This window comes from Miscanthus floridulus, chromosome 16 (genome assembly GCF_019320115.1).
Source record: "Miscanthus floridulus cultivar M001 chromosome 16, ASM1932011v1, whole genome shotgun sequence".
Taxonomy (NCBI): Eukaryota; Viridiplantae; Streptophyta; class Magnoliopsida; order Poales; family Poaceae; genus Miscanthus; species Miscanthus floridulus.
Window position 1 is genome coordinate 92,313,380 of NC_089595.1, and position 71,136 is coordinate 92,384,515.

The window sequence follows — 71,136 nt, forward strand, 5'->3', positions numbered from 1 at the left end:
CTCCTCAGCAAAATGGTGAAGTTGAGAGGAAGAACCGAATATTGATCACTCTTGCAAGAACAATGCTTGATGAGTACAACACCCCTAAAGCTCTATGGGCGGAAGTAATCAACACCGCATGCTATGCATCCAACCGCCTATTCCTTTAAAAGTTCCTTGGCAAGACACCTTATGAGTTGCTCAATGGGAAGAAGCTGGACGTCTCCTTCTTTAAGGTGATTGGTTGCAAATGCTACATCTACAAGAAGCGGCAACACCAAGGGAAGTTTCAAAGACGTTGTGATATTGGTTTTTCTTGTTGGTTACTCATCAAAGTCCAAAGCATATAGAGTATTTAATTATGCCACCAGCTTGGTTGAAGAAACATATGATGTAGAATTTGATGAATCTAATGGCTCCCAAGGAGCACATGAGAATCTTGATGATATAGGTGATGAACCATTGAGGGAGGCTATGAAGAACATTCCGGTTGGAGACATCAAGCCAAAAGATAATGAAGATGATGTACAAGTGATTGATCCACCTTCTTCATCAAGTGTACCATAAGATGGTGAAAAGGATGGGAGAGTATAAAATGAAGACACTCATGTCTTCCATGAATAAATGGTGGTACAAGCACAAGATGTTGATGCTCCACAACCTCCCCCTCAAGTGGTCGATAGAAGAAATACACCTCTACTTTAAGATCATCCACAAGATCTCATCATAGGGAGTCCATCAAAGGGTGTAATGACTCGATCTCAAAAACTTGCTTCATTTATTGCTCATCACTCTTTTGTCTCTTACTTTGAGCCTACTAAGGTAGAAGAAGCTCTTCAACATCCAGATTGGATAAATGTCATGCATAAAGAGTTGAACAACTTCACCCGCAATGAAGTTTGGACTCTTGAAGAGCAACCAAAAGGTGAAAGAGTCATTGGAACAAAGTGGATGTTCCGAAATTAGCAAGATGATCAAGGTGTTGTTATGAGGAACAAGGCAAGACTAGTTGCAAAGGGGTTCTCTCAAGTTGAAGGTTTAGATTTTGGAGAGACCTTTGCCCCGATTGCAAGATTAGAAGCCATCCGTATCCTCCTTGCATATGCATCACATCATGAAATAAAACTTTATCAAATGGATGTGAAAAGTGCATTTTTAAATGGCTTTATTAATGAACTAGTCTATGTTGATCAACCTCCTAGGTTTGAAGACCCTAGATATCCAAATCATGTTTATAGGTTGTCCAATGCATTATATGGGCTTAAGCAAGCCCCAAGAGCTTGGTATGAGCACCTTCGGGACTTCCTTATTGAGAAGGGCTTCATCCTTGGAAAGGTCAACACCACACTATTCACCAAGAAGCTTGATGGGCCTATCTTTATTTGTCAAGTGTATGTTGATGATATCATCTTTGGATCATCAAATGAAGATTCATGCAAAGAGTTTGGTGAATTGATGTTGAAGGAGTTCGAGATGTCAATGATTGGAGAGCTTACATTCTTTCTTGGTTTTCAAGTCAGGTAAATGAGAGAAGGGATTTTCATTTCTCAAGAGAAATATACTAATGATCTTCTCAAAGATCCAAGATGGATGAATGTAAGCCAATCAAGACTCCAATACCAACCAATGGATATCTCGACCTAGATGAGGGAGGTAACCCGGTTGATCAAACTCTCTATCACTCTATGATTGATAGCTTGTTATATTTGACTACATCTAGGCCCGACATCATGTTTAGTGTGTGTATGTGTGCTAGATTTCAAGCAAATCCTAAAGAAACTCATTTAATTGCCGTAAAAAGAATCCTTAGGTATCTTAAGCACACACCAAGCATTGGCCTTTGGTATCCCAAAGGAGCTATATTTGAATTAGTTGGCTATTCCAATTCGGATTATGCCAGTTGCAAAGTTGATAGAAAAAGCACATCCGGAGGGTGCCATTTGCTTGGTAGATCACTTGTGTCTTGGTCCTCCAAGAAGCAAAATAGTGTGGCTTTGTTCACCACCGAAGCAGAATACATTACCGCAGGTGCTTGTTGTGCACAAATACTTTATATGAAACAAACTTTGCTAGACTATGGTGTAGTTCTAGATAAAGTACCTCTTTTGTGCGATAATGAAAGTACGGTAAAACATGCAAATAATCTGGTTCAATACTCTCACACCAAGCACATAGATATTTGCCATCACTTTCTTAGGGATCATGTTGCTAAAAATGATATATCACTAGAAGGTGTAAGGACCGAGGATCAATTGACGGATATCTTCACTAAACCACGAGATGAGGCAACATTTTGTCAATTGTGGAATGAACTCAATGTGCTTGATTTTTGTAACTTCACTAAAAATTGAGCTTGTGTTGTCACTTGCATTGCATTGTAATATACAACATGTTTAATGTTTTGTAATGCATATAGGGCTTGTCTAACATGGTTAAGATAACCGCTGAAAAGCGTGTGAAGAAGCTTAACCTTGGATAAAACTTGACAAGCAACTAGATTTACTTTCAAGTATTGCATTGCATATGTATGATTGTTGTTTGTCGTTTGTCTTCAAATTGCTCTCTTATTGCCTAATTTCTTAAAAAGAATTATAGCCTCAGGTAAAATATTTTAAAAAACTTGAGGGTTTGAGAGAGGTCACTCACATCCGTCTCAATTGGTGCTTATTTGGATCTTATTGGAGTTGGGACTTGATTGGGAACAGGCAGCACGAAGGACTTTGAAGATTTGCTAAAGAAAGAGTGACTGGACGCTGCACCGGACTCTGGTGTCCAGCATCCAATCAGTTTACAGGAGGTGAACTTGCTACGAAGGAGTGACCGGACTCTAGCTTTCAGCGTCCGGTCAGAAGGCTTTTAGTGTCTGGTCATGTGGAAGAAGACGAAGGCTATATTGACCGGACTCTGCCTATGTTTGGTCGGTGTCCACCGGACGCGTCCAGTCACGATTCCTGAGGAATTGGACCTCTTTGGAATCGACCGGACGTTGGGTGGCAGCGTCCGGTCGCTGCCACTGGAGCGTCTAGTCAGTAGAAATCATGCGGCATCAGGTTTCTTTCTCCATTTCCTTTTCTGACTTGGGGGGCCACCCTATTTAGTCTCAGCGCGTCGTACCTTGACCTAATCTACACCTTCACCGTGCCAACATCGCCCAAATTGCCGTCTTGTGCCCTAGCCGTCGAGCTTGCCCCCGCCTCCGCACAACCACGCCCACGCCATCTGCTCCAGCCATGCCCCAGCATCGCCGTGACCATCTCCAGAGCCACCGCCCTAGCCCATACTCTCTGCTCCCGTGCGCCACCATGCCAGCGACCCACTCTAGTGCTACCACCGTGCCCAGCCTGCGCCCGCCATCGAAGCCACCACAGCAGCAATCGCACGTGGATGAGCTTCCATCGCAGCAGAGCCACCACCGAGCTCCACCGCAGCAGCACTGCCTGTGAAATTGCCCTAGCCACTGAGCACTTGCCTTTCATCATCTCGGTTGTTGATTTTTGTCAAGCCGCTAACCCAAACCTGAGCCGATTCGGTGGTTCCCCACGTGTCGCTTCTCTTTTCTTCAGATCGCCGGTTCATCAGGTAGCAAGCCCTACATTTCAATTTCGTACCTAATTGCTTGCTTTCATAGGTTTTCGTATCTCTAGATGAATAATTAAGATTATCTGTATATCCTATCTATTCCATCGTGCAGCGAGTCGGTGCCATTGAGGTGTCAGTGGCCGTTGTCAGTTAACTCGGGGCCAAGCTCGCGAGTACAGATCGAGGCCAAGCCTTGAAAGTGTTAGAGATAGTTGTTTCTTTGTCAGAGGTAGTTGTTTCTTTGTTAGGGGCAGTTGATTCATCTCAGATCTTTCAGATGGCTCGTACAAAGAATGCCGGAGGTGGTTTTGGTGATAAGGATTCGAGGCCCCCGCCTCACCAGCCTATAGAACCAAAAGGCAAGGCGACCAAGAAGTTGGTAGTCAGGAAGCGCAAGTATCTAGATGCAGATATAGCGAGAGCCACCATAGTTACTGAGGCCGCAGAGCATGACGAGAGAGGAGGTGCTCGTAGTGGTGTCCGGATTGCTGATACACTTTCACCAGAGGCGATGGCTTCACTTCAGCAAGTTGAGCGCCTTCATGGTGGTCTAGCTAGGACCCTCATGATTGGAGGACGGTGTGTTGCCATTAACGAGGTTTAGCCTCAAGGGGAGCCATAGCAGCAGCCTCAGCTAGCACAGTAGACTCAGGAGCCTTAGCCAGCACAGCAGACACAGGAGGCATAGCCGACACAGCAGTCTCAGGAGGGTGAGTAGGCCTAGCAAGCTGAGGAGACAGAGCCAGCATCACAGCCATAGTTACACCACTCTGGTTGTACTCATGTCCTAGTTTCATCGAGGCCAGTCACTCAGAGGAGGGGTTCTCATCCATCGCCTCGACCACAGGGTCTGCCTCTAGTGACCCATCTTGACCTGAGGGCCGCCATGGCCAAGCAGGTGCAGTAGCTGAGGTTCATGGACTTTGAGGTGTGGTTTCCACCTAGGAGGGATGAGAGAGCATCAGAGGGATTCTATACACCCTTGCAGGAGGATTTCTATAATGCCTATCTGAACAGTGGAGCAGTCTTCAGACCACAAAGAGTGTGCTACATAGAGTCTATTGTTGTAGCAATTGGAGAGCACATTCGCCCCTACCTTGCATATCTGCCGGGGCTGACCAATTTGATTGGATGGACCAGATTATATGTTCCATCTTGGGTTCGTTAGTTCTATGCATCTCTCTAGATTGACCCCCATCACAGGTTTATACACTTTGCATTCAGAGGCAGAGACTACCGGTTGATGAGCACCAGGGTCAGGGAGATTCTCAAGCTTTAGGAGTAGCTAGTCAGGCTCCATGAGGTGTGCTATGGACAGACCGCACCCCCTAGACACCCTCATGGTGGTATGGTACCTCCTACGGACTTGGTTCGTCACTGTTTCACAGAGCCTTTTGGCGAGGGTTTGAGGTGGAACCCTAGTGATCGCACGCCCACTGCTTGCGTGATTGAGGCTATTATGAGGAGGACTTTACTTTCAAGGATAGGATACAGAGAGGGATTGACCTAGATTCAGCTATGGCTTCTTAGCTCTCTGATGCAGCAGATAGTTTTTGATATCTGAGATCTTCTTCTATCAGAGATGGAGGACACTATAGCTGAGGGCTTCAGAGGTCACAGGTAGCTACCCTATGCTCACTGGATCACTTTCCTTATCCACAGAACAGTTACTGTTAGGTCGCCTAAGATGATTGCTGAGTACAGTGGTGCCACGATAGAGTTTCCTGCTTATAACATGACTCAGATGATCCACCACAGTACACCATAGGTACCTAGTTAGCCGCGTCATCGTCTAGAGATGCCAAAGACTATAGCCCAGTAGGACGATATTATTAGGGGTATTGTAGCCACAGAGGAGGAGGAGCTTGCTCAGTAGGAGGGGTTGGTCACTAGCGAGCCTAGTGACAGTTTTGATAATGACTACCAGCCCATTCCACAGATGCCTCCACGATGACATGATGCTAAGGCCGATAGCTCTAGTTCAGTGCCACCTACCCCGCAGACTAACCCCGCTCTTCTTGCTATACTTGAGCAGATGAGGCAGGACCAGGCTAGATAGGCTCAAGAGACAGCTGCTACACTTACTCAGTTCCAGACTCGGCGAGACAAGTTCCAGCACTAGCAGCTAGTTATTTAGCAATAGACATAGGCTCTACAATAGCAGCAGTAGGCTATGCATCAGCAGCAGATCCTCATGCAGCAGCAGCTTCTTGGATTCACGCAGCATGTAGTGACAGCGATTGGGGCCCCACCGCCATAGGCTTCGCCCTAGCTTCATCAGCCTGCCACCACTTCGATGACTCCAGCGTTATAGCCTAGTGGGCTTCAGAGTCAGGGATAACCACCAGCACAGTATGCTTTACTAACAAAGCAGGTGTCCTAGTGGTTCGCTTCGCTAGTGGTAGCCCCACAATTCACACCACTCCAGATGGGCTTCACACTGGCATAGACATCGTCGCTGCTTGAGCCAGACACTTTAGTCTCTAGGAGTCTTGGAGCCTCCTTTAGTGAGTTGACAGGGTAGCCCACTCCTCCATACCTGCATGCTCTAGGTCCTTCTACGGCTGCACCTATCACAGCGACGACAGAGATGCTCCCCTCCTCAATGGCATCATCAGAGCCTACTGCATCAGTTATACCAGCATAGCCTACAGCAGCACTAGTTCCTAATCTGACCTAGACTGCTTTAGCATCACTATCAGCTACAGAGGGTCAGACAGCCTAGAGCTTAGGATCAAACGATGATGGCACCTAGTTCCACCTCGCTCCTCGTACCTCAGCGCCTGGCTCGTCCGCTGCAGCCCCACCGACCGACCCTTAGGTTTTGGTGTTTGATGCCAAAGGGGGAGAGGGTTTGAGTATGTTAGGCTTAGGGGGGCTACTTATCTAGGGGGAGCTTAGTTATTATATTAGCTTATCTATTACATTTGGAGTTTTTATATGTGAGATACACTATTATGCATTTATGTGTGTGATACATTATGCATTCATGTTTACTACTATATCTACATGATAGTGATATCTATGTGATCGTGATATATGACATGTGTGCTCTCTACTTTGAATTCTTTATATGTCATATCACTTGTGTTTTGCTCATTTGCCTTTGCTTCTGTGTTTTACTCCGATGCAAATGAGCTTTATTACTTGTACTCATGTTTATTTCATATGTTTTGACTACATCATGATGGCTTGGGTCATATAAGCTTGTTCTTATTGCCAAAAGCTTATATGAACCAAGCATATTAAAAACCTCATCTCTTTCACATACTCGAGGTAGTATTGTCATCAATCACCAAAAAGGGGGAGATTGAAAGCATCTAGACCCCTAGTTAGGTTTCGATGATTAATGACAATACGTGATTACTGTGACTAACATGTGTTTTGCAGAAACAATTGAGTTAGGTCATGGTAATGGAGATTGATTGGGCAATCATGGTTGTCATGCCCCTACGATGGAAATCATTTTGGTTTTCAAAGGATGGACTAGTTCTAAGTGTCGATTGGAGTTGGAGAGACACTTGGAGTAGTTTAGGACTTTGTTTTTCCTTTGGCCATATTATTAAGGGGGTATGAACGGGTAGCTTGACCTAGGTTAGACTAGTGAGTTATGTGTGGTGCATACTTGTTAAAACTAGCACTAGGTAGCTCCATAACAGCCCTTTGATCTAATGGAGCAAACTTCATTCACATTTGTTTGAGTGTTGGAAGTGAATGGAGGGTAAAATACTGACCGGACGCTGGCTTTGGTGTGATCGGATGCTGGCTCAGAGTCCGGTCAGTTCATTTGACCAAGGTGAAAGTGTCTGAAAGTGATTGGACGCTGTGAGGTCATGTCACCGGACGCTGAGGGCTAGCGTCCGGTCGACTCTAGTAAGGTCCTAGAGAGGGAGAATCCTAATCGGACACGTCCGGTCAATGCTGACCAGACGCTGATCAGGTTTCGGTTACTGACCAGATGCTGCTCAGCAAGTGACCAGACTCTGGAGGTCCAGCATCTGGTCGACATCAGTAAGGTTCTAGTGTGGGGAAAATGTGACCGGACGCGTCCGGTCAACTCTTAGCCACTGGAGCTCAGGGTATACTAACCGGTGAGTCTGGTCAACATGACCGGAGTGTCCGGTCACCCCGCAGAGGTACATAACAGTTCGTTTTTCAGCCGGTGTTATAAATACAACCTCCGCTCATGTGTGGGGGTACTTTTGCTCATTCCAACAGCTGAGAAACACCTTAGAGAGTGCCAAGAAGAGCAAGGTCCTAGTGAGGTGATTGAGATTTGAGAATCCCAAAGAGAGCCCTCATTAGTGAAGATCAAGAGTAGCAAAGTGCACATCCACCTTCTCATTAGGCTTGTCATGGTCAAGTGAGAGTTTGTGCTTGTTACTCTTGGTGATCACCATCACCTAGATGGCTTGGTGGTGATTGAGAGCTTGGTGATCATTTGGAGAGCTTGTGGATGACCCAACTCAAGTTGTGAGCGGTTGTGGGTGATTCACCATGATGGAGTGTCGAAGAATCAACCCGTAGAGAGCACTTGATCCTTGCACGGATCAAGGGGGAGCTACACCCTTGCACGGGTGCTCCAATAAGGACTAGTGGGGAGTGGTGACTCTCCGATACCTCGACAAAACATCGCCGCCTTACTCCTTCTCTATTTACTTTGAGCATTTACTTTAAGCATTTACTTTGTGCAATTCAATTCTTGTCTTTACATTCATAGAATTTCCATACTAGAGTAGGATTGGAACTTAGGTTGCAAGTCTTTTGTGCGGTAGAACAATTAGAAACACTTTCTAGGCACAAGGGGTTAATTGGGCTAACCATAGGATTTAATTATTGCAAAGAAATTTAGAATTAGCCCAATTCACCCCCCTCTTGGGCATCTTGATCCTTTCACCCGCCAACTCACTTTGATATCTCATTGCATCTGCTCATTCATCTTGTTGACCAAATTAGAGCCCTTAGCCCAATGTACCTGCATCAGATGTTCCCTTTTGAAAGATTGATGAAAGTTTTTAGGAGGTATGTTAGGAATAGATTTAAGCCAGAAGGGGGCATGGTTGAAGGATGGTCAACGGAGGAGGCCATTGAGTTCTACACATATTATCTGGACATCAAAAGGGTCGGTGTTCTAGAATCTCGTCACAAGGGAAGACTATGTGGCAAAGGAACGATTGGGGAAAATCTGTTATAGTAGACGACCCTATTTCTTTCAAATAGGCACAGTTCGCTGTTCTCCAGCAAGCTAAGGGTGTGATGCCATACATTGACGAGCATAGGCAATCGCTGCAAACTTTGTATCCAAACAGGTCACAGGCTTGGCTAGATAAAAACATAAGGAGAAATTTGTCAACTGGTTGCGATGTCGCTTGCTTGGAATAAAGTTGGGTAATCAACTGGATGCCTTAGCCATGGGACCTTTGAGTACATATCTTAAGTACCAAGGGTATGAGATCAATGGATTCACATTTTACACAAAAAAGCAAGATGGAAAGAGCACATACCAAAATTGTGGTGTCTGTTTTGATGCTCACAATGAAAACGGCAACGTGCAGGCGACATACTATGGTTTCATAGAGGAGATATGGGAGCTAGCCTATGGTTCGTTGAAGGCAGCTCTTTTTCGCTGCCAGTGGGTCCGCCTCGAGGAAATCAACACTAACAGCGAAGGGTTCACTACTGTTGATCTCACTAAGACCGCATACAGAGATGACCCCTTTGTCCTTGCAAGAGATGTTATGCAAGTCTTCTATGCAAGGGACAACAAGACAAAAGGAAGGCTAAAAGTAGTCCTAGAAGGGAAAAGGAAGATTGTCGGTGTCGATGGAGTGACGGACAAAGAAGACTACAGGGGCTATCAGGAAATGCCTCCATTCGGGGTGAACGTACCCCTACCTATCCTTCAAGAGGGTGACGAACCTGCTTACGTACGGCTTGATCACAATGAGGCCCTCATTGTTGATGCACGTAAAGATAGTTAGATTATTGTTAAATATGTAATCATTATGCGCATAACCGCGAAGGATGTTTGATCCTGATAAAACTCTCATCTCCTCTCTACTCCTCGTTAATACTCTGCCGACTCAACAAATATGATGACGTATCATAGTGTAACACCTCTGGTGTTACAAGCTCATTTAGCATCGTGATTTAGGCCTAAGGAAAATTTTCAGAACGAGTTTCTCGAATTTTAAAAAATTAGATATTGAGCTTATGTTTAAAATGTCATTTTTAGCAAACTATATTGAGCAAAGTAATTAAATAATGCTTAAATATTTTGTCTCTATGGGTTAGTGCGAAGTATGAACCCTTGCGTGAAATAATTATTGGTGGAAGTTAATCGAGTTAAAAAACTTAAAATGAAATAGAAATAAAAATGTGAGTGCCGCTGGCCACTCGTCCCACCTGCCTCGTAGGTAAGACGGTGTTGTTTTCCCTGCTCTGAATCGGTCGCCCAAATTACTCGCGTCGTGCCATGTTGTCCCTGCATTGATGGAGTTGGCTGAACCCTCACGTTGTTTGCTTGCTCTGTCTCTGATCGTCCTTGCCTATCGCTGTCTGTCTCTATGCCGAGGTCAACTTGCTGCTACTGTCTCTATTTGTCTGCCTCTTCCTTGTCTCTGCGCTGCTCATTGGTGGAAGTTGGCCGACCCTCGTGCTGCTGTCCCCTTGCTTGTCTATTTCTGTGGCTGGCCCCAACTCCTATCCGTCAGTCGCTCCGTTGTCCCGTCGTTGCTCGCTCTGTCCCCTTGCCTCTTCCTTTTCTATACCACAGCACCATCGAGCCTTCAGGCAACAGTAGGCCCCTCTTTCTTTTCCTTGTCTACCATGGAGCTCGGCACTTTGGCGTCCGTGCTCTTGCCTAGCACGCCGCACCACCACAGCCCATCACCACCCCACGCGCCTCGGTGAACCAAGCTGCTCCAGGCGACCTGCGCTGCTCCCACCGCCGTGCCTCCTCCTGTCCCCCCCCCCACACGCTGGTATTGCAGTTTCTCCCCCATGTTGCCCTACAGCACCCGCCAGAGCACGAGCCACCGTGGAGCCACCCGAGCACGTGCCACCCGCCTAACGTTCCCTCACGTGCGCGCACGCGAGCGCGGGTCCCCACGGTCGCGCTGGAGCACCATTCCTTCCGCGCACATGAGTCCCCATGCCCTCGCTCGTTGTGGCCACGCTCCACCGCGTCGAGCCGGTCTTCCCCGCTATGCTGCCACACCGTCGCAGCTCAATGGTGCCGCGCGCGTCTCCATTTCCGTGCCATGCTTTGAAGCGCCCCGCTACCAAGCCAGGTCGCCCCGACCGTCCGTCGCAAGCACGAGCCCACCACCACCGTAGCCGCCTCGCGTGCTTCTGCTCCACGCCCGAGCCACAGCACCTACCAAGGCTGCCCCCACCGTCATCACTGCACCCCTCCCGCGCCGTCCGCACTGGAGACATTGGTGTTCCACACCCTCCTCTTTCCTCTCCGCTACCTCACGTCGTACGTGCATCGTGCCCCACACCCCCACCTCGCCGTGGCCCATGCTCCACTCGGGAACGTCGTCGCGCCCGGCTGCAACCGCAGAGCCCCATCGTAGTCCGCTGCCACCGGGCGCCTCCTTAGCCGGCCGCCAGCGCTCGTGGCTAGACCGCCTCGGTCTGCACTAGGGGTAGGCAAGCTGGTCATAGCTATGTACCTCTCCATGTGGGCGCCCGTGCCGCTCACCGGCGGGCTTTCTGCCATCGCCGTGTCCTTCCCGGTCGAGATTGGTCACCGGCCAGAGCTCCTGGCTCTGCTGTGCTCTGTTTTGTGGAGGAGATGAGGTGAGAAGTCTATGAAGAAGTTTATATGGGGTTCCTATTACAAAATACTAGACTCGTGTAAATAGTACGCTAGTACCGTGGATTAATTTAAGCAGAGTATGGGGGGCTTCTCGCAAAATGTATCACCGCCGCCGTGCGCTGGGCCAGCCTGCTCCCGCGCGTGGGTCGGCCTGCTCACCTCGGCTGGGTCGTGAACGTGACTGGGTCGCTCGTGCTGTGCCCCACCTGGGCCACTGCTTGCCCGCTGGGCCGGTCGCGTGCCGCTCACGCCGCTGGGCCATGCCTGGCTAACGGGCCGCGCGCGCAGCTGCTGGGCCACCACGTCGTGTTGGGCCACGCACGCGCTTGTGGGCCAAGCTTGGCTACCCAGGTCCTTTCCTATTGAGTTGTTTGTTTTGTTAAATTAGTGCTCTTCAAAAATTGAAAATAAAATGTAGAAAAATTATAAAAATACCAAACCAATTTTAATAGGCTCCTAAAATCATGATCTGCCTATGAGTCTAGTTTGTTCACATAGGGTGATATTATTCTTGGAAGCTATATAATTAACTTAAGGCACTTAATATTGAAAAATATAAACTTGTACGAATTCCCATGATAAATTGATAATATTGTTGAATCTAAAATTTGTACAGTAGGCTCCTAACAATATTAGGTACCCGCTGTAATTTTTGGTAGCTCCAGAATAATTAGTTTGCTAAATAGATAATGATGCCCTATTCCGAATAAAGATTAAATGGATAGAATAAAATAAAGAAACACCTTGGTTTATATAACTAAAATTATTGTTGGGAAATAACGCCTTATCCGACAATGTGTATATGTAGCCTAAGTACGGTCATTGTTAGAACTAGCCCGTTAACTTGAGAGGCGTACGTTGTATTTTATGAGTCATGATTGCAGTTGATTAATTACATCTTTGTATTGCATCGCATGCATATCATATAGGTACGATAATGGATCAACGGATCGATCGAAGGATGATTGGGAACCCAAAGATGGTGTAATGGTATTCTCTCTAGGAGATAATGCAATGTGCTTTCTATTTAGATGATGTGGATGATCTGAAGATGCTGATACTAACTTTTTAATATCTCTTATCTAGGCAAGCCCCGGTGCATAACCCCTATTTTTCTGCAGTTAAATTATATTTATGCATTAAGTTTTAAGGAGTTGAATAAAACCCACTTGCATATATATCTTTATCCTATGAGTCTTACTAGTATGACAGGATCGTGTAGAATGCTATGCTATAGGACTCCGGTAGAAGTCGAGTGATTGCCTATCACTCGCGAGAGATAGGAAATATACTACTATATTATTAGCACTTAGAACATATAAATGTGGAAAGGAAAAATGATAATCGGGCAGGGATATGGTTTGGGTATTGGTGGGTGTAAGAGGTTGTGTCGCCATGGACTCGGGGCATAGCTTGGTTACATTATTTTCTCTGTCTGGTCGGTTAAGGACCGATCGTTGCATATGGCTCTAGGCAAGTCACAGATTTATTGTTCCGAGCGCATACTTGGGTATGGGCGTAGGGAAGACTTGTTGCTCTCTTGTCACAGATCCGGCTCTTTCTGGATCGACTGATTAGAGGCGGTGATGGTGGAGGTCCATGCACCACACGGAGTCCAGGACTCAGGAGTGGGGGCTTGGAGTCCAAGTTTGGATGGGGACCTAGACACCCAGGACAGGAGAGTGATGGGTTAGTCCTGCTTGTGCCTGGGGTACAAGCGGGGCGTGTGTTTCGGGGCACCCAACTAGGCACATTGGTTCACGAATTGTCGCCGAGTCGATACGACTTGTCTTAACTCTAGCATCGTAGTAAGAACTAAAAGATGAAAGATGGAAGATGGAAAAATGAAATCTGATGGCTTACCAACTGCTTGAAAGTAGCATAGGTGCTTACATAGAATGGTTAGTTAATGAACCAATGCGGCTCTTAATAAAAATTGAATATAAGGACGCACGCTTAGTAATGCTTTCTTGCAAATGCAATAAACCCACAAGCCAAATAGCCTTACATATTCTTGGAGTCTTTTCTTTTCTCCTATCGGGTAAGTCTTGCTGAGTACAATTGAGTACTCAGGGTTTTATTCCCCCTGTTGCAGGTGACAGGTGGATGCTAGAGCTAACCCTTGGGTGTGGATACCTCCTGGTGGGCTCAGCGAGGATTCCTTTACGCTGCGATCATAGTTTTTATTTACAACTCTCACCAAATGTTTTTTATAAATGAAAGTTTATAATCCGTTGTCATAGTTGTTATATATCAATACTTCAACATGTCATGAATAGATGTTTCTTTTTACTGTAATCCTGATCACATGTTTATATTCCGCTGTTAACTTAAATTGTCATAACTCTATTAACATGTTTATATTCCGCTGTTACATTAAGTTATTCATAACTCTGGTAATATAATTACATTCCACTGTTATAGTAAATAAATATTATACTCTGATGTTTTACTAAAAGTGATGTAAGAAATGGTTAAGAATGTTATAAGCCTTATTCTCTCATTTGTGATCCTGATGGCAAAAATGTGGATTTTTAGGTTCTCCCTTGGGGTGTGCCCGACGAAACCGAGTAATTCAGTGTTCTCCCTCGAGTGCTTAGTGTCTAATGGAAGACAAGCCCTCCTATGAGGCATTAGATTAGGTTGTTCTGCCACAGGTGGTATCAGAGCGCAAATGAGGAAATTAGGCTTCGAAAACCTTTTTTAAAATAAAATTTGACAACAAATTCTTTTCAAAAAGTTAGGGCGTTCAACTGCGAAGTTATATAAGTAGCCCTATTACTATGGTTATATATCCAGGATAGATGACACTCTGCTGACTTAGGTAGACTTAATCAAGTTTCTGTAGGTACACTGACTCGAGTTAATCAAGTTTCTGCAGGTACACTGACTCGAGCATAGTCCGATAGTATCGACTAGCTACAAGGAGAGAATGATGTGCCAAAAATCTAAGAACGATCGCCCTATATGTTGGCAACAGTGAAAGGATGTATAGGACGTGCATTCATGCATATCATGTCTATGCATTGTAGCATCTGTATTGCTTGTAGATATGCCATTCATAGGTGTCACGCATGTCGTATTGTGAACGACTGTCTCGTTCCTATTCTGGAGTTAGGTCTGCATTGTGGCTTCGTGTTTCGCGTTCGCTCGTGGTTCACGCCTATCATGACCCACATCTCCCCATACCTCTTTTCTACGCTCTTGTCAGACCCCTGCCCTGTAGTCGTACTAGTCCGTAATGGCATCGCACGTCGCTCACCTTGAACGCGCGGAATTTGGTCGATTCATCATAGTGATCTTGCGCAGGAACCCTGGTGGACCGCGCTAGGACCACTGAGCGCTCCAACTTTATAAGCAGAGCCTGACTTAGCTATTGGTATCACCACTCGGTGCGGTTTAGCTCGCTTAGCTTTTCCTTTGAGCCAGCTTTTCGCTTAGCCTTCCTTGCAACCACCGCCAGAGATGGCAGGAGCCTGGGTTAGTACCTACTGCCTAAACGTTGGGGGTTTTCCTAGAATCCTGCATGCCACCCTACAAAAGCTCAGAGTCAAAGATCATCCCGAGTATGAGGGCCGTGAGTATGAGGAGCATGGCACCGAGCGGTGTGAGGTTACCATCTACATCAGGAAGAGTGAAGAGTTCTCCGACCTCACTGAAGCCTGGAGTGTGACCACAATCGGGTTTTGCTTCATCGACACCTACCAGGTTGTGGCCCACAAAGCCTTGCGGTACCTCTACCAGATCTATGAGGAGCCCATTGCCCATACCCCCATGTGGTTCTTTCCACCTTTGGACAAGAATCGATGGGAATGGAGGGCTCGCATTGCAAGGGTGGGATGCGCAAGAGGATAGTCCCATCGTGGTGCACTTGACCACGTACCTGCTTGCTCTAAATGAGCAGTACAACCATCAAGCCTTGGAGCTGAGGGCGTGCCTTCAGTGCACCGATGAAGCTGAGATCTTCAACCAAATGCTCCAGGTGCAGCTCGTAGAAGCGCATGCCCGTGCTACAGCTGCTGAGAGCCAGGAGGCTGCCATGGAGGAAGCTCTAAAGGAGGCTGAGGATCAGCATGTCCATCAGGTGGGTGAGGCCTATCTATTCACTAGGGCCAGGTAGAGGACACTGGTTGTTGATAGGCAGGATGCCTCGATCTTGGAGGGGATCCCTATCCACCCGCCTAAAAGAAGGAGAATCGATGATGCAGAACCGCCAGCACCTCCACCGTCGGAAGTGTTAGAAGCAGAACCCTTGGTTCCTCTCACTCAGCCATTACCACGAGAAGATATAGATTAATTGCCTTGGGATGTTGTACCTATAGTAGTAGTGTTTTTCATTGCTGTCCCCTGGTATTGTACTCTTGCCGTTGTTGTCGTCCGTAGTTGTTGAGCTCATTCGACCGTAGGAGAATGCTGTGTCGTGAATCAGAGCCTGAATGTCTGTATGTTGTATCCATATAAGATCGTTCAGAATATGCATTTTGTTTATTTCACTATGTTTATTGTGTTCATCTACCCTCAGTTCGTTAGGCGTGCTTAAAGTTTTCTAGGGTGATATTTAGCGGGTTACAAGAGAAGTTAACATTCAGATGTCAGCAAACCAGTTATGATTGGAGAACATTGGACATTGTATCGACTAATTGTGGATGTCCTAGCATAACACTTGAATCTTTTTAAACTAAATCTGTCATTGGATTTGAATTCCTTGTCCCTTGTTGTGAAGGGAACCCTTGTTGTTTCAATCTTCCCTTGCAATACTTCCCTTATTCTGTGGTCTATGACCCCACCGCCTTCATGGCGTGTAAATTGGTAGTAGTTGCCTGGTTAATAGCTTATGGTGCCACGACGACACTGAGGGCTACCTGTGGGATAGCTACCATGTGGTGATGCTGCTCGGCACGCGCTGGTATCTAGGTTGTTAACCAAGTACCTTTGCCAAGTTACACCGCCATACCACTTTTGCTATAAAATTTTCTCCTTAAAAATATTCAGGTGTTCAAATGGGAAATCCACAACGGGTTGATGTAGAAGTGTTCTCTCTAGTAACCAAGAGGAGATGGTTTTGGAGGAAGAAAGTATGACATGGTCTCAGTCTACATGAAAGACGGATGTGGTAGAGTAAAGGAAAGAAAAAGAAGAGTAGTAAGAGAAGTTAGCCTTGGATAGTCGGGAGTAATTGTAAAAGCCTATGTGGACGTCATGTCCCTAGCCCTGCGTTTAGTTGACCACACCTAGCATGCTGGGTCACTTCATTGCATGCCCTACGAATGCTGTCTGTATCGGGCTCTTAGCTCCCTGTTTTTGTGTGGCCGCAGCATCGTGCCGCACTCACCGTCCTTGTGCACTATGCGCTTTTCCTTTTCCTAATGTCCGGTAGGCTCTCTACCCCACACCATCGTTCCTCATACCAGACCCCCTACCCTCTCCTTTCTTTCTTCTTTTGTGAACATGGTCACCGCACGCCTCCCTCATCGAGCGGACCTCCCCCTCTCCCCTCCTTTATTTCCTCCTCTGCCGCTCGTGCAGGAAGTGCACCATGGCCATGTTTATCTCCACAGCATGACCTGTCTTTGTACCTCATCCATGTCGCCTCCACCTCTAGTGTGTTGCGCTCCACCTCCGTTTGTCTATATAAGATACCCTTGGTCCTTGTTCTTCTTCATCCCCATTCCCCTCGCATTTGAAGCAGAGCTACAAAATCCAGTCGACATTGTGAAGCTAGGTTCGTCAGTCTGAGGTGATGGTGTAATCTGAGGAGAAGAAAGGGATCCGTTTCGTCGAAGAAGTTCAAGTTCCCTTTTGGGTAGTCAATCTTAGGGTTCACGAAGTTTTACTTCTCAGTCGACTGTTTCTGGATCTGTTGGTGCTACGCCATGTTTTGGATAATCATCTTCTTGTTTCTCCATTGTCCTCGTCTATGTCGACTTCTAGAGTAGGTCTCGGTTGTATTAGGTTGCTCTGCACCATGTATCCCTAAATCTCCATGTGGTTTAGTATTCGAAGTTGGGTAATCTTCGTGTAATCCCTGATCTACGTAATGTAATCGCGTGTTCCCTCTTCTGGTTCTTGTTTCGAATCTCGGGACAAGATTCTTTTTAAGGGGGGTTGGTTGTAACACCCCTGGTGTTACGAGCTCATTTAGCACCGTGATTTAGGCCTAAGGAAAATTTCCAGAACGAGTTTCTCGAATTTTAAAAAATTAGATATTGAGCTTATGTTTAAAATGTCATTTTTAGCAAACTATATTGAGCAAAGTAATTAAATAATGCTTAAATATTTTGTCTCTATGGGTTAGTGTGAAGTATGAACCCTTGTGTGAAATAATTATTGGTGGAAGTTAATCGAGTTAAAAAACTTAAAACGAAATAGAAATAAAAATGTGAGTGCCGCTGGCCACTCGTCCCACCTGCCTCGCCGGTAAGACGGTGTTGTTTTCCCTGCTCTAAATCTGTTGCCCGAATTACTCGCGTCGCGCCGCGCTATCCCTGCGTTGATGGAGTTGGCCGAACCCTCACGTTGTTTGCTTGCTCTGTCTCTGATCGTCCTTGCCTATCATTGTCTGTCTCTGTGCCGAGGTCAACTTGCTGCTACTGTCTCTATTTGTCTGTCTCTTCCTTGTCTCTGTGTTGCTCATTGGTGGAAGTTGGCCGACCCTCGTGCTACTGTCCCCTTGCTTGTCTATTTCTGCAGCTGGCCCCAACTCTTGTCCATCAGTCGCTCCATTGTCCCGTCATTGCTCGCTCTGTCCCCTTGCCTCTTCCTTTTCTATACTGCAGCACCATCGAGCCTTCAGGCAACAGCAGGCCCCTCTTTCTTTTCCTCGTCTACCATGGAGCTTGGCACTTTGGCGTCCGTGCTCTTTCCTGGCACGCCACACCACCGCAGCCCATCACCACCCCACGCGCCCTGGTGAACCAAGCTGCTCTGGGCGACCTGCGCTGCTCCCACCGCCGTGCCTCCTCCTGCCCCCCCCCCCCCCCCCCCCGCGCCGATACCGCAGTTTCTCCCCCGCGTTGCCTTGCAACACCCGCCAGAGCATGCGCCGCCGTGGAGCCGCCCGAGCATGCGCCACTCGCCTGACGTTTCCCTCGCGTGCGCGCGGGTCCCCACGGTCGAGGAGGAATTGGAGTTGGTGGCGAACTGGCGGGGCTGCAGTTGGGCCAAGTCCGGCCGATAGGAGTCTAGCCCGTTAACTACTATTTTGGACTGCCTGGTATTTACAGGCTAAAGCCTAAGAGAAACATGGGTCGAGCGCCCACGGGGCTCTTCGTGACGGTGACGGCGACGGAGATGCGTTCTGGCGGGACTTCAAGCGAGAAGAAACAGTGTATCTTTTTTCCCCGGTTCTGGCACTAGGTCCGCGTCCGGATGCAGCTCCGGCTCCCTATGCCTGCATCACATCTCACGCGCCACATCTCATTCCCGTCCAGAGTCTGGAACAACGCCTCACGCCTACACGGCGGAACCGAGCCCCGTGCCCATCCCTTGCCCGCACAGCAAAACCACGGCCAACACCCATCCCGTGCCCACATGGCAGAATTGTGACCCCGCGTCCACCTACTCCGACTGCGGATGTGCGGAGCAAAGGCGTCTGCCGACCTTAGGTACCCACACGCGAACCATGGCGGCACCTCAGCAGCAGCAGCAGTAGGCGGATGGCGGTATGCAACACCCGATCTACTTTTGAAACATCCAGACAAAACATTTGAAATAGATAAAACATTTGAAACATGCTCTTGAAACATGTGTGTGTAGCCATTGCAACATGTACAACATCAAGATCTACTTTTAAAACATCTAGATAAAATATTTGTAACATACGTCTAAAACACTTGAAATATAGGCTTGCAACATGCGTATTTTATCATTGCAACATCAAAGATCTACTTTTGCAACATCCAGATAAAACACTTGAAACAAAAGTCTGAAATGACTGTAATACTTGAAACATATTGTTCTCCCGCGCGGCCATGGCCAACCTGGTGGGGAACCGCGGTTCCGGCGGCAACCTCCTCTTGATGGGGCCGGGTTGATGGTGGCACGGTGCACGCCATGGCCGCGACGGGCGAGGTGGACGCGACGCGGCGGTGGACGCCTCGCGTGATGCAGCGCGTGATTGGGGCGGGCGTCACAGGATGGGGTGCAACAAGGGATGGTCGGGAGTGGAAAAATATTCTGGACAACGCAGATAGATGAGTTGGGGAGCGGAATCGGTTGGAGAGGCCACAGGCCCGTTGATGTTGGGCCCGCTGCGCAGGCCCGGAACCTCACAGGAGCATTAGTGTGTGTTTTTTTGGCGAGGAAGAAACAGTTTAACACTTGCAATAGGAAAATTAGGAAGATCTGAGTGCACAGAACCAATTGAAGATCGATAATGGGACGACAAATATTTCTCGTAGAGCTTTATTTCATACAAAAAACAATGCAAACTGTCTCGGATACACGTACTACGTATGCAGTATGACACTGCATACGGGTAGTATCCCCAACACTGTGCATCAACTATATATTCACGCTGCAGTAAAAATCGTGAGTACATCATTCTTCGCAAGGAGCTGGCGCAGCCTCTGGAGCGGCGACCGGGGCGGCGACCGGAGCACCGAGCGGAGCCATCCCAGTCATCATGCGGCGGTTCCCAGCCTGCTTTTGCACCTCGCACAGCGCCGGCAGCGACATACCTACACCCATCATCAGTTTCGTACCGTACGTTAGAAAATCGTCAACTCCGGGAAGAGATTAAACCGTTAATTGATCAATGCAGGACATGGATGGCAAGCATGCATATTCGATTCCCTGTAGTGATCAGATCGTATATACGGCGGGCGCGCGCGTGCACGCACCTTCAGCCGCGGCGACGGTGGCGTAGAGGTCGACGACGTTGGGGCACCCGTCCCGGCACGCCGACGAGCAGAGCGCCCGGAAGGAGCGGCGGTCCTCGGCCGTGGCGCTGGCGACGGGGAGGCCCAGCGCGGCGCGGTCGACCCCGCAGGCACGCACGCAGGCGTCGGTCTCTACCCACTCGGCCAGGCCCCGCGCGCCGCCCACCGCCGACGTCTGGCACCGGTGCACGCCCTCGGGCGTGCGCTCCAGCACGCACCGCCTCCCGCCTGACGACACCGCGAACGCGCACACGTCCGGCGGCAGCTCCTCGCACGCCAGCTGACCACCTGCACCATGCATCCACCATTGATAAGCAAAACAAAGAAAACGACTTTAACCGTTTAACGTGGCAGCGGCAGCAGGGATATACGTACCACGAGCGGACTGCACAGCGACGGCGAGGACGAGGAGAACGGCGAAAGCGGCGGAGGAAGCCATTGACGCGGGCTATGCTTTGCCTGAGATCAGCAATCTGAATAGCCAAAAGGCACAGGCTAGCTGGAGAGTCGTACTTGGTGTGTGCTGAATGCTGATGAGTCGGTGAAGGAGCTGTGAGTTTATATAACAGTCACGCACGCGCGAGTCATCTCTCACGTCTGAGTGTGACAAGCCGAGACGACGCGGCACGCTGTCTAGCGATGGTCTGAACTCTGAACCGCAACACACTGCCTGCCGTGCCCGGCCCCTCTGTCTCTCTGACTGCAGGTGCCCTAGATTTCTCAGTACATCCTTTCGTAGAGTGCCGGTGATCCACCGTATCTCCGATTGTGTTTCACGGGAAAAGGACGTCTATCGGCTCGACACGTCGCACACGTCGCACGGGAGGCGATTGTGATAGGTTCTATTAAAATCCGGCGTGAACTATTTTAGTGATCGGCACTTTGCAATCTGCCACACTGCCGTGTCGTCGCATTCGCTTCACCAGGTTATTAGCGGACGACGGCTCGGTCCATCAGGGTGCACTATTTTAGTGAAGCCTCACTGAAAAAACCAACCCAACCGTATGGACGTGCAGTCGGGCCTTTTTGTCACCAGTCGCTGCATGGTCTCCGTCTCTTCCGATGGGCTAAAGTACAGATCGGGCTGGCTTGCTCCGATTGGACGCACACCACCGAGCTCGCAGGAACACGTTATCAGATTTTCGGCGAAAGGTGCTACCAAATCAATTGAGTTGAAGCACGCAAGCGCCTGTGGCAGTCAAAAGTTTAACCTTTTATTACAAATAATACAATAGTAAGTTAGTATGTTGGCCCATAGGCATTGACCAATGTACAGATATTGCACCTAAAATATAATATAATTTCACACTCGGTGGCACAAGGATTGTGCATTTGTTTTGATTTGCTTAGCAGAAGACAATAGGAGATGTTCATCGACCTCCCGCAATGCTACCTAAAACACACCCTCTAATTCTCTGTTCAGGTAGCTACCCATTTCAAACTATCCAGATTTCGTGGTTTACTCCAGCAACATTATCTAGAATAGATCTCCCAAATCCATCCTTACAGAGGATGACATGTGGGACCGACCCATCATTATCTCTCATCTTCTTCCCGTTGATGGCCGGAGCAGAGATCAGGCGGCGTCGGGGCGGGCTTGCTGGAGTCACGCCAAGGGTAGGACCGGGGCCGCGCTGGGGCTCGTCGGAGTCACGCCGGGGGCAGGCCAGGTGAAGGTCGCGAGTCGCGCCGGTGGAGTCGTGATTCACGCTGGTGGAAGCAGGTGAAGAAACAGGGGAAAAAGTAGGAGGAGTGGAGTAGGAAGCCAGTAGGGGTTGAAGGAGGAAAAGTATGGGGCCAGCAAAAAATAGACAGTGTAGCAGGGAGGGTCTGTTAGAGCAGTTTTTTTTTTACCTCCACTGTCTAAATTAGAAGTAGGGGTCAAATAGGGGGCGTCGATGGACATCGTTTTTCTTCCCAAATAAGAAAAGAAGATCCGTGCGGCTGCTACATCACTGTCACCTTCCATCCCCTCACCATCATCTAAACTTTCTACTACTCCACCTGTTTTAAATTATCAGATGATTTTATTTTTTAGATCTATATTATTTTTATCATATATTTAGACATAGTGTATATTATATATAAGTGTGTAGCAAAATCTATATATCTAGAAAAATCAAAACATCTTATAATTTAGGATGTGAGAGCATCTTAAGAGTACCCAATATTTTTATCCTAAAAACATAAAGTTTTGCATCTCCTAAAAAGTATTGAGAGGAATAAAGAATGACATCTTTAAAAGTTTCCAATATTTTTGTTGCAAAAAGTTTTTTCTGCAGCACTTTTTTTCCTCGACCCAGTCCTAGATTTATGACGTTTTTCTATACCCGTTTAAGCCCTTCCACCAATTCTTTCTCTCTTGCGTTTTTCTCACCTCAAACCTTGTCTTTCGTCCTTTTCCTCTAGCACTCGCGCTCAAGCGAGTGAGGATACGCGCAATCGTGCGTATGTTTGCGCGCTGGGGAGCTCGGTTTTGCAAGCGTTTTGGAAACTCTTAGAGATGGTCTGAGTAGTAAGAGCATCTCCTAGAGTTTTTAATCTTAATTTTTGGCAAAATTGGATAAAAAACCCTTCTCCAATAACTTATTTAGGGCGAGATGGAGTAGTAGTCTTGTATCGCAGTCTATGATGATGTGGCTGGCTATCGCATTGACTCAATTAACACTGAACGAGATATGCACGCCCACAAATGATAAGTTATTAGCAAAAGGTAATAACAACCATCAAGTTCTAAATTCAAAATTAGAACATAAAAGACTAACAAACTTTTTTATCCTGAATTCTTTTGGTTTTAATTAGGAGAAGAAATTATTGAATATCCTATTTAAAACATCAAATAATAATATGTATAAAATGTGTGGATAATCCATATCCATTAAATTTTGACGATCTCATATCCTATATCCTCCATGCACGCACATAATCACATTCAAATTATCCATGTTTGCATGATACTAAAGCTCCTCTCCATATACTCAAAATTCTGATTCAAATTGGTTTAAAATTACCTTCCAAATTTTTTTCGAGCAACCAAAATGCATATTCCAAACGAGTTTCCATGTTTTCATGAAGAAATGAGTTTTATGGTACATATTTTTCCCATGCTGATCGCCAACAGTCCAATACTGTCTTTGGTAAAAAAAAATTCAAATAAAAGGCAGGTAATAAAATCAATCTTGTTGTAAAACCAATCATATACTGTCTTTAGTTTAGTTAATCAAAAGACTGCATCAATTTATGATGATTTACATACATAATCAAACTGCTCTTAGTGTTCATCTCAAAAAAAAAACTGCTCTTAGTGTTTTTTTACTATTAGTGGTTATTATCTAAAAGTTGTCCCTTCATAATGACGCTTTCTGCTTCATTTCCTAACTTCAGTAAATAATTGTTATGATTTTTTTTAATTAGGAAGGGATATGTCTGGGTAACATTTAGTTGTTTTGGTCCCTCTGGGTAACATTTAGTTGTTTTGGTCCCTCTTGTCAACAAAATTTTTATTATGCACTTATGCCGTCTTCTAACTATATTTACACTATCTTATTACTATACTTACAATGATTTTTTCAGTATAATTTATTAAACAAGTGATGTAATTTGGAAATAGCACAAATATATATCAATTTTTTAAAAAAAATTACAAATTTTTTCTATAGATTCCAAATATCAGAGAGAAAAAAATACATATATATATATATATATATATCAAATTATTCATAAATATCATCAAATTGTTCACAAACTTACAAATTTACAAATTTTTCTATAGCGAGAAGGGTCCATGATGAACTGCATGCTACGTGTCCTGGATTGGATCACGCAACAGCTAACTGCATGCGACTATCCTGGATCGATCTCCTGCGTGCACGCGCCCAGCTAGCAGGCATGGCGGCCGCTGCTCCACTTTCGCCACGTACTATGGATGCATACATCTAACAAAGCTGGACGCATCGGACGGCCTGGGCCATTGCCGGACGGCAAACGAACGGCCCAAAAATCAGTTGATACAAGCTCCTAAATTAACCGGTTAACCGGTTGATAGATAGCAATACTGTTAGGAAGTCAAACTCATATAGCTTCACTTATGCAAAATCTTTTAGTATTTGATTAGTTAGTCTCCCACCCGGTTGTGTTAGGTTTAGCATCAATCCGTCCCTAACCAAAACACAGGATGGAAGATGGAACCATTTCATACCAGTTCCAGTTGTCTCAATCAAACACTTATGGCCCGTTCGGTTGAAGGGGAATGGCTCCCTGGAAATAATCCAGGCTGGTTTCGTATTCTAATTTGAATAGGCTTCGTCAATTGGAATTATTCCTGGCTAGGTTTTAGCTTAACCGAACGTGCCCTTAGTGAGATCCACCGTGAGTTGTCTCAATCAAACACTCAGTGAGATCCACCGTGAGTTGTCTCAACCAAACAGCTGCCTAAAAAATCTATGGTACAGCTGTGGCGTGACAAGTTATGGTCACGACTCACGAACCACAGAGTCTCTCACTCTCAGTTCATTCTGGTGGGGAGCGCATGAGAAGGTTGATGCTCTTAGCTCTAAATGGAGCCAGGAGTGATTCTTCTCCGCTCCCACGAGAATCTGTTTGACTGAGGAGTGATTCTCCCGGAGAAGCTGCACAAGTAACGCTGCCAAATGGCCCCGAAAACTGATGCAGAGTGAATTTTGCCATGGATCTCAGAAGGTAATGTATTCTTCAGCACCTTAAAGGCTGCAGAAAGATAACGCAGAAAAAAGTTGCATCATCGATCCAGACTCGAAGAAAAAACATGATAGCATCTCACACATCATTCCCCAGTGATTTCTTCACCGCGCAGCTCATTAGTGCAAGGATGAGTAAATATGGGTGTAAGCAATCCACAGACACACCATAAGAAGAAGAAAAACAAATGAAGAGAAAACACGATAGCATCTCAGGCAACTTTCCCCATTGATTTCTTCATCGCGCAGCTCATAGTGCAAGGATGAGTAAATATGGATGTAACATCATTGATGCTATTTCCAGGAAAACAAATGGAAGAATTCGAAAAAGTTGATTCCATCAGCGCAAAAAACCGATGAATGATTAAAACGGAAAGGTGCACCAGAAACAGAGACTGGATTCAATCCTTCTGAGACTATGGATCCAATTTTCTAGCAGGATTGAGGATTACCGTACTGTGGCCGAGCTCGAGGACCGCCGCCGCCGACTGCGGCGACTGGACGAGGGACAGGCAAACCGGCGGCTTTGTGGTTCTTGGAGTTGGCATGCCCTGCCGAGACCTAAATCCTAACCCTAACATCCTGGCGGGCCAGGACCATTGGGCTTTTATTCGGCAAGAAATTCAACATGGGCCTTTCAAGCCTTCATCTTTGGAATAGTTTAGCTCAATCGCAAGTGACTTAGGATTTGCTAAAAAAAAGGCAAGTGGCTTAGGAGAGTGCTCAGTCATTTTGTTTAAAAAACATTAATACTTATCACACTAAATAAGTATTCTTATATTTTTCATAAAATGTATCTATTTGTAGATTTAAATGTTAATAAATAAATTATTTATAAACTCAATCAAATTTAAGTTGGTTACTTTGACTAAATCTAAAATTACATCCTTTCAGCGGTGCTTCGTGTCTTCGTACACTAGACTCTGCTATTGGTGTCAGTGACATGTTTGAATGTCCCACGTCACGTTATAGACGAACTAACGGCATAGAAAGATTTCATATGTACCCAAGGAATACCAAGGGATTAAAACTATAACACACTAATAAACACATAAACATCCTAATCTATGTCCATTAGACACCAGCTATTTTAAGATTCAAGACAAGACTAAATATTTTCAGAATTGAGGGTAGCTTAAGACCAACCGAACTGTATTTCCACTTCCACAGCAACCAGCCAAAATTTCGGTTGCGAACAACCTTCCGAACCACAACTCTGCCGAGTACCGTATAACTTATATGCATGTCACACTATCTTTACAGCAACGAGTCATTCTACCGGGGTCTCTGCCTAGGGGCACCAAAAACGGCTGTACTGCCTTTTGATTAACAAGGGACAGCCATGAGTAACTGAGATGTTCATAGTTTCCTTCCAGAAATAATAGTCCACCCATCATCTAGATACTCGGCCTGTTTCCACCTACTGCCGTGCTTCCTCTTCGTCATCGTTGTGTTCCTCTGCTTGCGATGCTAGCCTCACAATATCTTCCACGAGGATCTTTCCTTCTGTAGGCACACAAATAGAAAAAGACAGAAAATAATGAGAAAATTGGGCATTTGCTACAAAGCTAGAGTGAACAGAGTGTACAGGTGTCAGGGGTGTGAACGGACCTTTGTCCTTCGAAAGGTTGCTGATGAGCTCTTGCACGCCTTCCTTCCCGATGGTGTCCTTCAGATAGGCTGCGGCGGCGGCCACCTCCTCGGGGGTCACCTTACCATCGAGGTCCCTGCACATGAACAGCGAATTAGATCAACATGCCGATGACACATGTGCAAGATGATTTTGGTCAAAACGTGTAAACACCAAGGTTTCCACCTCGTACAGGAGAAGCACTCATAGGCATAAGTTTATTATTGGGACTGACTGTAGGATCCCAACAGGCAACTTGGTTCCGGTAATTCAGTTTTTTAAAAGTAAGGCCTTTGCAAAATGAGAACCGAGGTGTTTGCCAGGAAAAAAGGGAATGGTTAGGTATCCTGTTCAGACTGAAGCTGACCGAACTCAGCACTTGTAGGTACATCAGCACAAAGCATGAGCACTTCTTCCCCAAGAGCACTGAGGAAAACAGGAGCACTTGTTCATCCAAATCAACACCAAACCCCATCCTAGCCTCGTCTTCAAGTTCACTCTCTCATCCCAAATCAACACTAACCCCCATTCCAGCCTCATTTACCCCTTTTCTTCCATCCAAATCAACAAATCATCTCCCAATCTCCCTTTCGTATATCCTTTGGGGCATAGCTATGGGGGGAGCAAAAGAGAACCTATGGAGGAAGCAGCACAAAGCCACGTGTATCGTGGGCCAGAGGTGGAGCCATGTGCATCGCACAGACCATCAGCCAGCTATGTTGTATGGTTCACATGCCACGCTTGGTGCCTTGGTGCTGCTGGTTGTGCGCACTTGGGGTATTGGTGGCTAGGACTAGTATTCTGGGACTGGGAGCCGGAGTGGGGATTTAATAGTGGGGACTAGGGTACAGTGCTGGGGTGGGATGGGTCAAATGGCCATTCAGGTAACCAAGCAATCAGACTGAGATCTATGAAAAAATTCAGTTCCCTAAAGGCAGGAACCGATCTAAGAACCATAACCCAAAGTCTTGGATCGTTTGATTTCATTTTTTTACCCAACCCTAAATGACAGTTCTGCTTGATAAACAATGTCTCGCATATCTTATTCAGGCTTCAGCAATATGAAACAACACAGCTATGACAGTGACTTCCACATGGACCAAACAGGAATATTGATTCAATGGAGATGGTTGGGTAAATTACAGAAACAGGTGGCCAAACAAATGTGCTGCTAAGGGGCAACAGGGTAACAACCTACTGCGACTGAAAAATGTACAAAACAATATTGCGAATCCAGATAAGTGGGTACTTAAGAGCTAAAAAATGGACTGGCTGACTATTATGCAACATTAAACAACTTTCAACATAGAAGCACCATACCTATCAAGAAGTTGCCAACGGTTTCCAATTTGTGCATCCACATCATCAATCTCCTTTTCTAATTCTTGAAGCATAGCATCAACCTGAATGCAGTAAAAGTGTAAAACATATGTGCAAGTGAATAATCAATCTCTTAATCGTCAATAACCAATACCACTGGTAGTTTGCGCCTCCTTGTGAGGGTTAAATGCAGAAATCATTTATGAAACTAGATATCCTTTAAGGTTTTAGCTTTGCTAGTGAGATTAGATACCTATACTCCCTCCACTTTAGTTTGTTATAGGCTTATTTTAAGTGAGCACATAGATTAAGTTATAAAACCTACAAAAAGACAGTAAATGACCAACTTAAATCTTAGTTGATGCATGTCCAGGATTTTCCTCAAGCATGAAGATGACGGCAGTATATGGAGAATATGCAAAAGTACCATCGATAACTACACTAGAGTATAAATTTATGTGAAGTGGATTCAAGTTTGAACCGTTTATGTTATTATATACCTCTTCGTCAGCGGTTTACAGTATAAATTAATTGGCTCACATCACCAGAATCAAGTGGTGCATGTTTCTTTTTGTAGCATTCTACTAGAATGTCGACACAGCCAGAGAGTTTGGTATCCTTACCAACTAGACCCATTTGATATGATTATTATCTCTAAGTAGCTACCAACTCAAGATTAAAAAAAAATACAACAGCTCTATTAGGAAATTTTGATCAGCTTTTTAAGATGCACAGACATTCGACATCCTTGAAATTTAAAAACAAAGGGTAGTAACTGTTAAGTATCATCAATAATAGGCCAAAGTTACAATCATTTGATATTGGACTATTGGTAGAACTGTCTCTAAGTCAAGCAAAAGTTTGCAGTCTTATCTCTAAACTTTTCAGACATCTATTTATAGTTTTTAAGGGAAATATCCAATAACACTTACCTTAGAAAACACATCAAAGGTGATATTTGTAAATTTTAACTATGGCTATAACACACATTAAGATGATTTCTTACCTTCTCAATCAGCGCTGACGAGACCTTTTCTTCTGCAGCGACCTCAGCATCATGGTCTGGCTCTTCCCTAGCAGCTATATATGCTTTTTTAGCTTCTTCTTCACCTTCAGTACCCTCTTTTTCGAGCATGGAGTTATATAGCTCTATCTGCATTGGAACATTTGAACAGCTAAATCCTATTAAACCTCCATGATGCATTATTTGTTATAACTGAAAGGTGAATGCATGAATAATTGTTGCTTTAATCACACTTCACACTATACCTCTTTATTGACAAGGCTCAGGAACTCTTGACGCTCCTTGCTAACAGACTGCATTGTAGAGATCGAAGTTGGAAAAATGTCAGACAGACAATTGTTCTAGAATAATGGTGCTATTAGTGTCCATATGTACATTTACTAATAAAAGAATACACATAGACTAGGATCATACAGAGGCAGATGCGAGCACAGCCAATGCACGGCTGATATTACAGAGCTTTTCCTTGTCATGTTCTTTTGCTTTTCTCAGTTCTTCTTCTTCCCTAGCAGTAGCATCAGTCATTTCCTTCAAAGCTAAATCTTCTTCAGCAGTGTCTGGTTCTTTCATCTTTGCCTCCTCTTCTTTCTTTTGTTTTGCCTTTTCTTCTTTCTCTTTCTTTTTCTCTTCCTCCTGAATGGTTTTTATACGCAGAACATCAACAACACAGATTTGCAACATAATAAAAATGATTATATAACAATAAACAAATATGGATTCATAACAGATCCCATTCAGGGCTTGCTCAGATAAAACACACACACACACCCGCTCCAATCCACATGTGGAATTGTTTGTCTGAACAAGCCTTCAGCCATTTTATTGAGAAAAGATAAGAACACTCTACATTAAATCTAATATGTATCTCAAAGGAGTTTAGGTGAGCTTAATAGATCGAGAGCAAGGAATGTATAAACCATACACTGAGACATCAAAACTGAGTTCTATTATAAAAACGTTTTCAAAATAGTTCTTCTAATGAACAAGTTCCACTTGACCCGTGAAATAGCATAAACCATAGACTGAGCCACTGAGGCATATTAATGGCTTGTTTGGATATAGTGGGATTAGGCCCAATCCCTTCAAATAAGCTTTAGTTCATTTGCCAATCAGAAGGGATTGGGCCCAATATCAGTCTATTGAAATTTGCCTTTGTAACTTTGTCAGAAGAGAAAATACAAACAGGAAATCCTAAGAAATTCAAGCATGTGCATAGTTTTTATGGCGGCGTGGCGAGGCGCGGCGACCCACAACCTTCACACCTTTACAGCGTCTATGGCGCGCGGCGTGGCGACGCCATACACACATCGGCGTGGCGAATACATACATTATAGTCTAGGATATTAGAAAATTATATTGACAAATGGTAATGCAAATGTAGCTTAAAAGGTATAGTCTACAATATTAGCAAATCAAAATAGCAATGTAAATGTAGCAAGGAATTTTAATTACAAGTACATGGGGATCAATAGAGGATAATGGAGATCGATGTGGCTTCACGAAATCGCAGGTAAATATGTTATTGTAGATATATAAATATATAGATTATGTGCTAATTTGTCAAAATATGTAAGAAAGAAAAAAGAAATGAAAAAGAAAAGAGATGGTATGGGCTTTTATTTAGTGGCCCATCTAAAAAAGCCCACGCACCGCCGCATAGTCTTTACCCTAGCACTAAGGCACACAGCCTGATAGCCGCCGCCGTTTCTTATCTTCCTCGCAGCACCGCCGCTCCATCTTCTGCTCCCTCCCCCACTCGCGCTCGGCATGAAGGCGACACTCCATCTTCTGCTCCGTCCCCCACTCGCGCTCGGCATGAAGGCGACGGAGGTGGCGCTCAGGCTCGGGCTCTCAGCGACGGCGGGGCGGTCCCAAGCTCGGCGGCGGCGTCAGCGGCTCCTCCTCCCACTTCTCGCCAGTCACCTGGCGCCCTCGCCTCCGTCCTCCGCACACCGGCTGGCGACCCTGCATACGCACCTCCCTCTCCCCTCCCGCCTCCGCTGGACCGTCGACGGCGCACGGCCCCTACAGGTACCCTCACGGCCTCACCCTCACCCTCACCGTCTATTGCGCCCGCCACAGCGCACAAAGGCGCCACAGGACGCCAAATCGGCGCCACGGGGACGCCACGGCGCTATGGCGGACGCCATACACGCCGGAGCCGTGGCGTTGCCGTGGCGAGAGCCGGAAAAACGCCACGGCGATATGGCGACGATATGGCGTCGGTATAGCGACGCCTTAACAACTATGGAGCATGTGATTCAGCAAAGTCACAGCAAAACACCAGTATATGATGTTGGCATTTCAAAATATCAGAATATCCAGGGTGCATATAAAGTTGGGTTGTCAGAAAATACTAATCTATGGCTTAACTACTTAAGATAAATGTGTCTTTCTGGACTGGATGAAACTTAAATAACAAAACTAGGAGGTGCACATTCAGTGGATGGAAGTTCTCTATCAGATACACAGCACTACTCCCACAGAAGACCTACTCAAATATAATGATAACAGGAAGCTAAGAAAAAGAACATGTTTCAGTCTACAGTTCAATATCACCTTGATAAGTTCTTCCTGCATCTCAAGGAATTCTAATTTTCTCCTCCTCTCAGAAACCGAATCTTCAGATGGCAATACTGTCCCAACTGTATCCACAACTTCATCTGGTAGAGAAGATAGTGTTGCTACAACAGCCTCCTCAGGCTTCATTCTCCCAGACACAGTAAAGGCTCTAAAAGCATTACCAAATATAAGAATGCAAGCACGAGCGGTAATAACACTAGAAGGAAATATCAACCAAACTTACCTTGAAAGTATGAGAAGTGAAGATGGCACAGCATGATTAAGTGAGAGGTCCAACCAGTCTCGGAGCTGGGTGCAAAATGAAATTTATTGGTACAGTTTATCATGCATCTAAAATTCTACACAGCTGCTATATAAACCAGATTTTAGTATCATTGAGTTACACTTATGGTTAAAAAAACAAAAGACAAGCAATACAACTCAGATAGTCAGATGTGTTTAACTCAAAGTCGAAGCTGGGGCTGGTTGTACTTTCCTTCAACAGTACATCAGACCTGGGACATATTTTACAAATAGCCTTTTGGAGCAAACAAACTCTAAAACATAACATTTCATTTAATAGAGAGAAGAGACGAGAAAAGAATGAGAAAACAGCCGCTAAGAGAAGCAAACATGGCCCTGAGCAGCTTATAGAGGTCCTTAAAGTTAGCCAAAAAGAAAGAGAGAAAACATGCATTCTTTGATAAAACAGTGATCTGGATCAACATGAATAACACTCCATTCCATATCATGTGTTATTCCATATCATAGTACCATTTCAATTCTTGACACAGTGTGCTAAGGCATGACCATGTTAAAAAGGACCAAATTCATAGTTGCTGGGATGGCTAGGTACATCAGAAATAATTAACTATGCATGTGTTGTTGCAATTAAATGAAGGGTATATTAAATGGTGGGCAATAATGGAGAAGTGCTGAAAATCTGTCTCAAAAAGATAAGTGTGTTTTGTAGTGTGGAACAAGAACTGATGGCTCAAATAACTGTGATATGAATGGATAGCATAAAGGTATAAACAAACAAGAACAAGTAAATATAAGCAAATTACTCAAGGCCATACAACACTAGATCATGTGCACATCATAATGCAATAAACCTGTTGGCGCATCTCTTCAGTTGACAGCAGGCCTAGATGACCACGTTCCCGGCAGGCTTGCCGGAGCTCTTCTTCAGAGAGAGATTCAACTCCCTCAGCTTGAATCAGCTTATCATCATTCTTAATGCTGAAACGATAAGGAATATTAACAAAACAAGCAGATATTTCGCACCAGCATTTTAAGTTCGAACTCGATGAAGCTAAAAAAACACCAACAAAACAGACAGAAAAACAACTACCAACTAAACCGAAGAAAGAAGAACTCATGAACTTCTTTATATAGACAGAAAACAAATCTAGGTGTTGAACCTAAAGTCCTATTTGACTAACAAAAAAACACCGGGACATGGAGAGTTAAACATAAACAAAATGAAGATGGTACCAAATGTCTGCTAAGTTTACATGGCCACAGAAACACTGCCCATTGCAAAGTCTTTTCTTGAAAGTAATGCATGAATTTTCCTATCAGTAGTCCAACTAACTAGAAACAAAACTTTCCATTTTGATAATTGATTAGGTGAGCTGTCTATAAGATAGTATCAACCACAAGTTCCCATCACTGTTTGATATACAAAATTAACCAATTCTGTTATATTGGCATATGCAGATAAGAATGCATAAGCATTCAGTTAACCTCTTCATTTAAATACTTACTCTTGCAGTTTTTTGCGAAGCATGAACCTCAAGTAGTGGTCTGTACCAAAAGGCCGGATACCCATATATTTGCACATATTAACCAAGCGTGGTCTGCAGGATAGTGCTAACCAACTGTTTAGTCACTAGTGTAATTGTGAATATGAATTTATACAGTTACTAAAGGAATAGGAATATCTAACCTGCTCATGTTATCCAGAGTAAGTTCATCATTGAATAGCTTTGCGAAATTCAAGATTTCATCATTAGAGACACGTTCACCTCTCCTAACCTGATCTCAAGGCACATTATCCAATCAATAATAGAGAAAGTAGTTCACTATGCATAGTTATTCCAGAGACAACAGAGCACACAAAGAAACTTATACCTTATTCAAAAATTCGTCCAGATCTTCAGCTGTCTGTTTTGTTTCTCCGCTACGAGATGTCTGAACTTCCTTTGCCATTTCTTTTGCGGTATCTTGCAAAAATTTTGCATACTCCATTCTTGCTTTCAATTTCCTTTTTAATGCCTCCTGTACAGGAAAAAGAAGCACCCGTGAGCCAATCAGATTGCACTATGATAGTGCTTGTGGTTCCCATACAAATGGCACCAATAGGGTATGCTAATGAATCGAAATTAATAGTTTATTAGATATGGTTCGTGACTTAAGCATACAGTAGTATTTCACTTGCGGAGACACATGGCAACTAATAAGCAACATAATTTCAGGTAGTTGCAACTTACAAATAGTCAAGAACATACCTCTTCTTTCATTTTGTCCTGGAAAGTTGATGGAAGCATGTTTGGAAACAACTTGAGGAAGACTGGCAGTAAGAATTCCATGAATGGAACAATGATGAACACAGCAAACGGGACCAGCCTGAAGATATCTGCTGTTGTCCGTGTCAGCTGTTGCCTCTCTCTCCTTGAAAGGCTCTTCCCACCAGCAAGTTTCACCAGCAATCTTGATGAGATCCTAACATCTGCCCAGAGTAGTTTTGTCCCTAACCAGTAATGCTGCAGTGTAGAAACAAATTCATCCTTCCAATGCTTAAGCTTTGCAGCCCAATCAGCCCTTAACAAACAAACAAAAAATTGTCTCATAAGTTATAGAAGAAACAGACCAATCATTCATCTTATATAATCATGCATTCAGGTAGGAAAGAAAAGGAATTGAGACCTGCTCATTGAAGCAACAGCACGGAGAGCAGGACCCACACCCAGAATTCTCGCCCAAAACTTCTGTATAACTGATTGGTCAACCTTCAGAGATTCTTGTACCTGCTTAGCTTTAGCCTTAGCTTTTGCAGTGCTTAGGCCGTCCACAGCCTGATCACATTCTTCTGGGGATGCCTCCTTTTTCTTTTTATTCTGCTTCTGGTCCTCACTCCGTTCATCATCTGTATCCATCTTAGGCTGCCCTGCAGTTGCAGTTGATGCTGTGCGGACTGACTGCAGAAAAGATCTAGCTCCCAAGCTCAAAGGCAACCCAAATTCATTCTTTCCAATTCCACCATGAGAAAGAGAAATCACATAAGCTGGACGTTGCCGAAACCCATTACCAAGACCTAGTAGATCCTTTTTTATCAAATTCATACTGTGTTGCTTCTTCTCACGTTTGAAATCCCCAGAACTATGCTCGAGAAATCGTTGTTCTGTTCTTGGCTCAACCTCCAAACCGAGTCTTCCATGTTGGAAGGTAGAGAAGGCGGACGATGAAATGACAGGTGTGTTAATGTGATCCAAGAAATACTTCCTTCTCCTAATGATTGCCCTTGAAGCCATACTTGATTGCCTCTGACTTCACAATGGGAAGATCACACTCATGTACAAGTCTGAAGTCATCCAAAATGGTTCAACCATGAGCATAAATTTAATTATACATAATGACAGGGAAAAACTAACTAATCATTTCACTGGGCTCCAATTTGGTCCCCTCACAACCTCAGTGTGCATATAGAGCCCAGAGTAGCCAAGACTCAATAATCGCTGATGCTAAATTCCCCAAATATATTGGAGAGACAAAAAAAAACTAATTAATCGTTCAATAACTAGGCTCGACAAGGGCCGTTTGGTCTTGACGAAATTCCTTCGCTACTAGGAGTGGACCCAGTAAATGAATTTACACACTCCGATGATTTTTGCAAAAAGGTGAAGTTAGTAGCAATAATACTACATTTTTTCGTATGGAGTGCATATATAAGCTTGTAATTAGATCAAGTTCAAATACTAATGGACAAATAGCTTAAATTAGGGTTTGGGGGCTCAGTTTCACACGGCAGGAAGGAAAGAGAAGAGGTGGGCATACCTGGTGGATGCTCGTCGCTGCCGAACTGCCGAAGGGCGATCTGGGCACCTGGCGTAGGCGGCGGCGGGCTGCGGTCGCCCACTCGTCGCAACGAGAGAGAGAGAGAGCACGGGGGCGGCGGCGGTCGCCCACTCCACGCCACGGCCCACGAGAGAGAGAGAGAGCGCGCGCGCACGCAGGATGAACGGGAGAGAAGAAAAGGCTGCACGCAACTCCTGGGGTTTAAGGTTGTGTATAGAAATTGAGCGAATTCCCTGTAACCCATTATAAAAGATTACAATTTTTTTAAGTTTGGCGGACTTCAACGTGCTCTATTTTTTTTCCCTCCGTACAGCTCCGGTCTCATTAGGCTTTAACGGCGTTAAACGGTAGGCGTAAAAAGTCAAAAAAATACTTTTAGATTTAAATATGTCATTAATTTATTTTGATCATCTTAATAATTTCAAATGAAAAAATTCAAAACTAGAAAGTTATAAATCTCGTCGAGATCTATAATTTTTAAATAAAAATTATTTTTATTTAATTTCACAAAAATCATATTTTTTTTAGAATTAAATAAAGATAATTTTATATAAAAATTATAGATATCAACGAGATCTATAATTTTCTATTTTTGAGTTTTTTTATTTGAAGTCGTTAAGATACTAAAAAATTAATGACATATTTAGATCTAAGGGTATTTTTTACTTTTCACACCTGTAGTTTGACACCGTTAAAGTCCAATCTAACGGCAGTGGCATGGAGGGCAAAAAAAAAGTTAGAACAGTGACGCTAAAGTCCGTCGAACTTTTTCAGTGGCTCGTAGGGAATTACGATTTTTTTTAATGGCTCACAAGAAATTTCCTCATATACATTTGCCCTGGCAATAGACATTGAACATTTTAAGGATTTGGAGTTTTGGAGATCTTTTAGTTCTGGTTCCACAAGCGGGAGCGCTAGCGCCCGGACGGACGGTTCCGTGGACGCAAGCCTAGCATACAGCCCGTGTACCGAATGGCCTAGAAATTTCGCTCCCCTTTCTTCCTGTCACGTGCTGCTCCAGTGGATCGCGTTTCTTTCCCGCCGTGCGCGCCACTCGAGCGCGGCTTCTTCCGCGCCGCGTGCGCCGCTCAAGCACGGCTTCTTCCGCGCCGTGCACCGCTCGACAATCATTGCAACAATCGATCCACAATGTCTCACCTACTGCAACAAATCAAGTTTCCCCAAGAGAATCATTCCTATGCACATCGCCCACCCCTAGTCGTTGCAAACGATTCGACGGATTTGTTCAAGCAGACTCATGGAGGAGGTGCTTCGAGCAGCAAATTACCAGTTCGTCGATTAGATGGAGATCTCGCAGCTACCAATTCCAGGAGCATTCCCATATCTGTTCATGGTGTGGCTGAGGTAAGATCTACGATTTCCAGCTTCTTTCGATCTATGCTTGCAACAGAGTATTATAGAACATGAAACATCTACTTATGTAGTTTACAACATGAGGTGTAAGTAGGATGATCTCGAATTTATGATGTATTTACTGTGTTCATTTGATCTAGTCCATGATTGTTTGTCTTCATGTTTGTACCAAGGAAACATAGAATTATAGCACGTGAAACATCTACTTATGCTGTTATGCAGTTTGCAACATGGGGTATGTGCAGGATGTAAATAGTGCCAGCATGCAATAGCAAACATTTGTTGGACTGCCACAAAATGCCGCAAGCTCGAACAATAAAAATTGCAGTCACACAATTATCCATACATCACGTGAAATTGTTGCTGAAGTAAGATCTTTTTACTACATCAAGCATTGTTTTATTAGTTTCCTTTAAGAGGGTGCATATGTGTGTCATGCTTAAAACTTTTGCAACATTGTTTTGTAGGGCCGCCAAGGTGAAATTGATATCAATCAGAGTGTCTCCAACAATGTCACCGATGTGTAAGGCTATATTGATGTGGATGTGTCATCTAAAGAAGTTTACCATGAAGAATAAGATGTTGTGTTCACAGCCTGTTGTGCCATTTGTGGGATGGAATTTGACAGTGTTGAAGAAGCGAGGAGAGTTACAATGCTTATGCATTCAAAATGGGTTTCAGTATTCGGGTTGCATCATCAAGGAATAATACTGTTACTAAGGCCTTGTTTGGATCAAAGGAATTTCAAAGGAAAGTCGTAGGAATCCATTCCTTTGGAAAGGTTTCTAGAAATGATGTTTGGAATAAAGGAAACTTCAACTGTAAAACAAAGGAAAGTTTCCTACCTCCATTCATTTCACGGGAAACAAAACATCCAGTCCAAACCAATGGATTCACGAAGACCGAGACAACAAGAGAAGAGAAACAAAAAATAATGTTACTTCCCGTGTTTTTCCTGTGTTATGGATTCTTGCGTTCCAAACACCTCTTCTAGTTATTTCCCGTGTTTTTCCATTCCTCTGTTTTATCACTACACACTCACCCCATTCCTGCGTTTTTTTATATTCCCGTGTTTTTATTCCTGCATTCCAAACAGGCCCTAAGGAGCTTATTAGGAAGGAATTTGAGTGCACACATGCCAGAAGGCCAAATAGTGAGCAGGAGGACAACACTTTAACTAGCACGGCAACCAATAATGTATCAAAAGCTAAGGCCTCAAAGAGGAAGAGCTTGACCAAAGATGTAGCACAAGCTAAGGCCTCAAAGAAGAAGAGTTCTTCGGCTGTACTGACCACAGCGTCAAAGAAGTGCAGCACTGTCAAGAAATACGATTGCAAGACACATATGGCAGTTGGTCTGCGGGACGATAAATAGAGAGTGGTTGTGATGAAAGTAGAACACACACATCCCTTGGTGAAGCAGGTTGGAAGAAGGAAACAACTAAGGTCCCATTGGCGCATTTCGTTTGCAAATTATAAGCTTATGAAGACACTCCACCATAGGAACATTAGCACCATGCAAATCATGGTTGTGCCTTCTGATTTCTATGGTGGGATTGGGAACTTGTCGTACAACAGCAAGGATATTTCAAACTTGAGGAGTCACGTGAGGAAGGGAGTTCATTTAAGAGATATGGAGTCAACATTGGAGTATTTCTAGAAGCAGCAGTTTGAGAGTCCAACCTTTTTTATGCAGTGAAGATTGATAGTGACAATGTTGTTAAGGGGCTGTTTTGGGTGGATGGAAGGACAAGGGAGATGTACATGATGAAAGGGGACCATGACGCCTAATAGGGGGAGGGTGAATTAGGCAACTTAAAAATTTAACTCTAAACTATGGCCTCTTTTGCTAACCTTAGCAAAACTTATGCAAAAAGATAAACTATCTAAATATACAACTATGGTTTTACTAGTGTGTTGCTATCTCTACCGCAAAAGGAGTTATGCAAACAATATAAATACGGAAGCTAAAGAGTAAGGTAGAGATATGTAAACTTCCATCGACGACTCTGGTATTTTTACCGAGGTATCAAGAAGCACGCAAGCTTTCCCCTAGTCCTCGTTGGAGCCCCTCGCAAGGAATCCCTCGCAAGGACCAAGCTCCTAATCGGGTAACTCCGTGGATAGCCCTGGGCCTTCCCCACGCACAAGTGGGTCTCTAGTGTGCCTTTTGGCAAGCCTTTCCCGGACCGCTCCCCGCCGTCTTCACTATCAAGCTTTCGGTCGAACCACCGTGGGCCTTATTCCCTTCGGTACACAGTGGCAGCCACACCACAACACACGGTTGGTGTGATCTCGTAAGATTACAAGCCCCTCCGATATACAACAATGGTGCACGCAAGCACCGAGTGATAAGAGATATGCAAACCTCACTAAACACTAGGCCTAAACCTAGAGCAAGCGCATAAGCGGTGGTCTAATCAACCTAAGCACTTCGCAAAGCACCTATGCTAATCACCTAATGAATCACTAAGCACTATGTAAGTGGAGATCACTAAAATGGTATATCAACACCCTTGATATGTTTCCTCAGCTCCACACTACTCAAATAGCCGATTGAGATGTCTATTTATAAGCCTAACTGAGAAAGTAGCCGTTGGAGATGAAACTTAGCTTTCTGCTACTGACCGGACGCTGATCATGTCTTGACCAGACGCGTCTGGTCGTCCCAACCGTTGGAGTGCGCGTGATGATCGGACTCGGCTCAGACTCTGGGGACTCCATTTTCCTTGCAATAAGACTACTGCACACATGATAAGCTTAAAAAGGTGTTAGTCTCAAAGCATCCAACTTATAGAGTAACCTCCCCCTAAATTTGTGCACACAAGTATGGAATACTTGTAGGAGACATGCACATTGATTTTGGAATAAAAAATACCACTTGAAATATGACATCACATGAATGTGAGAATTATTTTCGAAAGTAATATTTGGGCGAAATTATCTACAATTTGGACTTTGGCACATATTAGATGAACAATTATAAAACAAGCTATGTGCCGTGCTCCTAAACAATTTAAACCATGTAGATTTGCTCCAAGGGTTAAGAGTGAAACCGAGCAAGCCTACCATAAGATATACCTAGTGTATGCAAGACAAAATATTTAAGCATACAAATACAAACCTAGGCATAAAAAGTAACTAGATGCTAATTAAGATTGCAAGAAATTAAATCTAGTTACCCAACATGGGGAGGGGAATTTGGGTTCATAGTGTTCACTACCCCACTTGGCAATTGACATGATCCAATGTGATGCACCCCATGAAATGCACCCATACTTTGCCAAGTCTCCAAATTTCCCGAAGTCCATCGGACTTCTCACTCTCTTTTGGGATCCAAATTTTCTTGGTGCTCTTCATGTTGAAAATAATCTCCATTGACACCCAAATGCATTTGGCCCCATTGTTGGCCTGTTTGTTCACCTTGATGGCCACCACCTTATCATTTTTCTTCTTCTTCAAAAGATAAGGTGTGGAGGCCTTTTTATCCACCTTGTTGGTGTAGGTGTTGGAGAGCTTGCTTGTTTGCTTTTTGTTTCTCTCTTTCTTCTTAGCTCCTCCCACATTCTTCACCTTGCACTCATAGGACTTGCGGCCTTCCTTGTGGCATACATAGCAAACCATGGTTTGTCCTTCATCAAGCTTCTTCACTTCATTAACGGTGTTATGTTGATGAAGTTGGGCTTGCTCCGTCTTGCCTTTCACTTGAGTCAAGTCCTTGGTGAGGCGATCCACTTCTTGCTTGAGTTGCTCATTCTTCTTTGTGACCTCTTGTGTGCATGTTTCTACAATAATTTTCTCAACACAAACTTGGTTGCACAAGGGTGAGTCTAAACATAAATTATTACAAGAAGTAGAGGCATCCTTTTTAGGCATGTCAAAAATAGAACCTTCCTTTTTAGGTGCCTCGATGGGGGTAGTACCAACGGCTTCAAGATTAGCAACTTTATTAGGTAGCTAATCACAATATTTGCACATAGTTTCCATTTTAGCAAGCAAACTTTTATAAGCATCTTGTGAGCTAGCTAACTTTTTCTTTAATTTTTCATTTTTCTTTACAAGTTGCTCATCATTGATTGTACAATTATTTGTGTTTGCACTAGTCTCAAGTTGCTCAATTTTAGTAGATAGCTCTAGATTAAGATTGGCAAAAGTTTTATATTGTTCAAGCAAAGTAGAATAAGCTTGTTGTAAGCTATCTAGTTTTTCTTTTATTTTTTCAAGCTTGTTTTGTTGACTAGTGCAAACTTTAGTAAAGTTAAGATTTTCTTGCATAATTTCATCATAAGAAGGTAACTCATCATCACTATCATTGTCACTATCACTAGGGATAGGCTTTTTGTTACCTCATGCCATAAGGCACACACGTGAGGTGCTTGATGATAAGTGCTTGTGCCCTCGCCTCTTGTGATGATCTTCTTCTTCACTTGAAGAATCATCCCATGACCTTATTGATGTGAGGGCTTTGTCCTTGCACGCCTTCTTCTTTGTCTTGGGTGTAGACTTGTTTAGACAAACTTCCACAAAGTGTCCCAACTCGCCGCATCCATAGCATCATTTCTTTCTTTGCACATTTCTTTGATTGGTGAAGATGAAATCTTAAATTTGGATGGGCACACCCTTGACATTGAGCCTTTGGATCATTTTCTCCACCTTGTTGATAAGTTTGATTGATTCTTCATCAAGTTCGGAGGTGGAGGAGGAAGATTGATCATCATCACTTGAATCATCATCATCATCATCTTTTTCTTCTTCTTCTTCTTCACTTGAGGAGCTTGAGCTTGAGCTTGTATCAACTTGCCTGCCCTTTATTTTTTCTCACTACATGCGAGAGCTTTGCCTTTGCTTGATGAAGAGGCTTCTTCTTGACCCATCTTGCATGACATTTCAAATACCACTATCTTGCCAATGACTATGGCCGGGGTCATGGTGCTCAAGTCCTCCATGTTGTGAAGGATGGTGATAATGCTTGCATATTTCTTTTATGGTAGCATGGAGATGATCTTCCTCACAATGTTTGCATCATCTAGGTTTGTTAATCCTACTGAATGGAGCTCATTGATAATTAGATTCAATCGAGAATACATATCACGAACAAGCTCATCATCATTCATTTTAAAGGAATCATAATTTTGTTTAGCTAGACAATGTTTTTGCTCACAGACATTAGTTGTGCCGTCATAGATCTCTTGGAGTTTTAACCAAATTTCATATGTCGTATTTAAAGTGAACACTTGGTTAAACACATCCATGCTAAAATATTTAAACAAGCAATTTTTAGCTCTAGCATTGAAATGAATTTCTTTTTTTCACTCTTTGTGGGATTATCGAGATTCTTAATGGGTTTCATCTCTTCATGAGTGACTCTCCAAACACCCAAATCTACTGCCTCAAGGTGACAAGCCATTCTAGCTTTATAGTAGGGGAAATTAGTGCCGTCAAAGTGCGGAGGCCTAGAGGTATCCATCGCAACCACTCTAAATAGCATCGGCTCAATGGCGGTGAAGCCAAAGGTCTAAATTGAGCCAACTGACTCTGATACCAATTGAAAGGGGACCGTGATGCCTAAGAGGGGGTGGTGAATTAGGTAACTTAAAAATCTAACTCTAAACTATGGCCTCTTTTTCTAACCTTAGCAAAACCTATGCAAAAAGATAAACTATCTAAATGTGTAACTACGGCTTTGCTAGTGTGTTACTATCTCTACCAAAAAGGAGTTATGCAAACAATGTAAATGCGGAAGCTAAAGAGTAAGGTAGAGATATGCAAACATCCATCGATGACTTCGGTATTTTTACCGAGGTATCAAGAAGAGCGCAATCTTCCCCCTAGTTCTCATTGAAGCCTCTCGCAAGGGTCAAGCTCCTGGTCAGGTAACTCCGTGGATAGCCTTGAGCCTTCCCCACATGCAAGTGGGTCTCCGGTGTGCCTTCCTACAAGCCTTTTCCGGACCGCTCCCCGCCGTCTTCACTATCAAGCTTCCGGTAAAACTACCGTGGGCCTTGTTCCCACCGGTATACGGTGGCGACCACATCACAAACACGGTTGGTGTGATCTTGCAAGATTACAAGCCCCTCCGATGTACAACAATGGTGCGCGTAAGCATCACATGGTAAGAGGTATGCAAACCTCACTAAACACTAGGCCTAAACTTAGAGTAAGCGCATAAGCGGTGGTCTAATCAACCTAAGCACTTCGCAAAGCACCTACACTAATCATCTAATGAATCACTAAACACTATGCAGAGTGGAGATCACTAAAATGGTGTATCAACACCCTTGATATGTTTCCTCAACTCTACACTACTCAAATGGCCGGTTGGGGGTCTATTTATAAGCCCCACTGAGAAGTAGCCATTGGGGATGAAACCTAGCTTTCTCCTACTGACTGGACGCTGATCACGTCCTAACCAGACGCGTTCGATCGTCCTAACCATTGGAGCACGCGTGTTGATTGGACTCGGCTCAGAGTCCAGTCATCATCGATCGGATGCGTTCGATCACACTAGCGACGCTCTAGAACCTCTCTGGACTTGATCAGATGCTGCACTTTGTGCATCTAGTCGTCTAGTCTACTACGTCCGGTCACACTGAAAACACTATCGTGATGATGAACAGTGTCATCGGTGCGTTCGGTCACTGCTTCGCTCAGTGTTCGGTCACTGTCCGGTCATAGCCGCCGATGCTTGCTGTTGCCTAGCACCTGATCAGACACGTCCGATCACTCATAGGGCCACGTCTAGTCACTTCTGCTAGGCTCATTTCTTCGTGATCTTGCATCCAGCTTGGTTCCAATCTTCATGCTTGGACTTTGCTTGACCTTGTATGTCTTCTATGCATCTTCACATGTCTTTCTTGAGGTGGTGATCATCGGATCATCACGTCACCTTCGTCTAAGTCACATTGTGCATCCTATTGAAATACAAAATAATTACTTGCAAATCCATTAGTCCAATTTGGTTGTGTTGGTCATCAAACACCAAAATCCAAAGTAAATGGGCCTAGGGTCCATTTTCCTTACACAAGACTTTCAGGGATTGTATCTTTTTTGACACAACCTTTTGTGTTAATGGGTACAACATGCCATTTGTGCCCATAGTTGGTGTGAACAACCATATGCAGAGCATATTGCTTGGTTGTGCCTTGCTTCTGGATGAAATGATTGAATCATTTGTCTGGGTATTCCAAACCTTAAAAGAAACAATGGGTGGGCTTGAACCAAGAAATATAATGACCGACCAAGATAAGGCTATGAAGACTATAATAGCGTTGGTGTTCCCTGATGCTGTACATAGATGCTGCAAATTTCATGTAGTGAGCAAGGATTGTGAGAAACTTGGTTGGCTGATCAACTCTAGTGAAGAATTTGCTAATGAGTTTGATTCTTGCATTAATTATACTAAAACGCCAGAAGAATTTGAGCTCATGTGGCATAGCTTGGAGGAGAAGTACAACCTATATAAGAATGAGGCATTTCAGAACATGTCAGTTGCTAGGACAATGTGGGCACCAGCATACTTCAGGAAATCATTCTTCCCTTTAACAAGCACTATAGGAAGGTTAGAAAGTATGAATTCACTCTTCAAGAAGCTAGTGCATCCAAAAGATTCGGTGCTATAATTTGTAACACAATATGAGTACATCATGGACACAAGGATTGAGAAAAAGAATCTTGAAGGCTGCAAGGTTGAGATTTTAGAACCACCGCTTTGGGGGAGATAGCATTTGAGAAGCAAGTTGCTCACTTCTACACTAGGAGTGTTTTCTTCAGATTCTAGGAGCTGTTACGTGACTCAACATCATGCAAGAAGGGGCATGTCACTGTAGAGGGTGAAGGTGTTTCCATAGAGATATTGAAACAAGTGCACAGATGTGGTCAGCTAACATGGAAAACCTATAACGTTTTAGTCCAAGATAATGCAACAGCATATTCCTGCACCTGTAATATGTTTGAGCAAGATGGACTTTTATGTCCCCATATTCTAAAGTATTCACCAGCTACGATATAGAACAAATTCTAGAGAAATACTTGCTTAGAAGATGGTCAGAGGAAGAAACCATAAAGATCAGTGAAAACCTCTTGTCACCTAAAACTTGTTTTGGTGTTCCTGCAACCAACAAGCTCAGATATAATGCACTATGCAGAAAATTAAGTGGGCTAGCAGCAGATGCTTGTTTTGCTCCTAACAAGTATAAAATTGCTTCACAAGGGATAGACAAGGTTTGAAAAGATGTTAAGGCAGCCGGAAGTGTAGCAAGTATGGAAGTAGATGAATGCCAAGAACAAAGGACGGTCAACACAACCATGGTGAACAACCTTCCTGCTAATGATCTAAAAGGAAGGTGAAAGGATAAAGTGGAAAGGAAGAAGAGCATTATGCAACAAGTGAGGGAGAAATCTATAAAGAAGAGTAAATCAAAGAAGAAGAAGGAAAGTAAGAAACCTCCCCCATGCTCTATTGCCATGAAGATGGGCATAGCGTCCAAACATGCAAATACATGCAAACAGCATAAGAGATACTGAAAGCAATAAAAGAAACAGAGTTGAAGCTTTAGTTTGGGTTCTTGTTCATAATTAGGTCATAGCACTAGATCATTTTTAATTTAATTTATAGCATTTTACAATACAATTAATTGCTGCTCTTGCAAGTGGTGTTCTCAAATATGACGTATCAAAGTTTGAGTGGATGTACCCTAAAGACTAGCCGTAGCAAAAGACAACTACATGTGGTGAAGTATGGCAAAAAGCACATTGATGTTTTGTTATGCCATTTTCTGAGACTATAATTGTAACACCCTCGGTGTTACACCATAAATCATTTACTAAAACATGTCATGAGCATCATGTTTATGTGTTAATGCATGTAATAAAGTGTGTAGATCAATTTCTGTAACTTGAAACGATTGACAGAAATGCGAAATGAAAGTTGATTCGATAGTCACGTTATATCACTTAGGGTTTAAAACCAATTTTTATTAAGCAAAAATGCTATAGAACATGTATATGATACTTAAATAAAGTTTGAAGTACAAACTATGTAGATGACAATGAAATACTTGCTATTCAAAAATAATATTGCTAAGTAATATTTCTATTAGCCTAGAAATGTAATTTGAAATAAGACTCAGCTCAAAAACTTAGGAAAATTTTAAGTATGTTAACAGCTAGACATTGTCGTGTTTAGCAAATTATTGCAAGAGATTGGGTTAAGGAGTGATGAGGTGTTATAGCTCGATTTAGTAGTCTCATGTGCCATCTTGAGCATGGTGAAGATGGTTTAGGTCCTAAAGTAATCATTTGGTCGTGTTGAACGCTTTAAAATTCGTGCATGTCACTATCTCGGGTTGGTTGGCGCCGGGTGCGCGGTCATCGTGCAGCTTTCTCACGCCATGCACATGGCCATGTCCCACGGTCAACCGTGCCACCGCGCTTGGCCGGTCAAGCCGCCTGGGCTTGGCTGAGGCCGGCCACAGCGAGCCGCTGGCCTCGCGCCCAGCTGCTCTGCCTCACGCTGCCGTCTTAGGTGTCGCCGTGGCCACACTATGCTGCCGTTGCGTCCGCACTGTCGGCACTACTTGCGTCGCGACGCTACCGTTGCCATAGCATCATTGTCACGTCTGCATTGATCCACTGCACCTCTGCGCTGTTATCGGCCCTGTGCTTGTCGCCTCTGCCGTGCGCACATGGGCGAGCCACTGTCGCCATGCTATTTATGGCACTACAGCACGCGGGCCATGTTGGTCGGTCATGGGCGCGCATTGTCCATAGTGTCGGCGCGTGGGTCTCCTGGTCCCACCGCTCACGTCCCGCCAAGGCGTGGATGAGCCTAGCCCACCTGTCGCATCGTCTCTCTCTTTCCCTTCTCCCTCTATTTTTCGCCACCGTCGCGTCACATCACGGTGAAGCCAGTGAGCGAGCACCTCTCATCAATTCCCTATGCTCGTGTCTCTGCCTTCACACCCCCTCTCCAGCCGACCCACCCCACCATGACTCACGTCACACTGAGCTATAATTTTGGACCTTTACCCGCCGCCATGCCATTAAGGCCCTATCACCGCCCGTGTCGTGGCCAGCCTCCACCACTTCACCCCACTCCAATTCCTCTGCACCACTAGTTTGCCTTGGCTCCCTCTTCATCATGCGCATGCTAGTCGTAGCTCTAGTGCCGCCTCCTTGCCGCTAACATGGTCGTGCCTTTGCGATCCGTCGTTCACCTCGCAGCGCGCACATGGCCAGCCTCGCTTGGGTTGTCTCTGGCTGAGCCAGCTTCTCGGTAAGATCACTAGTGAGTTGTCATTGCTCACCCACTACCCTACTACCTTATTGTTGCTGTGGCTCACCAGAACATTGTCGCCTTTGCCGCAGGGTGCCCGTCGTCATGGAGAGGTCCTTCTACGGTGTCCCAGCTCGTGCAACCGCCGCCCATCATCTCGTGTCAAACCCTAGGTGAGTGTTGACCTCATAGATAGGTCAGCGTGGGTCCTGTGTGGCCGGCGCAAGCGCTAGTGCCACCGCTCAATGTGCCGGAGCGCGCGGGGAAGGCTAGGGGTCTTGCCGTTGTAAAGAGGGGAAAGTTCTAAGGGTTTCGTTGCAAAGTCACTGTTTGTAGAAATAGTAACGTGGACTGCGGGTTGTTTTGCTCATAGTCTAGGGGCATTTTTGCTAATATGCCAGCGTGCGTAGGATTCCCCCTCCGTGGGCCACCTCGCATGGGTCGCGCCTATGGGCCGCCGCACGCGCGCGTTACGTCGCGTGTGGGCCGCGCTGAGCTCATCGCCTTTTCTTTTTAAGCAAATTAGTTAAATGGTTTTCTAATTACATTTCTGAACTGTTCTTTGGTAAATCATATAAAATCATGTAGGTGTCCAAAAAATTATGAAACAAATTTTGTTAGGTTTCTAAAATTATGCTCTATCTGTTAGTGTATTTAGTTCATATATATACTTGTTGATACAAGGAGCTATTAAATCATTTGAGAGTGCCTAATATTATTAGGTTAAATATTGTAGGAATTTTTATGGCAAAATGATGATAGCTTTAGCTTTAAAAATTTTATAGTAGCTTCATGGTATTATTATGTGCTCACTATAATTTTTGTAGCTTTAGAATAGACTTAGCATAAGGGTAGTTAAATGCTCTTTGTTTCAAATATACATTAAATCATTAGTAGAAATAGAGATATATCCTTCATTTGTAAAGCTAGGTGTTTGTTAGTTGAACCCAACACTTTACTTGATGAAGATGATAGTTAGCTTAGTATCTTAGTCATTAGAGTTAGCTTAGTAGCATGGTATATGTATTGTTATTTTAAGAGTTGTTGTCGTAATACTAAGTGTTGTATCATCATCGCATGTATGTAAAGAACGAGTTGGCGGAGATCGTGACCATCAGAGATCACAAGTCTGAGGAGGCGATCAAGGAGTACAAGGAGGAGATCCTCATGCAGGAGGAGGTCCTAGAGCCACCACTGACTGACTGAGCTAACACCGTGCCTACCCATGGCAAGCCTCGGTGCATAACCCTTATTTTGAATAATCATTGAATATATATATATGTGATGTGCATTTACGTTACATGCTTATTGTTGAAACTACATGCATAGATACCTACCTATGAGTCCTACTAGCTTAGGTCGAGTAGCTTCTATGCTTAGGTTTTTCAGTAGCATGAGTAACCTGCCATTACTCACAATAGGTGATTTTATTATCACTGTCATGATAAAATGGTGAAAGAAAATGGAGACCAGGCAGGGATATGGTAAGGGTATTAGTGGGTGTATGAGGTTGTGTCCCGTGGCCAATAGGACATAGCTTGGTTATACTATTTTCCCTGTCTATGTCGGTTAAGGACCGATCGTTGCATCAGATTCTAGTCAGGTCATAGACTTATTATCCTGAGCACATACTTGTTTATGGGAGAAGGGAAGGCTCGTTGCTATCTTGTCGTGGGTTCTGGCTCTTTCTGGACCGACTGATTGAAGGTGGGGATGGTGGAGGTCTAAGTACCACACTGAGTCCGGGACTCAGGTGTGGGGGCTTGGAGTCCAAGTTTGGACAGGGACCTAGACCCCTCGATAGGAGAGTGGTGGGTTGGTCCTGCTTGTGCCTGGGGTACAAGCAAGGCATGTGTTTTAAGGTACCCAGCTAGGCTACATTGATTTATGAATCGCCATGTAATACAGTATGACTTGTCTATGATCTAGCACCGTAATAAGAACTAGAAGATGAAAGATGGTGAAATAGATCTGATTGCTCAACTCTTGCTTGAAAGTAAAACCGGTGCTTACATAGAATGGTTAGATAATAAACTAATCATGACTGCTAATAAGAAATATACATAAGGATTTACTACTAGTAAGGCTTTTCGCAAAAAGGAAACCTAACAAACCATAAAGCTTATCATATCCTTTGGAGTCAGAAAATTATTCCCACTAGTCAGGTAAGTCATGCGAGTATATTGTGTACTCAGGGTTTATTTACCCCTGTTGCAGGTGTAGCTTGAGGAGTAGCTGTTGTGTGGAGGATTCTTCTGGTGGGCATAGACGTATCCTCGTATCTTATCGTTAGAAGTTTATTTCCATTCCGCTGTTTAAATTCCGCACTCTAAACTTGGTATTGTAATAATGTATTTCTGAGAACTCATGTTGTATGAAATGGACTAAGTATTATAAACTCATTCTCATTATTAGATCCTGGAGAAAAAATATGGATTGTTCGAGTTTTCCCTTGGGGTGTGCTCGACAGAACCGTTCAATGTAGCTCACTTTCGGGGTGCTTAGTGTCTGGTGGAAGACAAGCGCCTTCGCAAGCGTGCTATTTTGGGCGGTTCTGCCATAGTAATCGACCATGTTGAATTGGTAGTAGCGGTCTATTGCAAGTACCTGAATCATATGTTGCAAGTACCTGAATCATATGTTACATCTGAAAAATGTGGTCATGAAACAGCATAATTTCACTACTATTACATCTAAAATGCTCTAATGAAATAGCCGAGTCTCGCTACTGTTATATCTAAAAAATGTGGTCACGAAATAGTAAAAATTCACTTACATATGAAATGCTCTAATAAAACAGTCGAGTCTCACTACTGTTACATCTGAAATCCTCTAATGAAATAGCATAAATTCACTACTGTTACATCTGAAATGCTCTAATGAAACAGCGGAGTCTCACTACTGTTACATCTGAAAAATGTGGTCATGCAACAGCAAAGGTTGACTACTGTTACATCTAAAATGCTCTAATAAAACAGCCTGTTACATATGAAATTGTGAATATGCAAAAGTAAAGGTTGACTACTAGATCGTGCATATGGTCAACATTGTTGCAAAAATGGACAAACATTGATAAGCATGGACCAATAGAAAAAGAAATATTGCAACACAAGCTAAAGAACTAACTAATATTTTTAGAAAGATGTTCACATCACACAACATTGCAACACTAGCAGACTTTAATTGCTACCAAAAGTAGATCAACATCGTGCCAGGATGTTTCTAGGGTATGATGACCTAAGATCATAAGCATTCACATATTGCCACATAGCATAATAGGACTCCACTCCATATTTACAAGAATTCTAGTGTTTTAATGCACATCCTTCTCCTGACACCTCCTAAGGTACATAGCATCAACTTGATCAGGTCTCCTCAGCATCATACTTCTTCATAAAGTCATCTAGCTTAACCATATTGTGTGCTGATAGAAGGAGTAGCATAGCAGCATGCTTCCTATACTCTAGCACTGACTACTAGGCAGAGAGATAATGAAAAAAAGAAAGGAGAGCAAAACTGAGCAAGCATATTTACAGACAAAATAGGAGTTGCAATAAGAAATTTTTTGAATGAAAACACATACTTGCTCAAGTGATGAATCCACCATCTCCTTGCCATTCCAGGCGTCCATATAATCCATTGTGTGTAGCCTACAGTCAAACCTTTTAAGAAAAAGGAATAATAAAAAATGTGAACATATAATCATTAGGCTATAATGACAAGGAGCGACATGCTAAATTGAAAACATACAAATTCTTTTGTTTTGGGTATCCTGTAGGGTAGATCCATACAAAATCAGACACGTCAGCTTTGAGGACCCCATATTTCATTGTTGTGGCTGCAAAATTCTAAATCTAAAAAACAATGAAACAATTCAGGAATACATATACAATAGATAATCAAGAGCTACTTCAACAACTAAAAAATGAATGTGCAACATGTATATGAGGCAGTGACAAATTAGAAAGCACCAAGTGACACTACATTTTTAGAATCCTCTTATTTGGTATTTTTAGCTTGCTAGCTAAATTATATGCACATCATATGTCACACATGTGTTGAAATTTACACCAAGAACCACAAATATGTTGCAACAGGTAATCGAGAGCTATTTCAACAAAGGTGGAATGAATGTGCAACAACTAAAAGTAAAAGCTACTTGAAACACCCAAGAAACATAGGATACAGCAAGGAAACCACTTACCAAGTTTTGGGCACGCTTCAAACATGTGCGCTCCTTGGAGGCACTCAAAGAGTCAAAGAAAGCAATTTGCTTCATGAACATACTAACACAAAGAAGCACCCAGTGGTTCTCAAATACTATCAAAAAGAACATCTGTATAGTATGGTTATGTAAAATTAAATAAATTAATGTGGCACCTTTGACAACAACGTTAATCATATTTCATTGAAACCAAACAATGTATATACAGCTCACATACCAGATTCATCTTGGCGATAGTCCATTTTTCATTTATCTTGGTGTAAATGTTCTTACAAGTCCCATCATGTCTAAAAGAAGCTGGATCCACACTCATGAAGTCCTATCCAACACACATAAAAAGAAAAAAAGCTAAATAAAAGATGAGTTTCAGGAATTCAGTTTGAAATGGAAAGTCATAGGTATTGTATCATTACCGTGGCCAATTGGGGAAAGCAAATTTTACATCTCTTGTTTTTTCTCTTTAGACAATTGAAGGTGGTCAAGATTGAACTGGTAACTCCACAAGGCCATTACATTGTTACCAACCAATCCCCTTGGCTTGAAGGAGTCATAGAACTCATCGTACGTAACGTGGAAGCCATCGATCTCAATAAATGGTGGCCTTGTAGAAAAAAAGGTGATATAATTACCACAACTGATGTAAAATAAACAATGAACACATAATCAAAACCTACTAGAAGAAAGATGAGCAAAGTGCTAAACCAATAGAAGCTTGTTTCAACTGTTGAAAAATACACTTGCAACAATTAAATAAAGCTATGGCTACAACTACTTGAACACATATGAATGAAGTAGAGCCAGTTTTAATTTTTTATTTAAAAAATGAAGACTACAGAGGTGGCAAACAAGCAAAAGCTAACTGATCACTTAATGCAATAGGTATGAATGAAGTATGGAACAAAAAAAAGCTAGTTTCAACACATGAATAATGCATTCACAACAACTAAGCTAGCCTAATGCAACAGATATTGATAGCACATTAAACAGGGCATAAGTGTAGGACAAGTAAAAGTGAAAAAAGGTAGGGGGTTGGGAGTGGGTAAACTCACGGTTGGCTTTCACCCTCTATCTTGAATCCCTGATCAAAAGCTCTTTTAGCCAAAAACTTGTTCCAAATTTCTTTAGTATCATCATCATCACCCTTGGGTCTTTTTTGCTTTAGCCCAAGGCCAACATAAATTTTTTTCCTCTTCTTTTCTATTCCTTTTTTTGATTGTGCTTGAGCCTGTTTGTCTGTCCTTGGAAGCCTCAATGGTGGTGTCCCTTGGATAAAAAATTAGGGCTGAAGTATATGGAAACATATGTACTGAAACATATATAGATAGCTACTACAATACATGAGGTAGTACCAATGAAATAGTAGAAAATCAGGGCTAAAGTATATGGAAACATATGTACTGAAACATATATGGATAGCTACTGCAACACATCAGGTAGTACCAATGAAATAGTAGAAAATCAGGGCTAAAGTATATGGAAACATATGTACTAAAACATATATAGATAGCTACTGCAACACATGAGGTGGTGCTAATGAAATAGATTAGCAAAATTATTACAATGGGACTACAAAAGAATATAAGACAAAAAGGGGAAAAAGGATGTGACAAACAAAGAAGCCATATTTGAACACATAAAATGAGATGGGTGAAAAAATTAGAGTGTTTACCAATAGGTGTAGGGCTTCTAGAAATTTCTCCATAGATATCTTCAAACTCTGGTTCATCAGGTTTGAATAGGTCAAATGAAGGAATATCATGTACATATGAAGGGACTGATGGCTTGTAAGGAATTGGACCACTTTTACTCTCCTCTGGTGGGATTGGTGGAGGGGAAGCAATTGGTCCTTTTGTACTCTCCTCTGGTGGGATTGGTGGAGAGGAAGGAACTGGACCTTTTGTGCTCTCCTCTGGTGGGACTAGTGGAGGGGAAGGAATTGGACCTTTTGTACTCTCCTCTGGTCGGATTGGTGGAGGGGAAGGAGTTGGTTCATTTGTTCTGTCCTCTAGTGGGATTGGTGCACTAGAAGCACTTACATGTCATGTACTCTCTAGTGGGCTAGATGGTTTTTTGGGTGACTCAGCAGGTGAAGCTGTTGGATCTGGTGGAGGATGCACATTGGTGTTGTCATTGAAAGGTTTCTTCAGCTGGCTCATCCTACTTGCCAAATCAGCAACATCATTCAGATGCTTGTTCAGATGGATCAACTTAGAAGCCAACTCAGCACCATGCTTTGCCATGATCACATTTCCTTGCTCTTTCATTGCTTGTGCAAGCTCATCAAAATCTTTCTCCACCAAAGAATTATGCTGAGCCAATAGAACTTGGTATTCTTCAGGAAGGGACTACAATAAAATAATATATGCAATGTCAAACATAGGAAATTGCAAACATATATATACATATATATTTGCACAAATATAAAATAGGGTCACTGACACATGTAGCAAATGACACAGCAACATATGAAGTAGAGTAAATGAAACATGGGAAAAATTACACTGCAACATATGAACGCACATTGTGCAACATGTATGGAAATTATGAGATGGTTTTGACAAAATCACCTCAATGGCAACTGTAGGAGTATCAACTGGACGGTGGCTGGAAGTGCTTAGGCAATCTAGCCAGTCCTTAAGACTTGGCTGCACGTGCTCTTCTTCTTCTTTAGGCATTGGCGGTGGGGGTGGCCCCATGGCCTCTTCTTTAGGATTTGGCGGTGGAGGTGGAATGTAACCAGTCATGGGCACCGGGGTAGGGTAGGGGCTGGTCTTTTGGAACTAACAATGAATGAAGATATATTATGCCAAGAAATAATGTAATGATTAAAGATGAATGAAGATAAAAAAACATAAAACTCATAGGTTGCCGCCCATATGTATTAAGCTACAACCTACTCCTGTCAACACTTTCAACGAATTTAAAGTCGTTGTTGGTGACATGGCAAATGCGTGGGACAGAATAATTGATCTTGTGAGGTATGTCAAGGTGGTCCATGTACGCAATCTACATACAACCAAAAAAACATGAAGGCCCGACATTTAGGAAATAGGGGCTACAGTATATGGAAACACATGTAATGAAACATGTATAGATAGCTACTACAACACATGAGGTAGTAGCAATGAAACAGTAGAAAATTAGGGTTGAAGTATATGGTAGCACATGTACTAAAACATACATAGATAGCTACTGCAACACATGAGATAGTAGCAATGAAACTAAAGTATATGGAAACATATGTACTGACCCAAATATAGATAGCTATTGCAACACATGAGGTAGTACCAATGAAATAGTAGAAAATCATGGCTAAAGTATATGGAAACTTATGTACTAAAATATATATATATATATAGTTACTACAACACATGAGGTGGTACCAATGAAACAGATTAGCAAAGTTATTGCAATGGGACTACAGAAAAGAATATAAGACAAAAGGAAAAAATGAACATACCGCCAAAACAGCAAGGCAGGAGCCAAGGTAGGGGCTTGTGGTAGCACCTTCAACTTCAGGATCATGGGTCTAGTACTTTCGGACTTGATTCATCAACTCATCAAGGATGTGCCCAGCCCAGTCAAATGATTTGATTTTAGAGACATCCTGTAAGTTATACAAGTACCGTGGGGTGGTTGCATTATCTATTCTAGGGTAGAGTATAGACCCAAAGGAAAAAACATGAATGCCCTCATAAAAGAGTCTTTGTCCTTAGGTTTATTCAACACCTCCATGCACTTGGGTCACTTCCCTTTGAATCCATCCATAAAAGGCTCCCGAATCTTCTAGAATGCTTCATATTGATTGACAGTGGAAGTAAGCTTAATAGGCTCTTCTCCGCTAGGCACACCAAGAATGTTGCTAACAAGCTGCTTGTCAAATACAATGACTTTATGTTTGAGCCTAAACTCTCTCAAATCAACATCAATGTGCTTCATGATCCATGCAACGAGCTTCACAGGGATGGAAAACTCAGACATGGCAAGTAAAGCACCAAAATCAGCCTCTTCAATCCACCCTATCTGATCTTGACTGAACTCATAGTCACAGATCCTATGGACTGAAAATCTTGTTGTGAAGGGGTCGCCATTGCCTTTGCCTTTGGTTTTGGGAGCATTAATTCCTATGTAAAAAAGACAAAGAAACATCATATTAAAATCAAATCCAAAAATTGGGGTACACAGATCATAATAACGCATAAAAAAGTAGACACAAGTTGCAACATATTCCAACATGCAGGTGGACATCATAAATGCACTGATAACACATCACATTTAAAAAATAAAAACATGCCAATATATAGATGCCCTATAGCTGATTGTTGCAAAAAATATATATGAAGAAGGCATGAAGCACTGGACATATCATGGTGAAACAACGTAGGACAGCATAATGAAACATGTTCAAAGTTTTTATCCAACACTAACCCTAGCAGGAATCAACATACATTTGATTATATATGATAAACAAAAAATCCATTAGAGATGTAGTAAAGAGTAATGGCATGTCTGATCTTAAGATTTCAATTATATTCCTTCGATATCTACAGTCATTGGACATATGCATCTACTACGTTGCAAGCACCACCAACATACATTAAAAACACTATCATCCTGTGTATTACATTTATGAATTCTGAAAATGTCCATATGAGATGCTTTAGGTACCCAGGAGCTACATGTTCGATGTCATACCTTGCTGGTTTAGGACCTTCTTCATTAGAGATTTCTTCATAGAGATGTTGCTCCATCCTTTGCTCCAAGATGCTTGTCCTGCCTTGTTGTTGGGGACCTTGCTCACTATCAGACCCCCTCATGCCCTGCTGTTGGGGACCTTCCTCACTACCAGATGCCCGCGACCACATCCCCGCCCAACATCTACCTCCTCGTCGGTGCTACTATGCGAGTCACCCCTGGTGGGCGACACATCTTGGCTAGATCTTGTATGCATCACTCAGAACTGGTGTTTGGTTGTGGTAGAGAAGGAGGAGTGGGCGGGAGGTAGGCAACCGGCATCGTACCTACACCGCTAGGGTTGGGGTAACAGGCAACCCTCACAATCCCTATGAAGGCGGGTTGTGTGATGCAGGTAGTCACGGTGGGAGAATGGGACTATGGAGGTGATCAGCGAAGGTCGGGGCAGAGTGGAGCGGCATGGCGGACTGGGCGTGGTAGGCAGACACTGTAGTGGGGGCATACGGTGAGCGAGAAAGGCAGGCGGTGCGGTGGAGGAGGGCGACGCGCTAGAGGCTAGCGGTGCAGTGGAGGTGGGCGGATGGCGTAGTGGAGGCACCACACGACGCGATGGGGGATTCCATGGCGAGGTGGACGCGGGCGCGACCGTGGTCGGGTGTGGGGAAATGCCAATTCAGAAACTCATCGTGAGTGGGGAACAACTGATGCCATTGCATGAGGTTGTCTAGGCCGCCCATCCGAAAGCCCACCAAGGAGGCTGCAAGCCTAGCGAGGAGGCGTCTGGATGGCTGCGCTTCGTCCGGATGCCCTACATCAAGCATTTCCGTTCCACAAGTAGCTTTATTGATGTAGCTGAAGCTATTTTGTTTAGGGCTATAGTTTCACTTCTTGAATCTTTGAAGGAGTGATTTTGGTAGGGAGCAAGGTGCTGACAAGGTAAGAATCAATTCTGAAATGATTTCAGTGTCAAATGAGGGTGTGTTTGGTAGGGATACAAATTTTTGTAGAAACGTTTCATATCTTCATTCTTTCGAGAAATGTTTCTGGTGATGAATCAGAATCACCTTGTAAAACTGTTTGGATGCTAGGCTGGATTCTGATAAAAAATATTTTTTTTACAAAAAACATATAAATACAAATATTGTTTAAAAATTCAAAACTTTTGTGGGCAAAGAACAACTTAAATACAACATATTTTAACTTATTTCACTTAAGAAGAACTAACTAAAAAATTATTGTTGCAAATGTGAAAGAAGGCGTCTCTCCAAGCTAGGCATAAAAATGAGAAATGTTTCTAGTGATTCTTGAGTGAAACATTTTTTATCTAAACTCGATTGGCAGCGATTCTACTAATTCTCGCTAAGAATCCAAAATGTTTCGAATTAACAAACGGGGCTGAATGGGAAGAATTCTAGATATTTGTTAAATAAATTCTCATGATATAGTAGATTTTTTTAATTTCTTTCTTTCTTTCTTCCTTTTTCTATTCTCCCTTATCATGTACTCCCCCGTCCCATAAAAAGAGTCATTCTCGTTTCCCAAGGAGTCAACTATCTTTAACTTTGACTAAATATATAACAAAATATGACTATTTATTGTACATAATTAGTATCATTGATAGATCTCTGAATATATTTTCCTAATGAACTTATTTGGTGATACAAATTTTGCTAATATTGGCAAGAGGTGTCACCTAGATCTCTCTACTTTTAAATGCTATTTCTGAGTCCATGAAAAAAAGGTGACAAGAAAAAATAAAACAAAAATATATTCCATCTGACATGTGGGTCCCACATGTAGGGGTCACATCGATGCAAAGCCATCGTACCACGTCAGCGTGCAGAGTGGGTTAGGATCTGTTTGGACCTAGATGGTACCCAAAGGCAAGTTTATGGACCCAGAAATAACATTAGAGAGTAGATGGATCTAGGTGACACCCCTTGCCAAGTTGAAGGCCCGGCCTTACATGTAGGGGCCATGTCAATGCACATTCAGCGTGCCACGTCAGTGTAGAGAGCATGTTAAGACCCGTTTGGACCTAGATGATACCCAAAGTCAAGTTCATGACCTAGAAATAATATTTCAAGAGTAGAGGGACTTAGGTGACACCTTTTGTCAAGTTAAAGAACCGGTCTTAATTTTTTTTCTGCCTGGTAGAAGTCTTGGTATACTGGTTGTGATAGTAGCATCATCTCTAGACCCTTTGTTGTCATATCTCCTTGTTTAGCTATTTGTGACAACAACAATGTTTGTTGCCACTTGAAAATTGACCTGTTAATTGGGCATGCAACAATTGCCTCTCCCTTGTAGCAGCCATCAATTTGTTTTGCATTTTTAAGTAGACCCAGCCCCAGTCCAAGCTCCATGCGCTTCTAGATCTTCTCATTGTGGAAGCAGGACTCCATCCATGAACTGATTGGTGGGGATTTTTTTATTGTTAACACATTTTTAAACTATTTTTAAAACTGACACTGTTTTTTTTTTCAAAACTAACACTTTTGGACGCACTTGTTTGCATGGCGCGACTAATTCACGCTGCCGCGCCATGCATGGAGGCGCGACAGGGGATAGTCAATGGCTGCAGCGACTGCTAACATGGCAGGTCTAACGCACCACCCGTCACGGCGTGACGGGCCTGTCGCGCCACGCATCACGCGCGCGGGGCTCCCGCACCACGCATCACGGTGTGGCAACCCCTTGTACCCGGCCTCACTTCCCTTTCTCTCTCTCTCTGTCTCACTTAGCCACTACCACGCCGCGCCCCGCCCAGCGTGCCCCGCCATGCCTCGCCCAGCATCTCCGCGCCGCCGCCATGCCACGCCGTGCCCCGCCCAACGCACCTGCGCTCGACATGCCACACCACGCCCTGCCGCGGCCGTGCCTGCCCAGCGAGCCCATGGCCACCATGCTCACCATGCCTCGCCCGGCGCTCCCGCCCGTCGCAACCCCCGGCGCCACGCCCCCCATCGCACCCACCACCGTGTGCTAGTCCTCCCTGACTCCATCTCCATCTCCCCCTATCTCGTTGCCTCCCTTACTTCCACCACCACCCCTCCATCTCCCCGCTGCCGCGCACCGCCCATCCCCATCATCGTCCTCCAGAAGGGGGATTGCCATCGACCGGCTGGCCATTGCCGCCGCGCTCCAGAAGTAGGCCGCTACCGACCGGCCATTGCCGTCGATGGCCATCTCCTTTCCATTGGTGGATTGTGGTGACCCATAATCTTTGTCGAGGTAATGCTCTTCTACATCTTTGTCAATTTTTTTGTTAGGGTTAGGATTCAAATTTAGTTTGACTGGATAGAGATTTATACAATTAGTTAGCAAAGATATTTAGTGAAGTTAGTAAATATAAGTTATGTATAGTTTTGCAGTTAGCTAGATATGTATAATTAGTAAAGTTACTTAGTATAGTAAGTATATGTATTAATATTAGTGTGTTTAGTGTAGTTAGTTAGTATTGTTAGTTAGAATTGTTGGTATAGGTATTAATATTAGATTAGTTAGTATAGTTAGTTAGTATAGGCATAGTCAGTTAGTTAGTACGCACGACGATTTTGATGACCTAATGAAGTTTCTGAAACGCTTTTGTAGATGGATTGTTGTGTTAGAGTTTTCTATGGAGGAAGTGTTAGGAGAGAAGATGGTATGTTTGAGGATATGGAAGAAGAATTGGAATGGTTTGATGAACCTCCTAGCTTCAACGACCTTTGTGTCTATTTGAATGCAAAGTTTGGTGGTAATTTCACACTTAAGGGGAGGTTTGATACTGGGAAGACTAGACCACACTATGTCCTGATACCCTTGTGCGACCTTGCTCACTGTTCCTGCTACAATAGGGTGCTCCAAGGTTCCAATGTGCCCATGGCTGAGGTGGTGGTGGAGAATCGGTACAGGATGTAGGGTGTCCTAGGCGGGCCGTCCATTGACGGTGTTGGAGGCAATGAGCAAGAATTGGGGGTCGAAGGGGAAGTAACTCAGGGTAACATGGATTTGGATAATCAGTTGACGCAGGAGCAGTTTCATTCAAGTCAAGTAGGCTATATAAGCAATGACTTCGAACGAGTTCAAATTGGAAGAGGAGGAGCAAGAGAAGGAGGACAGGATCAGTGATGTAGTTAGCAGTGATTTGGATGATTCAGATGATGACCAAGGAGGTAGACATGCTATGCCAGTACCTATTCATGGTATGCCATTACCAGTACCAACTAAGGTTTTTGCATGCTATCTAGGCTCAGGGTAGACTAGTCACAGATTTGCCAGTAGATGATACCCCCTATGATTTATGTGGCAGAATTAGCGAAGCGCAGTAGCATGTTCCACCACCACCTTACACGGCGACTGAGCTTGAGCAACTAAGGTTGATGAACGTACCTTTTAGGGATGTTCCAAACTATAGGGACATTAGCATGATGAATATGGCAGTTTATGACACCAGTCTCCAGATGTGTAGGAAATCATTGTATGACCATGAGAAAGAAATCCTTAGGAAGGGGATGATATTCAATACAATGTTAGAGATGAAGCTCTTCCTTCAGGACTATGCTGTGTATCACCATAGGCCGTACAACGTCACTCATTCAGACCAGGAGTTGAGGTACCACATGATATGCAAAAACGGTTGTATATAGAGGTTAAATGCACGAAAGAGACAGAGTGATGGCAAGTGGAGGATAAGTAAAGTGGTTGAACCCCACACTTGCCTAATAAATAGGGGGAAGGAAAAGTATTAGCAGCTCACTACACGTTACCTTGCCCATTGTATATTAGGGCTCGTTGATGACAATAACGACATTTCGGTGTCTTCTTTACAATAGTTCATATCTGGATTCATTAAGTATGATGTGAAGTATGAAAAGGCTTGGCGTGCTAAGCAAATTGCCCTGGTGATTCGTTGGGGTAGTTGGGAAGAAGCGTACAATAGGGTGCCCCACGTCTTATGTGCAATGCATTACTACAACCCTGGCTTGAAATGGTTTGTGGACACCGAAGGGATGTATTTTTAGGACCCATTGAGGCATGTCCTCTATCGTGTGTTCTGGTCATTCACGCAAATGGAACATGCATTCTAGTTTTGTAGGTCAGTCATACTTATTGATGGCACTTTCCTGACAGGAAAGTATAGGGGCACCTTAATGATGGCTATTATTATTGATCCTGAGGACCAGATAGTACCCATGACTTTTGCTTTGGTAGAGGGAGAGAACAATGAATCATGGTCATAGTTCATGTGGCTTCTACGTGTACATGTGCTTGGCCCATCTCGCACTATATGTTTGATCTCGGACCATCACCCAGGGCTTCTTAATGCTATAGCTGAGCATATAAATGGGTTCTCACATCTAGTGCACAGATGGTGCATGAGACACTTTGCCGCTAATTTCTAGCGGCATTAGAGGAAGAAGGAGGTATGTGACAAGGTAAAGGCTCTATGGTGTGTACGTACAGAGCACCAGTTCAAGGAGACAAAGAGAGAACTAGACAAAATACTAAATGAAGCGGGAAAGGCCTGGTTAGAGGCGTAAATGGAACAGAAGGCTCAGTGGGCATTAGCATATGACGAGGGGGGTTTAGGTATGGCATCATGACCACTAACTCCTTGGAGTCTTTCAACCGTGTATTCATCAGAGTTCGATCGTTGCCTGTGTCTGTAATTGTTGAGTTCTCCTTTCATAAGTGCAACAAATATTTTGTCAAGAGGTGGGAACTTGCGCAGAGGAATATAGCTGAGAAGGGGCATTTTGGAAAGGCCGGAGCAGAACATTTGAAGGAGGCCAAGGAATTAGCCAAGCAGCACACCGCCGAGCCGTATGGACCCTACCGCCATATCTTTAGTGTACGAAAAAAGGGTGGCACAAGCTTGAGCGGTGAACATTATGGTGGATAAAACTACCGAGTTGATCTTGAAAAAGTAGAGTGTGGTTGCAACGTCCCTCAGATCATGCATGCCCCTTGCTCTCATATGATCATGACCTATAGGGTTTGCGGGTATAACTATGAGGATCTGCCATATATGTCACCCTTGTATCTCCATTTGAACACCGTTAGTATTTGGGAGAGGAGCTTCGAGCCATACTTTGACCCGACATAGTGGCCACCTTATCATGGTTATGACTACGTGTCGCATCCGGATCTAATAAAGGTAGGCAAGGGTAGGAGGAAGAAGTAGCGACTCAAGGGGAACATGGACGCTATGAGAGGGTACGACAAAGACATGTATAGAGGGGGAGACTTCAACGAGACCCATGGCAGGAATCTTTGCTCTGTTTGCAAAGAACCTGGTCACAAGGCTAGCAGGCATAGAAGACAAGGGCAGTAGGTGCATATAGCAAACATTTTTTATATTAATGTTAATTGTTTGTTATGCTATTTAAAACTACTATGTTAGTACATTGGAACCTTGAAGCTATGTTTATTATGATATATGTTTATTATCTAATTTTGCATAATAGTTTATTCCTTTTACATTTACTTTGTTTTTATGCACTAATGTTCCATCATATTATAGTACTCTTAATGTTTGTTCTAATATATCCATTTCGAATTTGAACCAGGATGGGGGATCATCATCCGCAGTACCCTATTCTTGAGGTGCACTATGACAAGGACCACCGAGCCAAGCGTGTGTCGGAGCTTCAGGAGGACTTGGTACCTCTTAGACTACGCACGCACCAGCCGCACCGCTAGGATGAGCGATACTGGCCGTACATACAGCGTGTCGGCTTCCTTGAGATCGTCTTGGTCTTCAACACTGGGCTACCAATCCTCGACCCTGCACTTCTCACTGCTACTGTCGATAGGTATGATTTGATACACGTTTGCGATAGTACAAAGCATTGATTTATCTCATTGTTTGAATTAAAAAAACTTTTTGTATTGAATTAAAAAACAACTGGTGGAGGCCAGAGACCCACACCTTCCACCTTTCGTGCGGCGAGTTGACTATCACGATGCAGGACATGAAGATGATTCTGTGTCTGCGGTTGGAGGGTCTTCCAGTGACTAGGATCCTTGATAATGATCATTGGATGGACTTGGTGGAGCAATTCTGTGGCAGAAGACCATCCGAGGACAAGGATGCTAAGAGAGCAAAGTAAGAATTTCTACATTCCAAACATTTATCATTTTGACACCAGCACATATTCTACAAATTATTTTGCTATTTACATGGAGGGTGTAGTACATAACTTTTATGATGCGTATTGTCTTTGTCTAGTTTAATGTTTGTTTTTGTCCCCTTAGCTCTCATGTAACATCCGGTGTTAGCTCTAATTTAATGTTTGTAAAATATTTCAGGAAAACATCCGGTGTCAGTTCGAGCTGGATAACAGAAAACTTTGGGGCGCCGCTGCACCCAAATGCTCCAGAGCAGAGGATCGAGAGGTATGCTAGGGTGTGGCTATGGCACTTCTTAGGCATCTTCCTGTTCCCCGACACGTCGGGTAACACCACATTCACACTTGACTGGAGATGCTTTGTAAACTAACCTTTCTTTTTTCTTTTTCTTTGCCTTTGGTGGCTCTGGCCATTGATTCTTAGGACCGTAGAGCCACTCATTGAAACGACACTTCACAAATCCATAACGCTACAAGAGAATACTTTAGTACACGCATACATATAGAAATAAACATTTAAACAGATACACTTTTCACTTACTTCGTGTTTGTTCAGACACACAAACTCAAACGTATTCTCAGGGTTTATCACAGCTCGATCTCTGCATTCGCACAGAGGAGATTCCTCGAGTCGTCTAACTACGACTAGGTGCTTCTCCTTAGCTGTCATTAGGGGGTGGATCCCATCGCTTAAAGTGCTCACGTCGATGTCTCCCTCTACACTAATCGTCAAAAAGGAGGTACGTAGGGTCAAACTTGCCTGCACCGTCGATCCACTGAAAGAAAAAACACCTCTCATGGACCTACACAACAAGATTCCAACAAAATATTAGTAGCCTACTTACACAAATGAAGAAAAAAGATAGCGGAAATAATTACTTACATTAAAACGACTGCATGTATAGAAGCAACGCGCCGCTATATCTGGATGTCTCGATTGAAACACGTCGGCTGGGAAACCACAGTCACAGTTAGAGACAGGGAGGTCAGGAGGGACGGGGGCATCTTTGCTAGACGTGTCGGGGTATAATTCTCGAGGACGACCCTGTTTTCGCCAAAACTCCTCCCGATACATTTCTTGCATCTAACAAAATAGTTGTAATTTAACAAACAAAAATCAAAACATCATAAATTAATGTCAATGGGAACCATTTGCATTACAACAAATAAAATATAGCCTATGCTTTGGTGCAAACTCTATCTTAGATGCGAACATGAAAACTATATAAAAACTATACTTTGTTCAGTAAAAAATAAAATTTGGTACATCAACAGTGTGTCCATATATTTATTCACATATAAAAGTTGAGATGCAAACTCAAACAAGCAAAATTCATATAAAAATTAACCTTAGAATACATGGTAATCATAATTCTAACTAACCAATTAACCTTAACATTGGTAATCCTAATCATAATCCTTCAATCCAACGTGAACTCATATTTTCCTCCATACCCTAATTACTCATTCAAATCCTTCGATCCACCGTGAAGGCCGAGGAGGAGCTTCATTACCTTGACAAGGCCGAGGAGGAGCTTCGGGGAAGGTAGGGAGGGGGCGGCAAGGGAGGGAAATTCGGCGGCCGGCCGTGGGGGAGCCGGGAGGCAATGGTGCGGCGGTGCGGGGCTGGGCGGCACGGAGGCGGCTGTTGTGCAGCGCGGAGTGAAATAGAGAGGAAGGAAAGGGACTGGGCCACGGGCCTCTATTTGGCTCCGCCGCGCCCTGACGGGTGGCACGTCACAACCGCGCCTTGATCGGTGGCACGGCAAGGCCTGCCACGTCAGCGACCAGCAGGGCGGGACGTTGCCACGTACGCACCCTTGTCGTGCCACCATGCATGACGCGACAAAGTTGTTTCACCGCGCCGTGCAAACAGACGTGTCCAAAAGTGTTAGTTTTGGAAAAAAAATTAAACAGTGTCAGTTTTAAAAATAATTTAAAAAATGTGTTAAAAATAAAAAAATCTTGGTGGAGCTAGTAGTACCAAACTACCAATAATGGCTTAGCCTGTTCGCTTGAGTCAGAGCTTATCAGCTATGATACATTGTTTTTCTCTCATATCAAACCAGCACCAGCCGAATTTTTCAGCCCAAAAACCAACCAACGAACAAGTAACTGCACTTGTGCAAGATAGATGAATAATGATGGCCATGGCATTGGTTGTAGTGTATCTCTACCTCCCTTGCCAGAACTTTCATTTGCGCAGGCGCCAGACATGGCTGTAGCATAGGCATCTCGAGTTCTCGACACCTCTGCAACCACCAAGTAACATGAACAATTTTATCCTAGCTCTACTAAGTGTGCGAAAATCCTGCAAAGCAATTTCCTCAAACAAATATAGTGGCTCTGCAGTAACCATGTACTGACCATTTTGCTCTTGCTATCTAGAAGGCAGTATTTCAAAAGTAGTGGACTGGAGACTGGCTTCGTTGGAGCATGGCACAGCATCAAATACTTTTGCAGGCATCATGACAGGTAGGTTGGTTGCAAAGTGACGCAACCTCTTGCTTGACACTGTCTGGCGTCCAACACCTGGAACGTGTGACAGTCTGGTAGTCGATGGTGGCGATGGGGATGATCCGAGCAACTGCCTGGCAAGGAGTGGACTCCAAAGAAACCGTTGACGGTGCCGAGGATGTTGCCGCAGACACCAGAACGCGAGTAGCATTGTAGGAACCTGGCATCGAACACTTGGTGTGCGCCATCAGAGAAAGCTCGGGTGTTGCAACAGGGTTGGTGATGGTTGCTTCTGGTGCTAGCGTAGAGGTGGAGGAAGCCAATGAGGATGCCGTGGTCATGGTTGCCAGCTTGCCGGAGGCTGATCCAGTGAGGTCATGGTCGGTGGCAGCGTTGATCGTGGATGCGGATTTCGCCACCCGCTGCACCGTGGCCAGGCACTCACGAACCACGTCGTGTCTTCCGCTTGCTCTCCAAAGCAACCAAGAGCATAGCTAGCTGCTCGTCAGTCACCATGGCTACTACTGCTGGTGGTGGGGATTAAATGACTCTGATATAAGCGACCGGAGCATCTTACAAAGGAGGTGGTATACTAGAGGAAGAAGAAGAGGTTGAGGTGGTATACTCTTGTGAAATTTGGGAATATTTTCTGCTGCTGTACACTCTGTTGCCTTTGTAATTGATGGCGATATGTCAACAGGTTCTTAGATAGGATTACATGGATTTTTCGTGGGAACTAAACTACTCCAAAACTATCAGTTGTTCATTCTTTACTATGTACACATCTGGTTCAAGAGGCCTACAAAGAGAGCATTATACATTATTCTTAAGAAGAAGAGGTAATGATGAATCCATCCAAAGGTATGGTACCTTCTAAACCGAATTAATTGGAAATACCAAGAACTACAAACAGCAGCCACTGTGAAACATTTTTCCATTCAGACTCGTCCTATTACTTGCACCTGCATTCCTTGCTTTTTTACAACTCTTTGACAATGCACTTCTCACATTCTGCACTCTGCCCTCTCCAGACCTCAGCTAGTCAGCTGCATGTGTTGTCTGTCAGCCTAGGAAAATGATTGAAACTGCTAGTATCAGTCAGTTTGCTAGCTCTCCCTCACCGGGGTGATCCCTGCCATGCGGAGGAAGGTTCATCTCCATCCATGCTCCAGCTGCTGAAGCTGTCGGTATGTTTCTAAGACTGAACAATTTCAATTGAATCCAGATAAATCCATATCATCTACTTTTTGAATCCATATCATCTACTCCTCTCAACCATTTTGCAGAGGCACCCGGGCATCGGATTTGAGTAGAAGTATTCCTCCTGCCTTGGACTTGCACCTCGCAATCTCTCATACGGACCTCCGAGTCTATTCTCATGGTGCTTCCTCACCACAATCTTGAACTCACTCCAGGACATAGAACCTTCATCCAGCTTGTCAATAAGCTCCACAAACTTCAGCCTACAAACAAAAGAAAAATGTTTCATCAGGTTCTAGAATCAAGATCTAACGTCGTCTCTGAAACGTGTAAATTTGGCGAGATTGTGGGGATTGTACTATCTTCAGGCAAATTTCTGCATTCCAAACTATATATTCTAGGGAAAAGAAAGGCCGGACCTGTCAGGGTTTATGATTTTTCTGAAGCCTTCAAATCTCCTGTGCCCTTGCACGGCCCTTGCCATGTTGCCGTCGTACGTGTACACGAACACATCGCTCTGCAGGGCCACGATGTAGTCCACGGCGGCGAGCCTGTTCTGGTACAGTTCCAGCGGCTCCAGCTCGTCCACCGTGGCGAGGCTGTAGTGCGTGTGGATGTTGGGGTACTCGGCCTTGAGCGCGTCCAGGCTGTGCGCCCCGTAGATCTCGCCGGCCACGATGTAGATCTTGGTGGTGGAGGGGTACCCCATGGCCTTGAGGAACACGGCCGCCTCGCGGGGCGTCATGGGGCACCCGCCCTGCAGCCGCTTCTCCTCGCTGTTGATGTCCTTCTCCTTCCAGTGCCGCACCTTGAACCGCATGTCCGTCAGCTCCGCTGCCTCATGCAGCGTCAGGTTGTGGTTGCACCCGGTGAAGGCCAGCATGTCCTTCTCGTACCTGACGATTAAGTCAAATCAATGGAAGTTCATTCATTGATTGATCTGCAGCTGCGGATAATAATCTCTTCGATGAAAATTTAAAATCGCGTGATCAGCCGATCACTGAATGAACGCTGAAAGTGAAGTTTCAGCTACGTACCTCAGGTGAAGCGCGATGTAATGCTCGGACCCATTTCTCAGGCGATCAACCAGAGTGTTGCCGAGCTCTTCGATCTCCTTCCTGTACTGGAGCGCCTTGTAATTCGCGCGGCACCGAAGTTTTTGCAGAGAAGGAGTGAGGCCATTGTTCACGATCCGCGAGTCCGTGTGCGTAAACCTCACCACTTTGAACTTCCTCAGGATTTTGGCAAAGTCTCTGTAGAAGGAAGCCTGGAAAACGGAGCTGACGATCCATCAGCCTATTCAGTATTCAGTTATTCTTACTCATCACACGCCTGAAATTTCTCTAAGCAATCCAGTAGAACCAACAAGTGTTGACTCGTACCCTGGACCAGGAGGTGGGTGCTCTCACGTACGGCTTCACACTTCTGTAATCTGGTGGGAGGGAATCCACGATCACAATGTCTTCCTTCAATGACTCCTTGAAGTGATCGACGTCGAATATGTCTTTGAAATCACTATATATATATATATATATATATATATATATATATATATCATCAAAAATACTAATCGTCAGTCTGACTACTTGCAGTTTCTTCTTCAGGTCGATTCATTTCAGAGCAGCTATATAAGAGTTACTGACCTTGGGTCAGTCCAGAATGACTGATGATCCAGAGTAGGGATCACCAGCGATGCGTTCATGATCTTCGCCACTGCAACCATATCACTTATCTGTAAGAATAATTGTGACGGAATTAATGAGAGTTAGCTGAAAGACATTGCCATGACATTAGCACAAATGTATACGTACTCCCATTCTCATCTGGTTCAGGCCACCGTTTGCATCAACGATCAGGTAACCGACAGTTGCATTGTTTTTCCCTGAAGCAAGCATGTCCTGATTAAGAAAGTGTAGCTGAATCTGAAGCTGAAAGGAAACAAAAGCAAAAGATGGACCGGAGGAAATTACTGCGGTGATTCTTCGGCCGTTCAATGCACTGGCTGTAACCCTCACTGTCTGGTTTCATCCATATCTCAGATATCTGTCCGTGTTCGAAAGGGAACTTCAGTACATCAAGCACATCTAGTTCTTATTATAACATAAAAAGTGAAGTCAAGGTGAGCATGGCATGGAATCTGAATGAATGCCTTGCTTTTATGAATCGTGCATGTGAATTTTTGGCTGAATACGAACACTAGATAGCTTTTCTGGCGGACTCTGGCAGGGTACCAAAACTTTCCTGAACTGAAGCTTGTTGTCCCTACCAAATTAAGTCACCACTTTACAAGACGAGTATTGCAAAGCCACACCTTCGGGCCTCATTGGATTTTAATTCATCTTTCCACGATGATGTTATGTATAATATTGCAAATTCTGATTTCCCAATATTATCAGCACGCTGAATTTTTAAGGACGCCGTGATAGCGGTTTAACATGGCAAAATAACAAATTCCACAAAACTTTTAGTGGAAGGTTAGGAATAATTCTTTTCTTTAAATAAGAAATTAAATGGAGTTGGCTAAAATATCTGTTACTTATCCGCTTAACCCTTCTTTGTTTTCTTACTTGAAAGTTTGACAATTACAATGGAAAGCAACCTCGATGACACCAACCCAATGCGCTCTAAACATTTTTTTTCAGGTCCAACTGGACCTCAATATCTAAAAAAACGACCAGATGTGAAGAAATATAGTGATGTATCTCGCATGTAATGACGGTGAAATACAACAAAGAACACGAAAACCATTTTCGAGAAAACACAAAAGCACAGAGATAAACAGCTGCCTTGCTCCTGAACTCTGGAACTCACGTCATGTACCGCGTGTTCTTGTGGTTCCAGTGACTCAGGCTAGCAACAAATACTGGTGGAATGAATCGCTGTCCTTATCACCAATCATTTTCTCCCATATGAATACTTCATACCGCGACGAGCAGTGATCCAAAAGCTCCTCTCTTTTTCAGAGAATGGAAGAAACATCTCCCTTTATCATTTCTCTCAAGCTGTCAAGCAGTTGTGCTTTCTGTTTAGAACTTATTCTCGCAAACATTAAACATTTTGGCACCACGTTTTTTTGAATTACCAATTTTTATAGGCGAATTTGACTTGGAATGGCTGTTTCATGCCCCCCCCCCCCCCCCCCCCCCCCCCACCCCCACAAAAAAAAACTTTTGGGCACCTCATTTTTTCCGTATTTCTGGTTTTATGCCAATTTTGACTTACTGGAATGCCTGAAGCTGATTTCAACAGCGACGAATTATGATACTCCGTACGTCCCAAAATGGGAACCATGAAACTCCGACTGTGGGGGTATGGTCCCCGGTATCCACGAGACAAGACATGGGTCGCACCATCAAAGGTGGCCCAGCCCACAAGATCAAGGCGTGCACGGCGCTGCTCGGCGTGAACCGCAAGATATTGTATAGTACCAAAAATGCTACTTTTCTTGTAACCCTGTCCCTCCAGAGTATATAAGGAGAGGCAGGGGTCCCCTAGCGGACAAGCTACTTGGTCGTCCAGATCAATACAATACACCAAAGACACAGGACGTAGGGTATTACGTCGATCAGACAGTCCGAACCTGTATAAATCGTTGTCTCTGCGCCTTGTGTCACCGTCCGGTTCCTGTTTACGCGCACCCCCACCGACAAATCTACCATCGCGGGATACCCCTCGGTGGACTGCCGACGATATTCTGTTGACAGTTGGCGCGCTAGGTAGGGGTGTGCGTGTTGTTTCCTTGTCGAACAAGATGGTTTTTTCCGCAAGCTCTTCGCCCCTTCCGCAGCCCGGCCAGATCTTCACGGTCGGATCCATCTCATGGGTCATCAACGCTGACGGAGTCGGAGAGCTCCTCGAGCCGGGGCAGATCGGTTCTGCGCCGACCACCCCTGCACCTGCAACTGCAGATCCGATCTCGGAGCCGATTCTGAGGTCTCCTTCAGCAATAACTCGCCGTCCGCTTCCTGGCTACTAGAGGAGGCAGATCAACAACGACGATCTGATCGAATCCATCGATCGGGTCGGACTGAAGCTCGCCGGTTGTCTCTCCATCGTCGAGTCGGCTCTGGACACTCTGGTTCAGCGCCGACCACCCTCCGATCCAGATCTATCGGAGGCTGCTCGGGAAACTACAGGGGTTACGGCCTCACCCTTCGGGTTCACCAACGCCGCCGCCGCTTACCAACACGCCCTGAGAGGCAAAC

The 71,136-nt window shown here is 44.0% G+C and overlaps 4 protein-coding genes, 2 non-coding genes and 1 pseudogene across 7 annotated transcripts in view; 2 read left to right on the forward strand and 5 right to left on the reverse strand.

Moving 5' to 3' along the window:
• Nucleotides 1-19,864: 19,864 nt before the first annotated feature.
• LOC136514108 (uncharacterized) lies at nt 19,865-25,485 on the reverse strand. Of its 2 annotated transcripts, none has more exons than XM_066508089.1 (4): nt 25,430-25,485; nt 20,638-20,735; nt 20,224-20,550; nt 19,865-20,061 (listed from the first exon to the last, which is right to left on the reverse strand). In XM_066508089.1, the coding sequence occupies exons 2-4, from the start codon at nt 20,699-20,701 to the stop codon at nt 19,922-19,924; spliced, it is 531 nt and encodes a 176-aa protein (XP_066364186.1). In that variant the 5' UTR covers nt 20,702-20,735; nt 25,430-25,485; the 3' UTR covers nt 19,865-19,921. The 2 variants fall into 2 exon arrangements, with proteins under 2 accessions (XP_066364186.1, XP_066364185.1); XM_066508088.1 differs by having other exon boundaries at nt 20,638-21,473; nt 25,430-25,483.
• On the reverse strand, nt 24,946-25,031 carry LOC136514673 (small nucleolar RNA snoR27). The gene has a single exon (XR_010773814.1). It is a non-coding gene; the product is annotated as a small nucleolar RNA snoR27 (small nucleolar RNA).
• LOC136514672 (small nucleolar RNA snoR26) lies at nt 25,183-25,275 on the reverse strand. The gene has a single exon (XR_010773813.1). It is a non-coding gene; the product is annotated as a small nucleolar RNA snoR26 (small nucleolar RNA).
• Nucleotides 25,486-25,981: 496 nt separating the features above from the next.
• Nucleotides 25,982-35,729, reverse strand: LOC136512449 (uncharacterized). Its single transcript, XM_066506411.1, has 15 exons — nt 35,573-35,729; nt 34,445-35,099; nt 34,027-34,339; nt 33,650-33,796; nt 33,465-33,553; nt 33,283-33,375; nt 32,629-32,755; nt 31,758-31,822; nt 31,511-31,682; nt 29,366-29,584; nt 29,197-29,244; nt 28,934-29,080; nt 27,928-28,010; nt 26,589-26,704; nt 25,982-26,483 (listed from the first exon to the last, which is right to left on the reverse strand). The coding sequence occupies exons 2-15, from the start codon at nt 35,047-35,049 to the stop codon at nt 26,398-26,400; spliced, it is 2,310 nt and encodes a 769-aa protein (XP_066362508.1). The 5' UTR covers nt 35,050-35,099; nt 35,573-35,729; the 3' UTR covers nt 25,982-26,397.
• On the forward strand, nt 30,173-37,894 carry LOC136512450 (uncharacterized). Its single transcript, XM_066506412.1, has 3 exons — nt 30,173-30,461; nt 30,675-30,982; nt 37,435-37,894. Exons 1-3 carry the CDS (start codon nt 30,440-30,442, stop codon nt 37,492-37,494), a joined length of 390 nt encoding a protein of 129 aa, XP_066362509.1. The 5' UTR covers nt 30,173-30,439; the 3' UTR covers nt 37,495-37,894.
• Nucleotides 37,582-45,479, forward strand: LOC136513526 (protein FAR1-RELATED SEQUENCE 9-like; annotated as a pseudogene).
• A 20,561-nt stretch (nt 45,480-66,040) lies between these two features.
• LOC136513348 (O-fucosyltransferase 19-like) overlaps nt 66,041-71,136 on the reverse strand; it is an 18,776-nt gene continuing 13,680 nt past the window's right edge. The window contains exons 2-8 of the mRNA XM_066507344.1: nt 68,902-68,974; nt 68,743-68,813; nt 68,575-68,663; nt 68,314-68,446; nt 67,969-68,198; nt 67,351-67,827; nt 66,041-67,194 (exon numbers count right to left, since the gene is read on the reverse strand). Of these exons, the coding sequence (XP_066363441.1) occupies nt 66,990-67,194; nt 67,351-67,827; nt 67,969-68,198; nt 68,314-68,446; nt 68,575-68,663; nt 68,743-68,813; nt 68,902-68,974 (1,278 nt within the window). The 3' untranslated portion in view covers nt 66,041-66,989. The remainder of the gene's footprint in view (nt 67,195-67,350; nt 67,828-67,968; nt 68,199-68,313; nt 68,447-68,574; nt 68,664-68,742; nt 68,814-68,901; nt 68,975-71,136) is intronic.

Excerpts from the sequence above, each read along its gene's own strand:
- LOC136512449 (XM_066506411.1), bottom strand. The coding sequence starts at position 35,049 with ATGGCTTCAAGGGCAATCATTAGGAGAAGGAAGTATTTCTTGGATCAC. Across the intron at positions 32,756-33,282 it reads CTTCGCAAAAAACTGCAAGA|CATTAAGAATGATGATAAGC; the intron begins GTAAGTATTTAA and ends TTATCGTTTCAG. Across the intron at positions 29,585-31,510 it reads TGCAGGAAGAACTTATCAAG|GAGGAAGAGAAAAAGAAAGA; the intron begins GTGATATTGAAC and ends AAAACCATTCAG.
- LOC136514108 (XM_066508089.1), bottom strand. The coding sequence starts at position 20,701 with ATGGCTTCCTCCGCCGCTTTCGCCGTTCTCCTCGTCCTCGCCGTCGCT. Across the intron at positions 20,551-20,637 it reads CGCTGTGCAGTCCGCTCGTG|GTGGTCAGCTGGCGTGCGAG; the intron begins GTACGTATATCC and ends TGCATGGTGCAG. Across the intron at positions 20,062-20,223 it reads CACCGTCGCCGCGGCTGAAG|GTATGTCGCTGCCGGCGCTG; the intron begins GTGCGTGCACGC and ends TGATGGGTGTAG.
- LOC136512450 (XM_066506412.1), top strand. The coding sequence starts at position 30,440 with ATGTGGCTTCACGAAATCGCAG. Across the intron at positions 30,462-30,674 it reads GTGGCTTCACGAAATCGCAG|CACCGCCGCTCCATCTTCTG; the intron begins GTAAATATGTTA and ends TCTTCCTCGCAG. Across the intron at positions 30,983-37,434 it reads ACGGCGCACGGCCCCTACAG|GGCCGCCAAGGTGAAATTGA; the intron begins GTACCCTCACGG and ends ATTGTTTTGTAG.